We start from the raw sequence: 72,089 nt of genomic DNA, 5'->3' as shown, positions 1-72,089 counted from the left end.
CTACCGCTCTATGATGGAGAAAAGGGCGCAACGAAGACGGGACCTAGGGTAAACGGCCACACAGCGGTTGCGCCGCGTGCAGAATGCGCCAGCAGCAGTGAGAATCCACGCTAAGCGCACCCCTCCCCCCCCCCCCCAGCAAACAATGGCCACCCCAAATGAAACGATTTCTTCGACGAATCTTGGTCACGGAGGCAGCATTCCGATGGAGGCGGAATGCAACAACACTCTTGTGCTTACACTAAGACGCCCATTATTGAACCCAATGAAATCAAAATTAACCTGCTGCCCTCCGCCACGGTGTCTCCCGTAGCCTATTTGTTTAGATTTGTTTTACTTTATTAGTCTGTGTGGCGGAATTCTTTTGGCGAGTTTCTTTGCGCTTGGCACTTGAAATAAAAGGTTTGGCGCCAAATGAAGAAAAGGCAAGACATTTATTGTCGCAGATGAAGGAATTTATTGCACAGAAGTTTGAAAAATAATTCTCTCTGTTAGTCATTGCTAAAATTTTTAGCGCACATGCCACTCTTGATTTGAAGGCCGTGCGAGTTAGTACTCTTTCCATATATAAAATGGATAATTATAGCAATTATCTCCAAAAATAACATAGCCTGTTTCCCCTGTATTGTTGAAATAGTCCAGGCACTCCTTCGCTGGTTTTCCGGTTTCGTTGACATCCTTGAACCTGAGCTCACGCCAGGGGTCACCACCTGAATCACAGTGAATGTATTGAAGCCAAACAAACACAAATTAGTGTTCAACCAAAGGAAAAGCGGTAAAAAATTCTGAGATCGAACATTACTACGGAATAGTAAAGCCTAAAATTTTGTAAGGCCCTAGACTGCATAACTTCCTATTTACCGTGATACTTAGGAATGCAAATGACTTATACAGTCACATTTGTATGTCCATGTCCTTCATTGTCTGTGTATATCCTGGAGTTGTACATTTGCAGCGCTAAAAACTCCCTACTCGTTGTTTGAGAAAATTGCAGGGACCATTTTCTAATTAATCTTATTGCTTACGAACTCAAAACAGCTAGCTACTGGCGCTAGACATTGCCGCCGCTGATGGCACGCCATAGTGAAGAACACAAAAAGCATCGTATTTAGCTTGATACATAATAACAAAGCACTCATACATACCACCAGACGGTGTCACGTAAAAAACACCACACGTGTAGTTGTCGCTCGCAAACTCCAAACGCTCGCTTTGGTCCTTCACGGTACCTGAATGTGTTAAATAATACAGTTTGATTAGTTTCGCATTCAGTCTTTCTCGTTGGCATATATTGCCTGCGTAATTATCTGGCGCGGCACGAAATTTCCTGAAAGGCTAAACTATATTGAAGTGGCAATAAGACATTGCACGGAAGGGCCACAAGAGTCACTAAACTGGAAAAATAATCAGAACAGTATTCGTCATTAAAGCAAGCGTGAATGGAAGCGATCTCGACCAAAGAGCTCTATACGGATGACGCATAGAGCTCGTCGCTTCTATGCGTCATCTGCCAGAACAGCCAAGATAGACCGCGCTGCTCTAACATAACGGAAGAAGCAAGACCGTCAATCTCGCGCAAACAAGGAGCTTTCTATACAGTGTGATTATCTTGAAGTTTTCCGGAATTTATTTTAAATTCCCTGTCGCAGGATAACATGGTTCTAGCCTTCGAGCTGAATTATTCAGGGGCGAGCATTATTTCCCGAGAAAGCGAAACAAATATTAATATAGATAAAGAAATCACAAATTAGCTTCGCAATTATCTACTTCACGGCACATCTTGCAATTTACGAATTGTAGCTATGAGTTTGGAAGATGTATCCACTTGGAATGAATTTCCAGAAAAACACCAGTCCGAAGATATGCGCCATCAAACTCACCGTAAGAAAGGCGCTGTTGTTCCACTTGCTTTCTTAATAAAACGCTCGTTTATGCATTGAAGCACAAAAGTAACTGGAACGTCCATGTATTTTGTCCCACATTTTGGGAAATAATATCTCGAAACTTGTGCCATCCATGAAATTCAGTTCATGTGAATGCGTCTTCGAAACTCACAGGCTACAATTCGTGAATTGCAATATGTGCCATAAGATAATTAATTAGGAAGTTAATTAATAATGTTAGTTGAGTATGCGTTTCGATTTCTCGTGCTAGTAATGTCCACTTCTTCGAATATTACAGCTCGGCGACAAGAATTATGCTATCTGCCAGAGGCGACATTTAGAAATTCCTGATAACTTAAAAATTATCACCCGGTATATCGCTTCGCACCGCGATAATTCCCCTTCAGGGAGTTTTGGCTGTAATTTTTAAGTCCGCGCTCGTATTTTCACAGGTTGCAATGTGTCGATATTGCGAAGAATAAACCCGATTCTTAGTTTTTTAAAGAGTCTCAGCCCTGCCTCAAGAGCACCATGTGACAATGCGAAAAATTTAGACGTACTCAAGGCTGTAGTGAAAAAGGTTAACTGTTATAGACGTTGTTTTTTTTTAAAAGCGCGCATTGAGAGTATTCAAGGTCTACAATCTTTGCGTACCCCACACTACCCACTCGCTCTCGCTGATCCAAAAGAAAATTAGTCTAGTTTATCACAGGATATTGTAACTTCCGAATGTTTACCATAGATACATTTGTGTCATAGATAAACTTGCATGCGGTCTACAATCTTCGCGTACCCTACCCTACCCACTCGCTCTCGCTGATCCAAAAGAAAATTAGTCTAGTTTATCACAGGATATTGTAACTTCCGAATGTTTACCATAGATACATTTGTGTCATAGATAAACTTGCATGCGGTCTACAATCTTCGCGTACCCTACCCTACCCACTCGCTCTCGCTGATCCAAAAGAAAATTAGTCTAGTTTATCACAGGATATTGTAACTTCCGAATGTTTACCATAGATACATTTGTGTCATAGATAAACTTGCATGCGGTCTACAATCTTCGCGTACCCTACCCTACCCACTCGCTCTCGCTGATCCAAAAGAAAATTAGTCTAGTTTATCACAGGATATTGTAACTTCCGAATGTTTACCATAGATACATTTGTGTCATAGATAAACTTGCATGCGGTCTACAATCTTCGCGTACCCTACCCTACCCACTCGCTCTCGCTGATCCAAAAGAAAATTAGTCTAGTTTATCACAGGATATTGTAACTTCCGAATGTTTACCATAGATACATTTGTGTCATAGATAAACTTGCATGCGGTCTACAATCTTCGCGTACCCTACCCTACCCACTTGCTCTCGCTGATCCAAAAGAAAATTAGTCTAGTTTATCACAGGATATTGTAACTTCCGAATGTTTACCATAGATACATTTGTGTCATAGATAAACTTGCATGCGGTCTACAATCTTCGCGTACCCTACCCTACCCACTCGCTCTCGCTGATCCAAAAGAAAATTAGTCTAGTTTATCACAGGATATTGTAACTTCCGAATGTTTACCATAGATACATTTGTGTCATAGATAAACTTGCATGTGGTAAATAATCAAGCATATGCTAATATTCCCAGACATTGGAGTTCATCCTCGAGCGCTTTCATTCGCACATACAGCATACGGCGCGTGGCGACGATTTTATCGCCGTGGGACTTGATGCGGAACCTCACAGTGAATAGTTATGCAAAACTTTTTTTCCTTATTTCTGCTTTTCTTTATGGTTTATTCGTTCCTTTTTCTGAGACACTCTTTATGCACGCTGTCACTGTCCTAATGTTGCATTCTCGCTAATGTTTAATGTTTCGTATGCATTTCACTTGTGGAACTAATTACGCACTGCATTTAAGCATTTTTCCTTGGGAGGCATTCTGACGGTTTTTCCTCGTGACTTCCTCCTATAAAACTTCAGATCATGTATACTCTATTGTATTCATTACTTCATCTAAATCATTCAAATCCTTCTGAACTGTGTCATTGTTTTCAACTGCATTGCACATAAGAAAAGGAGCTTTAATCACTGTAGAAAAAGCAGTGTTTCAATTAAGTCAACACGTGTAGTTGGCCTTTTCGAATACAGAAGATTAACCGAAAGCTTCAAAAATTTGAGCCAATATTGAGGTGCTTGTTTTCAATCATGCCAAAAATGCAAAAAAATGATACAGCTATATATTTTTGGCATATTGCAATAACTTGGGCCTGGATGTAACAAGTTGTTATTTGACGCATATATAAACGCGCTTTCCAAGAGTAATCCATTGTGGTGACAGCGTCTATAGTGCTGAAACGTTAACCACGAAGTCGTGGATTCAATTCCCGCCGGAGTGGTCGCCTTTCGATTAGGGCGAAATGCAAAAATGCGTGTGTACTTCGATTTAGGCGCACACTAAAGAACCCCAACTGGCCAAAATAATTGTGGTATCCCAACTCTGGCGCGCCTCATAATCATGTCGTCGTTTTGGCACTCTAAGAGCCCATAATTATTTCAAATCAAGAAATGCAACAGTGCAAAAGTCTTCCGACTTCATTATTCAATACCAAAACATAAGATTCCTTTTTTGAAATAAGGTTCCAAGACACGGACACCTCTAATCACTGAAATGATTGCTCATCGAAAGGAAGAGTGAGGCTTGTGCAGTGTAAGGGGTTACCCGAGCGGCTTTTTTTGATAGAGCAAAAATCATTCACCAGCTAAGTATTTCATAGCGGTTGAACTAGAATTCCCGACAACGATAGGTTTTCTTGAACACTGATCAAACATGAAATGTTGAGTAGCAGTATCTGTACCACTTCATAACTTACCTATACCACCGACAAGCATCGTGCTGAGGTCACTTGTATCGATTGTTCCTTCCAGGGCATCTGTTGTCCTATAATCGAGAAAGATTAGGTGAGATTAGGCAGGATTACTTCATTATGCATTGAGCACTGCTTACCAATTCGGGTTCGCATAAGATCTGTTGAAGTACACAGATTCTTCAGTTATGTTCAGCACGAAATCCATTTGGCAAACCATACTTGTGTTTCGAGTAGTCTCATACGTCCATAATGGCCAGTTTGGGTCCATAAACTGAAACGTGTGGAAACAGGTTGTGGGCATATTCAAGTGCTGTTTCAATTCACTTCTCTCAACACTTAAGATACGGAACGTTTAATATGTGGTATGATGAGCCATGCGAAATCAGGAAAAAAGAGCAACAGCGGAATATTCCACTTTGCAAAAGAAGAAAAATTGGATTATAGCGTTTCCGCATGAAAGAGAGAGAGAGCAGACGACTTTTATTAAAAAGAAATACGTGACAATGACTGAGGGGCTTACGGTGAGGTGCCTAGATTAGGCCGGTTGTTTCGCTCCTAAACAAGTATACAGAAACAAGTTGTCGTATATACGGCTTTTTGGTGGGTAGGAGTTCTTGTTAGAATGATTCAGTCGTTTAACCTAACGACTGAGCTCTGTAGCCCGGCCCAGCAAGGCATATTTTTCGAAGTGCAGATAGACTGGGAATTGTGCGTATGCCGAACTGTGCAGTGCGAACTGGCTAAGAGAGGCACCGTAAGGAGGGAGAAGAAATGCTCTGGAATCATTTAGACCCCCTGGATACTATATTGTGCCCTTAAGTTCAAGTAAGCCAGCAATTTTTTTGCCTTCCTGTTCACTCGGAACACCGCCACAGCAGCCAGGAATCGAATCCGCGACCATCTACCCAGCAATGCAAACGCCGTTGCAACATAGCTACCTCGCTGGGTCATTCCGGCTATGGCACCGCGCTTCAATAACAATGACTCTCAAGCACAATCGATTAGATATAACGCAGTAACCCGCCAATAATCGCCCCATGGATCAAAACTGTGCCCCAGAACTTCGTATTATGGGATTATCTCTGACGCGGCGCTAGTCAGCTCGGTATGTAAGAAAAAATTATGGGGTCTTACGCGCCAAAAGCACACTCTGATAATGAGGGACGCCGTCGTGGTGGACTCCGGAATAATTTGGACCACCTGGGGTTCTTTTAGCGTGCACCTAAATGTAAGTAGACGGGTATTTTCACCCCATCGAAACACGGCCACCGTGGCCGGGATCCGAACCCACGACCTCGTTCTTAGCAGCCCAACACCACAGCCTCTAAGCAACAACGGCGGTCTCTACGTAAGCACGACGAGGTGCGATGCTATGCGTGCGCTTTCTCACGTATTGGTGACACACAAACAAACGAGAACAGAAACATAACAAGCACCACAGCTCGCGTTTAGTTTATGGACGGAGCACCTGCCAAGAAGCTGAATTCTCGGGAAGCGTGGTCACACAGCCTCGAATGAAACGTTCCAGCATGTAGTAGCCTTCGCCACTTTTTATTTATTTATTTATTTCAGATATGCTCATGGCCCACAGGGCATTATTGAGGGGAGTGGTACACACATTTCAATAAATTTGTACATAAGGAGACCAACGCATATATATAAAACATATATATGTATATATATATATATATATATATATATATATATATATATATATATATATATATATATATATATATATACATATACACCAGGAACAAATACATAATTCCCAACCCGGAACATGAAATGAGTTCAAAATTATACAATTACCAAGAAACGCTAAGTCACGCACAGAAAAGTTGAAAATTGCAAAACGCCACATTAGCACAAACATGAACACAGCAAATCTGGGGGGAAAACACAAAGTGATACACAGTGATTCATTAAATACGACGTGACGTGCTTTAACAGAGCAGGAATTCACATTTGAAGTGCAAACCACATCCCGCAAACTTTTGCTGTTGACTGTACATAGGAATTCAAGGAGCTTGCATTGTTTTCAACATGCCACTGCGGTGCCTGCTTTTTTTTTTTGACGGATGGAAATTACATAAAAAATGTCCACGTGCTCTAAACATAAGTCTGAACTCAAAAGCAAACTAAATGCCACATTTCAGTTGGTAAAATATTGAAGCCTATCATTGCATCGTCTGCACGTGTTTTTTTTAAAGAATAAAAAAATTCATGCTCGTGCCGACCGGGATACTCAACGATAAGATTTGCTCAAATATTTGCAGTGGCAACATGTGGATTCGGGCCATTCAATTCCTTCCTACAGTAAAACATAGCGCTACTGGAAATTGGCATAAATCCAGATGAATGAACGACGAATTTCTAGCATTATAAATAGCGAATTTTTTCAAGGTTTCTAATAATTTTCGCATGCGATCCTTGGTGGTTGGTACTACAACACTACACTATAGTAATGCAATATAACAATACTGCATTTTCTTTTAATTTACGCTATCGTATTCGTAGTTTTTATATGATGCGTTGCACCTTGCTCGCATGGTTAGCTCACACATCACCATTAAAGCAAATACCGCAAGCGTATGCAACCTACATCAATTGACCCTAAGTGTGCCTACAGATTCAGAGCTCTTCAGTAATACAAATTGCGGAACTCTGCATATGGGCTTGATGTTTCGGAGGACACAGTGATTTATATATTTTAAAAAAAACCTGTAGGTCACCTTAATGTCACTTCATCTAGAGACACAAGGGCTGTAGCTATAATATGCTGCTTTCTGTGTTTGTTTTTTTTCCTGTATTTTTTGGTGACACACCAGGAAACCATTTGCAAATGATTGACGTTTCCAAGGAGCACCATGTTAAAGCAGCCTTCTTTCCTATCGGGCACTTTTCCGGGAGATGGGCCACGAGGCACCGAATTGTAAACTATCATTTGGTCACTTAGCGGTGCCGCACCAGCGAATTAACCCGAATCATTGCCCCGGAGTTGGAAGTGAAGCTTAGAAACGGGTATGACATGCCTTGGTGACTCACTTGCTAGGCCGTTCCGATGTCGAGCACGAGGTCGCTGGGTTCGAAGCCCGGCTACGGCGAAGGCATTTTTGCAGGGGCGAAACCCAAAAAAATCCCTCTCATGTGTGTGAAATTAGCTCTCAGTTGAACAAAGTAAGCGGTAGAAATTATTCCGGAGCCCTCCCACCTCCTCCTCACCATATGCTGTATATCACAGCGCCTGTCATAATTACATATCTACTGTGGGGTGGGTGAGAGAAGGGAGGCATTAGGTTTAAACTGTTGTGAAATTAAAGAACTTCGCGCAAACGTGCACCATCAAAGCTAAAACCAAAACAGCTGTTGTTGTCAATATCTTCATCTTACAAACGTTTCGTATCTCGCGTGCATTTCAAAAATTTCTACGATTTAAGACTAGCTACTCGAGGCTTACACTGTAGTCTAGAATAATGGTTAGCTTGTAAGCGAGTACGTAAAATGAACATACCGTTTTCACATTATAGTTCGAGATATTAAACTGCCGAGCACTAGAAATACTGAATACGGCCACCAGAATCAGTGCTGCATAAGCTTGCTTATTCATGGTGTTTTCTAACTGGGAATCCCTAATGCGATGCTTCCCTCGTTCGCTGGGCCCTTTATATGTACAGATAGATGATACGGATTGACCTTCATCCAAACTTTTTTTTCTATTATTTTCTAAGCCCTGATATGGGGTTTCTAGAATTTCTAAGCGGCATGCTTAGCGGAATATAATAAAAACGAAAACAGGTTTCCAGAGGTCCCTACGTGCTGGAAAAATACATTTACGTCATTCATTCTTCTACTACGTCTAACAAGATATGTATTATATCTTATAGATCAACTATTAAAATGCAATGACGTTCAAGCTGCTCATAAACGCACTTATGCACCCACGAGATACGTACATACACGTCACAAGTGTTGGTGTACCAAAAGTTCGAATGGAAATTTTACATTAAAGAGGTACATCGGAAAAATTGTCGGAAGCGCATGATCGACTGAAGTGTTGTGTGTAAGCAGTCGACTAACTTGTGGAACTACGGCTGTCTCTAACTTGGCTGCTTTTTTACGTAAACGAGCTGGAAAGTATAAGGCCGATTTAATGACTACTCTAAAGCACCATGCCAAACATTGCAAAAAAATATTTCTATATGTTTTATTATAAGGAAATGAATCATAAACGGCTGTTTGCTTGCTTTGGTTTAGGAATTTTTTTAGTAAAGTTTTTTCTTTCGTTTTTCAGGTGCACAGCTACAATTCGTTCTGTTCACTTAAGATACACTGCTTTTACTTCTGAACTTACTTCTGCAGCGACTAAGTCAAGCCTTTTCAGGCTTTTTGTGCGCACTGCAAACATCTGGCAGATGTTGAATAAAGCTCAATTGAATTGAATTGAACACAAGAGCTGTGGCTGCGAGCCCTCACCAGTCTACACTGCTGCGCTAGCCAGGCAAGCTACAGCCATGGGTCTTAAGTGCGAAGATAACAAAGAAGCAGAGCACAAAACGAAACAGGCAATTCCAGACGCCAACCACGTCGTGTCCTCCCACTCGACCTCATCCTCTGCCTCGTGAAGGCCGCAAGGTAACGAGGCCCTCCCATTCACCTTAGGTGCACCTGAAGCCCATGCGATTTCTCGTTTCGTTGGATACACGAAATTTACGCGACAGGATGACAGTGCATGACATCGAGTGAATGTAATTGTACGTCCGCAAGCTCTGTCTGTCAAAAACAGAACCTCAATGAGGCGCCCGAATACATCCATGTCCTAGTGAAAGATGGACTCACGTTCAATAAATTAAGTTCTGTACAAATACAAAGGTGCCCGGATACACAGTGAATTGTCTAAGGCTATTTTGTAAAGTGTTATACAGTCAGTAAATACGAATTGTGAATAAGATCAATATGCGAACATCCAAAAATTCAATATTTCGAATATGAAACGAAGATTCTTTGCAGTTCGATTGGTGTTCGATTCGAGAAGTCGCTATTCGAAATAATCAATAATCAATTCTGTTAGAATATAAAGGCTAACACGTATTGGTGCCTCAGGCGGCAAATTTCGAGGCAAATGTACACTGCTCCAAATGATTCTACAATAGTACAGCGATGAATGCCTTAGAAAGGCACCACTTCCTCAGTTTACAAAATCACCTGCCAAGATGCTTATCGATCACAAGTTGCCCACTCTACAATCTTCCCGCCGTGATTCAGCACCCATATCAGCCGAGAAAAGGAAATGCTGGAGCGGCCCGGGTTCAACCCTTTTAGTTGCTGAATGGCGACTAGCGCTCAATGTGGGCGCTGGTGACAACACCCGGATTTCGATCTCGCCATGCGAATGTCTCATTGGCTTTGGTTTTAGCAGCCGGGGTCGTAGGAAAGCTGACACAGCCCTTCTGCCGGCCGTTGGACAGTAATTGTGAGAGCGACTTCCTGAACAGCGTTGGCGGCAGTGATCTGGACCATTCCAATGAATGGTTCCCTTCCGACGAACCACAGCGCGCAATTCATTTCTTTCCGTGGAACGGCCACTGGTACACTGGTACCCGAGTCCCCTCCGGTTCGTAGCACAGCCCGCAAAAGGTCTCCTTGGAAAGGTGATAGTGACGGCGCCAATAAGTTTCCTTTGAATTTGTTACAGGGAAGAAACTACAAGAAAGACGGATAAAATATGTAAAATGAAATTTTTCTTTACGGTATTCAATAACAAGTGCACATGGTGCATGTCGTTTGTCAGTCGAGACTGTTACGTCTCGACTGACAGCAACCTGGGTTTCTCTCACGTGCACCTAAATAAAAGTACGCGAGCGGTTTGCATTATGCAGTCGCCCCGGCAGGGATTCGAGTCCGCAACCTCGTGCTCATGTGCCCTCGTATACTAGTTTCTAAACAACTTCCGTACGTTGCCCATCATTGGAGGCTACGCAGTGCTAGCGGAAAGCAGGCCTCTGTATTTTCTGCTGCATGTTTTTGGTAAGGAAGAATTTTAGGCGGTTCCCGATTCATCACATTTGCGTGAGCTTCTAAAATATCCTGGCAAAATGTACCTCTTTACACGCAAAGGTCACACGAGCACGGCAAAAGTGATTCAGCGGCCATATGTCCGACCTTTGCCAATAGTTCTTTCATTCGTGAACATCCCGACAATGATTGAGCGGAATGTCAGAGAGAAAGGCCGGTTCTTTTACAAGTTGACTCGAGTCGTATATGTGTCATTAAAACGAAGACGCTTGCAAAATATACCCTCCATGTGCTAGTAGGGTATATTTGTCTTTCTAGCTCGTGAAGCACCTTCTCTCAAGTTTCTTCCATGCTATGTGTTAGTCCTATAGATGTCTTATGTCATGCACATTTTCATTGAAATAGGAAGCTATGCCAAATGTTAGCAATGGAACGTGTCTACTCCGAAGCTTCTTAATAATAGTAATAATATTTGGGGCTTTACGCGCCAAAACCACTTTCTGATTATGAGGCACGCCGTAGTGGAGGACTCCGGAAATTTTGACCACCTGGGGTTCTTTAACGTGCACCTAAATCTGAGCACACGGGTGTTTTCGCATTTCGCCCCCATCGAAATGCGGCCGCCGTGGCCGGGATTCAATCCCGCGACATCGTGCTCAGCAGCCCAACACCATAGCCACTGAGCAACCACGGCGGGTCCGAAGCTTCTTGTGTGTCCTATTCGTACGAAAGAACGAAAAGCAATGAAAAGAAAATTTTGAGCAGTACTCATCTACCATGACTATGCAAATATGCGAATAGCCGAACCGCGTCAAGTGCGAGGTGTACGCCGCAGCCGGCTTCTCTTTCCCCAGAACACACTCAGTGACAAATGCGCAAGTTGGCGTCGAAGAAATTCACTGAAGAGCGGCACATATCTAGGGCGACATATCCAAGGAAACGACCGACACTTTTAGATGGCACTATCTTCGGTATCTGCCCACATTTCAGATTAGATTTGATAGCAAGAAACAAACTGGTCTGACGTGTAATGCCAGGAAAGCTATACGTAATAAAAAAATCTCCCTCGGTAGCAACGACTGTCAATCGCCGATTATAAGCAACGTGACGCCACAGTGCCACACCGATATATATATATATATATATATATATATATATATATATATATATATATATATATATATATATATATATATATATAAGTGTCTCGAGGAGCGGTGGATGGTGTTGCCCTGACTACTCAGCTATAACCTTACAACTGTATATATTGACAATACATACATGTTCTCCCCGTAACAATATATATATATACTTTTACAAACTTCATCAAGGCATATAGTGTTTGAACCTCGCAAAAAGAGTTCCTCAACGCACCCTTGAAGAAGTATCCGGTGAACAAAAGAACGTACGTCGGCCAGTCGGACTCCGTATGAGATTTGTTGATCCTTTCTGATATTACAGCTTTCATTCTTAACAGATAATTTTACCTTCTACAGCACTTAGTCAATGGCAGTTCAGAAATATAATTTTCCATTATGTCTTGTAATAATTCACCCACTTCTTGGTGAATACCCCGTATATATTCGTTAAGAGCCACATGTAGGCGACAACTACAACGGATGGATAGGTGCGTAAGTTGGTAATGCAATATAAGAAAAACTTAGAGAGCTAAAAACACACAGGACGTAGAAAAATAAACACACACCACACTCAGGTTTGGTATGTCTTTCTTTTTTTACGTCTTGTGTTTTAGAGCCCTAAATCTTTATTATAAACAACTACACAGACCCTACAATTAAAACCTCCAATACTTAGCGTACGTATTTCCCTAACTCTTATAATTGCACCTTCTTAATCTCATGTCACATTGGGGCTGAGGTGGTAGGGATATATATATATATATATATTCCTATCACCTCAGGAAGAACAGTTGCCCTGAAGACGAGGAAAAGCCCCCTTATCGAAACGTTGGTATGTATGTACGACCGATTCTAGAATTTGGCTGCGTTTTTTTCTCAGGAAGTGCAAAATATAAATTAACATCCCTTGTTCTGTTAGAAAGAGGAGCTCTTCGACTATGTTTAGGTCTCCCTAAATTCGTTGCTAATAATGTGTTATATCAGGAAGCGCGCCTACCTACCCTTCACATGCAATTCTGCATGCTTACGGTTCAAACCTACTTAAGAGCTTATGAATCTTCGCTGCGACGTGGACAATATGCATTTATTAGTGAACCAAATCCATTTTTGAGAACACGTGGTCACGGATGCATACCCCACAAGTTGTATTTGTGCAAGCACAATTAACGCCTTTAAATGTTAGCCTTAGAGAAATAATTCCGCTTCATAGGTCTACAGGATCGCTCAAAATTGAATTTGCAGACATTTTTCATAAAAATGCAAAATTTCTGTCGACAACATATTTGAATGACCAATTACAGGAATATTTGGCCCGTTCAAAATAAATGTAATAGCGACTGATGCTTCTTCGTGTGAAGAGAAAGCAGGCGTGGGTATCTACTCACCATCCCTCGATTGGTCCTTTTCACTTCGCCTACCAGATTACACATCAATCTTTCATGCCGAAATTCTGGCGATAGTTCTGGCCTTGAGGAAATTACCCGTTGATACTGCAAGAGTTATTATTGTCACAGATTCTCTATCTGTATGCAGCGCACTTACTGCGTATACAAAATTGACAACATTGAACACGTTTTATTCATTAGCTCCGCCTCATTTAAGTTTAGCTCATATGGTATGGGTCCCAGGCCACCGAGACATTCATATTAATGAAATAGCAGATTCCTTGGCAGGAGCTTCTTTAACAGGTCCTGTGCTATCTGTGCTGCCGGCAACGGCGCACGTCGCTGCAGCCAGATATAGACAAAAAAGCCCTGTCATTAGCAAAATGTACAGATCTTTTGCACCTAAATTATTATTGGAACCGGAAATCGTGTCCTAACCGGAAAATCGAAGTTTCATTTACTAGCCTGCGTTGCCGGATTCCAACACTTAATTTTTACTTGCAGAGGTGTAGTCTGGCGGTATCCCCTCTGTGCTACCTCTGCGATGAACCGGATTCTAAAGATCATTTTTTATTATCCTGTCGGCGATTTTCTGCTCATCCAAAACTATGTCTAGAAATCCCACTTCAAAATTTAGGATTGCCTTTAAACAGCACTGCTATTCTCTCCCTTGGAGCAACATTATTGGGATACAGCCACAGGAACGTTTGCCTAGCCATTTATAATTTTCTATGTGGCACAAAACGAATTTCTTGTCAATAGTTCTTAGTTTCCACAATTGATTTACTTCTACTTCAGTCTAGGAAATTGAAAAAGTAAAAGCACAAATGGACAGTTTAAATCCTCCTGTACTATTATTTAAAAATTTAGCTTATTCAAGTTTAAGTATATGTTCTTATTATTATTATTGTTCTCTCTATTTTTTTAGTATTCCTATCAACGCAAGGTTTACTATTGTATTGATCACTAGTTTTGTTCATGTATTCACAGCTTATTTTTGATCTTGGATTATATATCTATTTTACTTTTTGTGGTAGTTATTTATTAACCAAATTCTTTTATTTATTCAATCATATTACCACCCGATTCGTGGCCTATCCCCATAGTGGGTTTGTGCCATTGATTGAGGCTTCATCATCATCATCATCACCTCGCTCCGCCCTGAGACATTCTTTATACCCACCACTGTTTATCTTCAGAGTGGGTGCGAGACCACTCAGCAGGCGTGACCACTCAGCAAGCAAGCGTGAGACCACGATACCATGAGTTCCCCTATGAGCCCGTGGTTCCTTGAGTGTGAAGGAGCCTGAGTAAGGAGTCTGAGGGAGCCAGATTGAATCTCATTATGATGGGTTCGTGTAGCTGTTGTTGCCGCTTTTTTTGTGACTCCAACTTCCTATGGAGGATTGTCCAAGAAATGGCTCGATTTTTCCGAGATATCACGGGAAATAATATTTTAGAATTTCCATGGACTAAGTGCTTTAGAAGATAAAATTATCTGTTAAAAAATGAAAGGGGTAATAGCAGAAAGAACCCACAATCACTATACGTCGGATTGCGGTTGGGCCTGCTTTTGTCGACATACATTCTCTTGTTCACCGGTTACCTTATCAAGGGCACGTCGATTGACTTTTTTTAGCGAGGCCCAGACACTATGCGCCTTGATTTAGCCCGCATATTTTTCGTCGTGCGGCATTGTGGCGCCATCTTACTTACAATCGGCGGTTAAAGGTCGTTCCAACGGAAGTTATTTATTTCGTACATCCTTCATGTCATTTTACGTGTGACAAGTTTCTTTCCGGCTATCAATCCTAGTCTAAAATAAGGGCAGATTCCGAAGATAGTGTCATCTAAAAATGTCGGCCGTTTCCGTGGATATGTGCCCCAAGTTATGTGCCGCTCTTCAGTGAACTTCTTCGACGCCAACTTGAGTATTACCACTGAGTATGCGCTACAATGTATGTGCGAATGGGTGTGTGCCTGCGTGGACAGAGAAGCCGGCTGCGGCGCATAGCTCTCACTTGACGCGGTTTGGCTATTTGCATATTTGAATAGTCATTGCAAATGAGTTCTGGACAGAATTTTCTTCTCATTGCTTTTGTTTCTTTCTTACGAATATGACACCCAAGAAGCTTCGGAGTAGACACGTTCCAGTGCTAACAGTAGGCATAAATTGCTATTTCAATGAAAATGTGCAGTATATAATACGTCTAGGACCAACACATAGCACGGAAGAAACTTGAGCCAAGGTGCTTCACGAGCTACAAGGCCATATACACCCTGCTACAGCATTGAGAGTATACTGTGCGACGTCTTCGTATTAATGACGTAGGATACTACTCGAGGCAACGTGTAAAAAACCTTTCTCTTTGCCATTTCGCGGAATGATAGCTGGAATCTTGACGCATTGAGAGTATACTGTGCGACGTCTTCGTATTAATGACGTAGGATACTACTCGAGGCAACGTGTAAAGAAACCTTTCTCTTTGCCATTTCGCGGAATGATAGCTGGAATCTTGACGCATTGAGAGTATACTGTGCGACGTCTTCGTATTAATGACGTAGGATACTACTCGAGTCAACGTGTAAAGAAGCCTTTCTCTTTGCCATTTCGCTGAATGATAGCTGGAATCTTGACGCATGAAAGAACTAACGACAAAGGTCGGACATATGGCCACTGAATTACTTTCGGCGTGTTTCTGTGACCTTTGCTTGCAAAAGCGTACATTCTGCCAGCAAAATTTAGGAGCCCACAGAAATGTGATCAATCATGAAACACTTAAGTTTCTTTGTTGCCAAAAACTTGCAGCAGAAAATACAGAGGCCTACTTCCAGCTAACACTGCGTAGCGTCCAGAGAAGGGCAACGTACGAAAGTTGTTTAGAAACCAGCGCACAGGGGTGCATGACCACGAAGTCGCGGGCTCGAATCTCTGCCGTGGCGATGGTATAAGGCAAACTGCTCGTGTACATTTATTTAGGTGCCCATTAGAGAACCCCACGTTGCTCAAGCTAACCTGGAACCCCCTCCCCCCCCCCCGCGGCACCTCCCAGAGTTCGTTTGATGCTTTGGGACAATAAAGCATGTGACCATGTTTTGACACAAAGAGCTGGGTGATAACAAAAAGGATAACCAGATTGCCCGATAGGCATTACGCCGGGCGCCGTTCTGTCCCCACTTTGGCTGCCGACTCCTGATTGCAAGATCCCATATACTGAAATCGATCAGTTGAACAGAGGACTATTCACATCCATCACCACGCGTCTAATCAGGCGGCAGCGCACATAATGTGGTGCAAGCGCAAAGGAATACCTTCAGGAATCATTCAGCAATCAATCAGGAATCTTTCCACATAGAAGTATTGCTAACGGTTTGTCGACAAGAGTGCAAATACTGCAAAGGCCGGCCCTAATATAGCCCATATTTCATGAAAATGAGAATCCCGACGGTCATCACTTCTCGCAAAACCAAGCTCACTCTCTACCGCCCAACAGCCAAGTGGCTGGCTCTAGCAATATAAACTGACGATCATCGATACATGACTACTTCCAAAACAGCAACAATGCGTGTCATCGGTCCTCTGGCGTTAGAGCACTGAAAAACTCACACCATTCATTCATTCATTCATTCATTCATTCATTCATTCATTCATTCATTCATTCATTCATTCAATGATCAGGAGTCATGTCGCATGGTGCCGGGACAGGGCATTAACATTCAGTAGTTATTTCGCATTGACAAACTGAAACGAAAATCATGGCACTGTACAATCCAAAATCCAGCACATCTAACATATATATATATATATATATATATATATATATATATATATATATATATATATATATATATATATATATATATATATATATATATATATATATTGCAGGAAAGGAAATATTTATTTAAGGTATTTAATATCAAGTTGTCTACGATGCGTGTTGTTTGTCAGTCGAGACTATATATATGTATATATATGTATATATAATTATATAACCAAACACAAAACATCACAAGAAAGGGCAGGTGCCTGTAACAGTCTCGACTGACAAACACGCATGTTAGACAACTTGTTAACAAATACCTTAAAGAAATAATTTCTTTTCTGCTTTTTTATCCTTTTTTCCGTGCTTTGTTCTCTGTAACACATTCAAAGAAAACTTATTCGCGGCGTCAGTGTCACCTTTCCAAGCAAACCTTGTGCGGGCTGTGCTACGAACAGAAGGAGACACGGGTACCAGCGCTCCAGTGGCCGTTCCATGGAAAGAAAAGAACTGCGCGCTACGGTTCGGCGCCACCGGCCTACAGCTTCCAGAAGTCCGTCGGAAGCGAAGCATTAATTTGAATAGTCCAGATTTCTATCGGCAACACTGTGTTCACGATGCTGCTATCACAATTACCGTCCAATGGGCGGCAGAAGGGCTGGGTCTACTTTCCTGTAACCCCGGCTACCAGAGCCAAAGCCAAGGAGACATTTGCCAGTAGAGATCGAGTTGTGGGAGTTATGGCCAACGTCCATAGCACGCACATCGCCATTCGGCAGCCAGAAGGGTTCAAGCCAGGCAGCTTCAGCGCTTCCTTTGCTCCGCTGATACGGGTGCACAGTCATGGCGGGAAGAGTGTAGAGTTCTCTGACTTGGCCGCCATTTTTGCTCTATATTTCGTGAGTGCCGCACTTTAGCAGTATCGATACAAGAAAAGGTCCGTTTACAAATATTTACAAGCTATAAGCCGAGTGAGATGTAGAGCGTGAACCAAGATGGCGTTGTAGCTCGCGCGTCGCCTCTCACCTCCTTCCTCGTCTGAGAAAGACACAAAAACGGCTTTCTCCTCTTCGGCTCCGTGACAATATCAAATAACACGTTCACTTCACTCAGGAAAAATAAACGCTCCAAGTCATTGTAGTTATTTTCGTCCGACTCCAAATTAAAACTGGGGGCAGTAAACGTCCGATACCAACGAAAGCCAAAGTTTTAGTTATATTCTATTATGTCACTCGGTTGATGCCTGCAAATCATTGCGGAACAAAATGCGTAGACAGCCGTAGTGGGAGCGTGACGTCATTCGGAATCTTTATATTCACAAGGAATTCGGCAAAACGAAGAAATATCGCAGGATCGCCTTCAGTTTTCTGATAAGAAGGCGTCTGCAAGCAAACCAAGAGTGAGGATAGTCATTAAAATCCGCCAATTCACGAGCAAGGCGAATTAGGTCCTTATTTTGTTTCCACTCTCGTCAATGAAACAAAGGCCTTCCCAGTCATGATTGCCTTTCACTTTTTTAACCGCTTGTCATGCATGCACTGTCGCGCGAATCATAGAATAGTTGAAGGTTTTCTAGTGTGACCTCGAAGGACTCCTGCGAACAATGTCGACATCAAGCGCTCGGAACTCCGGCAGCTGGACGAACTTTGAGACATATTCATATCATGGTTTCATTCATATATTTCACGATTCCACGAATTTCAATGTTTTGCCACCTGCTCCGTATTTTGATCTCGTTGACTGATGCTTGCAATCCGGAACGTCACAAATGTTGCGTGTTTTACTCCCTTAGTGACAAGCGCAACGTGATCCAGGGAGCTGAGAAGATGGCAAGAGCCAGCGGAGCCCTGGACTACGGACCCAGACCATTACCGATTATTCTTATCAGTCTTTCAACAAAGTTTGTCCTATCCTCATGATCATGATCGAAGTCGCTTCTTTAACCTCCCGATGCCTCTATAGTGCTACGCACCTTTGTTCAGAGTATCATCACATTTCTGAGGTATCATTCCAGTGGAATCCTTGATATATTCACACTGAATGGGAAGGCCAGCGTGAACGCGTAGCCGTTTGGTTATATTTGCCAAAAATGGTATTAGGCCAGAATCCGTGCCCGCTTTTATTGCTTCGGTTTTAAGCGACGCATTCTTTTCCTACCCTCCCGTGTATGGCGCGACTGTCCACTGCTGGGTCGGTCGGTATTTCGGTAGATAAACTTGGAGATGTGTGTACGAAGGTGCCGTCTTGCTGGACTGGATGGTACCGTACATAGCAAACCACCACCGTATTTCGCGAAAACAGAGACGCAGCTGCTTTGCCTCAGCGCGGACGGGAGCTCCAACACAAACACGCCGTGACGGTCATCTTTCCTTGTCATTTTCATTCCGTCGTCGTCATTTCACTGCGTTCATTCCATTGGGGTCATTCCTTCGTTATCATGGCGTCGTCATCGGGCCGCCGCGTCCGCTCTATTGTCGTCACTGTGTGTCATATCTCGTCGTCATCACGCTGCTCACGCAGTTATCATCGTTTCGCCGTCGTCACGCCGTCGCACTCAATCCGTCGTCATTCCGTCGTCGTTATACAGTCGCTGTCGTGCAATCGTAGTCATCCGTCCTCCAGATGTCGTCGTGGCCACTTTGTCGTCGTCATTCCAGCTTCGGCATCATATTGTCGACATGTGGTCGTCATCGTGCCCTCATCGTGACACAGTCGCTGTCATTTCGTGGTTGTCATTCCGTCGTCGTCACGATATCCTCGTCACGGCGTCGTAGTCAGTCGATGGCGTCATTGTGTTGTAGTCTTTCCGGTGTCGCTATACTAATTGTCGCCATATCGCCGTCACGTGTTCTCATTCCATCGTCGTCATGCCATCGTCGGGATTCCATTGCCCTCCTTACTTCATCGTCATTCCTTCGTCGTCATGCGTGGGATACGCATGTTCAAGCGTCCCAAACGAGGGGTCATTCTTGGTGAAACGTACGCTGCTTGGTCATTTGCTCTACACTTGCGAATGGTCGCTAAAGAAGTACCGTCTTGTTCGCAAACAACAACGAATGCTTCGCTTGAAAGCCATTTTTGAAAGCGCGTGATATCTTCAAATTATTTTCAAGATTCTCTTTCTTTCTTCTTTCTTTACAGATTCATTTAACTTAAATTGACGCATTTCACAAGGAGAAATGTTTTATTACGATAGAAAAGTTGAGAGGCCAGCCTCAATTGAAGTTGTGACCAACTACTGACCAGATATCAGATAAGAGTAATCGGAATAAACGATAAAAGCACAAGAATTCATAACTACGAAAGGGTCAATTTTATTGAACGTGTGCACCTTTGTAATATTTTTTTAAATAGTATTGCCCGAGCGTCGACCGCACGGCGTGTCAGCTGCCTTGCAAAGGCGAGGAGCACTCGTGAAGTTAACAGCGCTGCAAAATACATTACAAATGAAAGTCTCCTTGCGCAACTGCTCGATGGTGTACAGCAGAATCTAAAAAAATATTAAAATGAAGTCCTCCTCGGTGCTGGATTTTTCGCGTAGCTTTTAAAAAGATCACGCCGATGGCAACGTTCCAGCCTAAGTCCCCATAGGACCTTTCGAGAAAAGGTTAACTGTTGAACTTTTAAAAATTGTCCAACAGTCAGTATCCTTCTATCAGCATACTTCAAGCAGATGTACGAGGGATGTTAGTAATTCTTTATTAATGAGGTCTTTTCACCTCCCTTAGTTTAAAACTTTAAACGAAAGACACTTGGTTCGCTTAGTCTGTATGCCTCATGACGTACAATGCTCGCTTTTTTTTTGCGCCTTCCTTTTTCATATTATCAATGCTCCCATGGGAATCATTATTTTTACGCTTCCTGCTGCCATCGAATTATTCGCCTGACACCCTTTGTGAGTACGTCCCATAATTGAGGATCATCAGCACCATCACGAGTCTTTAGTTACCGGTACTTAAAGAAAAATTGGGAATGTCCAGCTAGATGCAGATGCATTGCTTCATTAAAATAGCAAGAAAAATTAAGTTAAATTATAGGGTTTTACGTGCCAAAACCATTTTCTGATTATGAGGCACGCCGTAGTGGAGGACTCCGGAAAATTCGACCACCTGGGGTTCTTTAACGTGCACCTAAATCTAAGTACACGGGTGCTTTCGCATTTCGCCTCATCGAAATGCGGCCGCCGTGGCCGGGATTCGATCCCGCGACCTCGTGCTCAGCAGCCTAACAACATAGCCACTGAGCAACCACGGCGGGTAAAAAAGCAAGGTGCGGGTCCTTATGACTACACCTTATGACAGCACCAGTCCCGAGAAATTCATTCTCAATGTGTCCGTCGAAATGCATTGATGTTCCAGTTACTTTTGCGCTTCAATGCATGAACAGTGGTTTCTTAAAAAGTAACTCGAACACCACTGCATTTGGACGGACACGTTGAAAATAAATGAACCGGTTCCGTGCAGAGAATTCGTTCCAAGTGAATACGCCATGCGAACTCAGCGGCTATAAATCGTATATTGAAATATGTGGCGTAAAGTAATTACTGAAGAAGCCAATTAAGGTAATTACATTAATTATTCAATTGAACATTTAGATTTTTCTTAGAACTAATGGCCGCCACATCAAGTGATATAGATGAAGGTTTATAATTGTGCTGTCTGCCATAGGCAGTCTTTAAAATATATTGGTGCTGCTAAAAAAGCACTCTGTACCTTCGCTCGACGTTAAAATTCGGCTCCGTATTGTTCGCAGAAGGACCTGCTTCAAAAATTCGTCGTTTGTTCTTTTAGAACGTGAGCCATTACGTTTATGTCTTTGCCTCCCTAAATTTGTCGCCAGCACATCATATCAAAAACGTGCCTACCCTCTCTTCTCTATGTGGCTTTATTCTTTCAGCGCAAGCTTTGCCAGGGACCTGTGGATGCCCACAGAGAATGTCACAATATGTTTAAATAGTGAGCAGGCCGCATTTGTTAGTCATCAGGGGTTTCGTCTACGCTGCCTTCAAGTCGTTTTATGTCCAAGCACACGTTGCAGGTTAACCTGCGGGGGCACATTTAATAAGCATCTCTGTCATCCTCTCAGATTGAATTTCATGACCCCATTCCAAATGAAGGTAAAAATTTGCCCTATCGTTAGCTAATGGTCTTGTGGAAAACCACGTCGTTGGCAGTCCGTCTATGGCTTGGAGTAGCATTTTCGAATGCGTACTCTTTCCTTATCGGAATGGCCAACAGTCCACTTTATGACTTCTGCGGGTGCAATAAAACACTCGCACACCTTCTTTGTCAGTACTCTCGTTTCAACCTGCAAAGAGCAGTCCTCTCAGCCACCCTAGACAAAGTGGACAAGCACCCAACGACAGAAAACAAGATTCTTGGAAACTGGCCTACGCGAACATCAGCGCGATCGGCTTTGAAGGCGCCGCTACAGTGCTTAAAAGACACTGGACTTTCTGACAAATTGTGACTACACTGTGTGACGTAGTATTGTACGCTGACACTGCGTAACACTGAGAACGCCTTTGCGGGCTGCATGACAGTGCCCACAGAAACAGTTTGTGTGTGCGTGCGTGTGTGTGTGTGTTGTTTCTTAATACTTTTTTATGCTTCTCTCTCTCGCCTATCCCATCACCTTGCCCCTTCCCCAGTACAGGGTAGTCAACCATAGATAATGTCTGGTTACCCTCCCTGTCTTTCCTTTGCCTTTCTCTCTCTCTCTCTCACGCACAATCGTTGGCCTTGAAATAAAAATGGTGCTAGTGACTTAGTTATGCTTCCATCCGTGAAAAGAAGGCAGGTGCAGGAGTTGTAACTTAGAGTAGGTATATTTCCCTTCCCTGGCTTCATGCCTGTGTTTAAAGCTCAATCATTGGCAGTCGTTCTAGTTCTGTATAAATTACCTCCTGCTTAGTTGTCAGACGTAATTTGAATAGATTACTTGTCTCTTTGGTCCTCGCCCATCCTGAGGAAAATAAATAATTCGCGATCACGCGCAACGCAAAGCCTAGGATTCCTCGATGTCCTCCTCGCGCGACCGAAGGAGACGCACCTTGAGGCGCAGTAGGAAAGACCCCCTCTCCTACCACGAGAGAAAGCAATGTCCTTGTGGCGACCGGCGAGGGAATGGTGACGGCTTCTCGTGTCACCAAGGCTCGGATGACCCCACCACAGGCAAGACTTTGCGCCACCAAACCAAGGCATGGACCGTGCTTGCATCCGCAAAAGCAATATAGTTTGTTCCCCACCTGGGGATATAGGGACATTCCGTGGACCTCCAGGCAATACAGGCGTCCCCCACCGTAAACATTCTCTATTATTCTCCCTTCGCTCTCGCCTTTCAGTCGTCATTAATTAACATGTAAATATATTTGTAGTTTTTTTTCCGTCGTCCCCTTACTGCTGTGGAGAAGTTCACTTCACCTCGTCAAGTTCCCAATCATTGTTAAGATTTTTAACGTCTATTTCGTCATCCACTGCCCCGGCGACTTGTTGAAAGGGGACTTGATGATTTTTTCGATACCCAGTGACCTTGATAAAATTTTGAATATATAGGTTTCCGTTTGCATTCTGATTAGCTGTACCAAATGATTTGACTGCAAGTCATTTACTCTTCGTGAAAATTAATTTTAAAGATTTATTGCGTGTTCCCCGACTTATGCCCACGAACGTACGACTCTTCAATGGCCACCCTGTGTTTGTGAAGCAAGAATGTACACCGCCAATTCGCCCAGAACGAACGAAGCTGGCTCCTTCATCTACGAGACGATAACCGACAATCATCGTTTTGACAGACGTGATGACCTGTGCTTCTCTTCGTCTTGCCGCAGAACTATGCGTTGCGGTTGGGGCTCGTCAGCTGCCTCGCGCGGAAGCGGTGAGTCAAACGCAAACGGCGATCCTTCAGCGCTCATATGGTCGCTGAAATCGTCGCGCAAATCGCCGCTATCTAGTTCGGAAGAGGTGGAAAAGCTCCCCGTGTCATAAGAATACACCGTCAGCTTCGCTCCTTAGGCGTTAGCACTATGCCCGTGTGCTGCGTGTTTACATTACGGTATTGTAGGGCCTGACGTCATCGACTCATCGCAGACGTCACGCAAAGCAGCTACCCGTTTCGGGGTCCGTACCCATGACAATATCCTCGAGCTATAGGCTAGCGCAAACGTAGGTGCCCAGTGTAGAACACTAAAATTCCAGCGAAAGAAGCAGTCCAGTCGTTTGAAGTTCACCCTTATTTGAATTTACGTGCTCCGTCGAGCACAGAAGTCGAAGACCTTGTACCGACGTCACAAGGCGGCCCTAGCGAGGAAAGGAGGTGGCCAGAAATGTCACCAGAAGAATGACGCTCCTAAGCAGAAGAACAAGAGTCCTGCAGCTGTTTTTGCATTTCACTTACTATATGTCACGGCACTCGTCGGTATATGCAGGCATTAAGAGTTCGTTGTTGTTCTCAATGAACATGCACAGTGACCTCAATGGTAGCGTTGTGGAACAACGGCTTTGCGGACGTCATCACTACCAGAAGTTTATGGAGATCATTGTTTTGTGCGCTCACCGACTTACAAATCATTTGCGCAGCGGATTCTTTTAAGAATCGAAACTTTCAATAGGCGAATCCTCCCGGACTTTGCTGACCACGGCGTCGGAGTGCTGCTGTCTCGCCTAATAGCTCAAACACCAGACAACAGTGGCATAACGAATAGGATTATATGTAGCCCCACTTCATCCCTAGAGATGAGACGGTGGCCGCAGTTCTATTCTCCATGGAATTACACGGTAAAAGAGCAAATGCTACCGAAATATTTTGACTGCAAGAAATATTCACCTTCAAGACACTAACTCCTTTATCAAAATGAACCTTTCTGTGCTTCTTTAATGCCTTAGCATTAGTAGTGTTAAAGTGAGAAAGCGTATGTGCATGAAGTGCGGGAAGCCGGTCATCTGGAAGATGTAGAGGATTCCGAATTTTCATGAGCCGCTTTTGGAAACGCGTTCTTAATTTCCTTTGATTCCGCAATTACTTGGAGCCCGCTGGAATGCCTCATGTTTTCTCAATCTTGTAGTTTCAGTAAGTTCCCCGCCGCAGTGGCTTAGCGGTTCTGGTGGTGCGCTGCTCAGCACGAGGTCGCGCAAGGATCGAATCCCGGCCGCAATGGCCGCATTTACGGATTAAATGCAAAAAAACGCTCGTGTCCCGTGCATTGGGGGCACCTTAAAGATCCCCTGGTGCTCAAAATTAATCCGAAATCCCCCACTACGGCGTGCCTAATAATCAAATCATGGTTTTGACTCGTAAAACTCCAGAATTCAATTCAGTTTCAAGAGTTACCTTAAGAGAATATAGGCCACGCGGGCGTCTATTTGCCAGGAAGGAGTATTTTCAGTACACGTACCTTATACGAAGGAATCGGTGATGACGACCCATTTCCGTGGCTTCTTTGACAATTTGTTCATTTGATGAACCCAGTGGCTAGTAAAGTTACCACGAGCACCAACCTCGTTCAGAACGACGAATGAATTAATTGATGCGCATATTCTTCGTGCAAGTTTCAAATGACAAGTGCTTTGAACTTTTCGTGGCAACGGAGCCAGCAGCGTACACATGAACGAAGTACTGGTACCTTACAAACAAATGATATGAAGCCAGCGCCATCGCTGCCAAAGGCTAATACTTGACTTTTTCTTTCTTACGAGGACCCTCAATTGATGTTTCAGTTGTTGGTAGCTGCAGAAGCCAGGGAGGGTAGCTTAAATACTGATGCCAGAATGTAGACACACGAAGCTGCGCAGGGCACTGTTGAAACACACTATGTATCTGCGTTCCAGTTCGACTTCCAGTATGCGAAGCAAGCGTCTGTGAAGATTGCATGCGACTAGTCCGAAATGCCTGTGACACGTCTACACGTTCCGGTCCACATTAAAGAAGCGTGGCCTCTTGCTAATGTCAGTGAACTTGATGCTGCAGGGGTCACACCAAGACATATGCGCATGTTCCTTGCTCGCATCCCATGAAATCTGGGACATGGTTTGAAGAGCTGGCGAATAAAGGGCCATATTTTGTCGGCTGAGGGAGCAGTGGACGAGTAGTAGTGACGCCGATATTACACCCCAATTCGTAACCGCAGTTTGGTGGCTAACATTTACGGTAGCGCTGATTTGGCCTTCAAGAGCAGATACGTGTTGGGTCCCTGTAAGCTGACCAAAGTTTTTTTACATCTGTGCTCTGACTTTCCGTCAAGTTTCAATAACAAATTAGCTTGGTACTGCCTTTTTACAAGATGACGAAAGTGCGCGCACTGGCCGCGGTGGCGCTGTGGCTTTGACGGTGCGCTGCTAAAACCTAGGGCTATAAAAAACTCCCGAAAGTTGCAGTGCTTATCGGTACATTGAGCAACCTGGTATAGCGGAATTTCCTGTAAAATTGGCCTCTTTTGTTCGCAGATCGACCTATTCTACAAGTGAACCACTACTTACGGTCTTTTTGCGGTCGTGAAGGTGACTTAAGGACGAAAAGGTGTTGCAGATATTTACAAATAGGGTTATGAACAAGTGTTACGCTCTATTCGCATGAGCTTCATGTAGAACTTCAGTTTACATTTAAAATTAAATTATGTAGTTTTACGCACCGAAACCAAGATCTGACTGTGAGGCACGCTTCAATGTACACAGGAGTTGCCTTTCGCGAAAATGAAACGACGTGTTGTTGCGGATAGCATCCTTGCCATTGTGAGACCAGTTCCTTTACGACTATCTAACCTAAGAAAAAGTATGAGTCGATCCCGAAGATAATGCAGTCTATAAATGTGAGCCGGTCCCAAAGGTAGTGCAGTCTGAAAATGTGGCCCGTTCCCTTTGCACGATGGGCTACTGGGCGTGTGACTTCAGTGAACATCTTTGACGCCAACTTGAGTCACTAAGTATGTTGACTGAGAATGAGCAGACTTCGCGGCAGTGCCGCTAGATGGCGCAGCATGTCCGGAGGAAAGTGCGAGAGAGGAGCTCAGCTGCTGACGCGCTTAATACGGGACGCGTTTGCCTATTCGTGTGCTGGGATAGTCATCGCAAATGGGTTCTGCCTCAATTTGATTATTATTCTTGTGAGACGTAGGGGAGCCCTTTATATGCTTATCAAGAAGTGTGGTTTTGCTTCAGAGATAAACATATTGGTGAGTGGCCAACAAGAGCGCGATTAGTCACATCACATCTTAATATGCACCTATTAATATTTTTATATAGAAAACTAAGAAATGTTTCTGTGTATCCCATGACTCTCATTGATGTAGCGATGACGTTATGGCAGCCATAAATATTCATTACAGATTCGTGTTGAGCTTTTGCAGTGATATTTGCTAGAAGGTTAACGTTAAAGTCACCACCCATGTTAAGAGTAAACCTGCGTTCATTAAGAAATTCGAAGAAAGAATCGAAGAAACAGGCAAACTGCCAAACGTAACCTTCTGGCCACTGATCGTCAAAAGGTAGAACGGCGGAGTTGCTCTTTCAGGGCTGCATTTCTTAACGAACAGTTTTGAAAATACTCGCTCATCAAGAGAACCAGAGCAAGGAGTGGACGTGGTTAGAAATATCGCCAAAAGAACGATGCTCTTGACGAAAATAACAAGCAGCCTATAGCTGTTCCTGCATTTCACTGACTGTGTATCACCGTACTCGTCGATACATGCAGGTTTTAAGAGATCCCTGTTCTTCTGAATGAACATGTACAGTGACCTCAATTGAAGCGTTGTGGAACGGCGTCTCTGCGGAGGTCTTCACTACCAGAAGTTTATAGAGACTGCTGTTTTGAAGCGCTCACAGATTTACAAATAATTTGTGCTGAGTATTCTTTTCAGAATTGAACCTTTCAATTGGCGAATCCTCCCGGACTTTGCTTACCTTGGCTGCTGAGTAGTGCTCCTTCTGTCTCGCCGAATAGCTGAAACACCGGACAGCACTCACACAACGAATATGATTACATGTAGCCCCATCTGAGCTATCCTTAGAAATGAGGGGATGGCCGCGGTCCTATTATTTATAGAATTACAGTGTAAAAAACATACCCTTCTGAAATACTTTCACTCCAAGAAATATTCACCTTCAAGAGCACAATTATTTCATGGAAGAGAAGTTTTCTGTGCCTCTTTAATGTATGAGAACTAGGAGTGTCAAAGTGGGGAAATGTGTATGTGTGTGAAGTGTGGAAAGCCGGTCACAGGGTATAGGTAGAGCCCTAAGTCTTGCGGTGTGTGTATATACCGGGTGTTTCTAGGAACACTTAAGGTAATATTTAATAATAGCCGTTTTGAAAGGAAAACATGTTTTCTTCGGAGACCTGCTGTCAGTGGTGGCGACCATGCGGTGACGAGTGATACGGAGTAATTCGTCGACAATACACAAAAAATCATTAACTTTAAACTGTCAGTTTCAGCGGGCTCATCATAACTGGGACAAGGACGCTCTCCCAAAATATTTTCACTTCAATAAATATACGCCTTCAAGAGCATAATTCCTTTATCAAAGCGGAGCTTTCTGTTCCTTCTTAATGCGTTTGCATTAAGAGTGTCAAAGTGGGGAAGAGTACGTGTGTGTGCAGTGTGGGAAGCTTGTCACGTGTTATAGTTAGGTATCGTGATATATATGTATATATACATACATATAATAACGCGGTTTAGTTAACAAGCCAGAACGTTACACGATGCACAGGCAGGTGTGTTGATTGAGCGCGCGAACTCTTTCTCAAGCGAGGCGTTGACGATGCGCCTGAAGCACACTCCTGGCGTCTTTGCTTCAACTTCCCCTCGGAAGAGGGAGCGATATCCTGACGACACAAGGGGAGGAGAGGACGACCGGATAGAAGTAATGTTTGAGTCCCTTCACATGGAATGCCTCACGTCCACGACGCCTTAAGTCAGCGGACCGCGTGAGTCGCTTGACGTGGTAATTGACAGGAGACGTCTGTTGCACGACGCGGTACGGACCGTGGTACTTGGCGAGGAGTTTAGAGGAAATACCGGGAGTGGTCGTATCCAGAGCCAGACTAAATGATCCAGCTTATACGCGCTGGTGGGTCGGTCGTCATCGCGACGGAAATTTCGCTGCCTTTGGTCTTGAGCCGCAAAAGTGCGGGTGAGCTGGCGGCATTCCTCGGCGTATCTGGAAGCTTCAGACAGTGGCGTGCACTCGGATGGGCCAGGTAGGTAGGGGAGAATCCTGTTGAATGTGCGAGAAGGTTCACGGCCGTATATGAGGAGGAGTAGCCAAAAAGCCTGCCGTGGCCTGTGAGGTGGTGTTGCATGCATAGCTCACATATGGCAAAACAAGGTCCCAGTTGGTGTGGTCGGACGCAATGTACATGAATAACATATCGCCCAAAGTGCGAGTGAATCGCGCAGTCATGCCATTAGTCTGCGGGTGATAGGCAGTAGTGGTGCGATAGCCAGTACGGCATGCAATAAGGAGCCTGTTAACTACCTCGGAAAGGAAGACATGTCCTCCATCACTGGGAAGTTCCCAGGGAGCACCATGGCGAAGTACGAATTGTCGCAAGAGGAAAGACGCAACATTGCGGGCTGTGGCGGTTGGTACGGGAGCGTTTCTGGATAACGCGTCAGGTGATCTACGGCAGAAACAATCCAGCGATTCCCAGCAAGTGCGCAGGGTAGAGGGCCGTAGAGGTCCATGCTGACGCGATCGACTGGTCGAGAGGGGCAAGGAATTGGCTGCAAGGGACAACAAAGACAACGATCAGGAGACTTGCGGCGTTGGCATGCTGAACATCAGCGGGCGTACTTCTGAAGAAAACTGTGCACCGTACGCCGATAGAATCACCAGCGGAGCCTGGTGTACGTTTTCAGGAGACCACCGTGGGCGCACTGTGAGCCTGCAGGGAAATAGGAGCACACACATACGCGAAGGCGGCGAGGGATGACGAACAACCACTTGCGACCGTTGGAAGCTTAGTTGTGGTGATGGAGCAGTCCACCCTGTTCCGCAATGTGAGAAGCTTGATGTCAGAGAGCACGGAAAGGGCGAGTCACCCAGGAGTCAGACAAGCAGTGAAAAAGAGCAGCAGTCCGCGCATCTTTGCGCTTCTCCGCAGCTGTATCGATGAGTGGTGATGTCAAAAACACCGAGTCGATAACAGAAAGGTCAGTCGTGTCACTTGACGTGGTGGAGTGAGAGAGAGTGATAGACAACGTGCATGTCGAAGTCTAGTAACCAAAGGGCCCAGTGGGCAAGCGGCTTGACGGGTCTTTCAATGTTGAGAGGCAACATAGGGGCGATGGTCTGTAACGACATTGAAGAGACGGCCGTGCACGTATGGTTGAAATTTTCCAAGGGTCCCAATGATAGCTAAGCTGTCCTTTTCAGTTATGGAGTAATTACATTCGGCCTTGGTTAGTGTCCTGCTGACGTAGGCTACTACGTATTCGCCGTATCCAATTTTGTGCTGAGCGAGCACAGCACCAAGACCTACGCCGCTCCCGTCATTGTGGTCTTCTGTGGGAGTCATGCGGTCGAAATGGCGCAGTACGGGCGGCGATGTGAGCACACGGCGCAATGTTGCAAACGCGCCGTCACAAGCTGGGGACTATAGGTAGAAAGGCCGGTGTTGTCTCGCAGAAGTTGAGTTAACGGAGCAGTGATAGAAGCAAAATTACTGATAAATCGACGAAAGTATGAGCAGAGCCTGATGAAGCTTCGAAATTGCATGAGGGTTGCGGGTTTAGAAAAATCGGTAACAGCGCGAAGATTAGAAGCATCGCGTAAAATGCCGTCTTTGGAAACCACGTGTCCAGGTATCGTTAGTCGCTTGGCACCAAAACGACACTTCTTCGTATTGAGTTAGAGACCTTCGTTAGTGAAGCACTGCAAGATCTGCTCAAGACGCCACAGATGAGGCGAAGTCAGGCGAAAAGACTACCATGACATCAAGGTAACATAAGCACGTCTTACATTTTAGGCCAAGGAAGGGGTTGTTCATGATCCATGGAAAAGTAGCAGGAGCATTGCAAAGCCGAAACAGCATAACGTTAAATTCATACAGGCCATCTTGTGCAACAAAAGCTCTCTTTAGGCGATTGGCCGGAGCCGTGGGTACCTTCCCATAGCCGGAACGTAAGTGGAGTGAGGAAAAGTGTTCATTCATGCTTATGTCGCTCAGAGCGACATAAGCATGAATGAACACTTTGATCTCACGGAGAAGGGTGCGTGGTCGGGAACCGCGATTAAACTCGAAACAGAGGCATCCTGCGCGGAAGAACGGCGGGTCACGAGACGTCTCCGGAGTTCACCATAACTTTGACAAAGATCAGCGACTTCGACGACGGTCTGCGGGTTTTCCGACAGGAGCATTTGAAAGACGTCGTATTCGATGTCCTTCAAAATATGATAGGTCTTACCGGATTTGGTCATTGATGCATTGACCCGCTTAAAAGTAGACAACGTCTTCCATGTAATTGATGAAGCTTTCACCAGTCTGCTGGGATGGTTGCGCTAGCGTTCTTTGGCGACAAGCTTTCGCATGGCGGGGAGACCGAAAAATTGCGCGAAGCTCGTCTTGAAGTGCGACCAGGTGCGAAAGTCAGATTTGTGGTTGGGGAAACCACGCGTTCGCGATGGCCGTGAGGTAGAAGACTGCATTGTTCAACTTATGGGCATCGTCCCACTTGTTGTGAGCATTCACGCGTTCTTGTCTTGTTTCCAAACGCTAGTGCATACCCACTATGAGATATTGTCCAATACTCACGCGTTTGTAGGATGAGAGCCAGTCTTCAACGTCATTTTCTTCGGAACAGCTGATGATTGCTGGATCCCGTTGACGCAGCGAGCCGGAACATGTAATGGTGTGCGAAGTCGGTGGTGGCGTTTGTCCTGCATCGTCAGGCATGAAGGGCGGCAACTTAGGACTGCGAATTTCCAGGTTTTGGGAAAACCTACCAATCTGCACCAACTACAAAAAGCGGTTTAATTAACTAACCAGAACGTTGCATGACATACAGGAAGGTCGGTTGATTGGGCGTCGGGCACTGAGAGTGCGAGCTCTGTTCTCGAGCGAGGCGTGGACGATACGCCTGAAGCAGCCACCTGTCTTCGTTGTAATATATATTGTGGGCCTTTATTACGCACGTCTTCTTCATCTGTATATCATCATCACCATCCTACGTTGATCGATCCTCATATTCACTGCCGTGGGATCATCATCATCGGGTGTGTGCCTTTCCTGGTTCGATTCCAAGTACTCGGCTAAATAAACGTCATTCCAACAGAGTCGTCATATGGGGTGGAGATGACTTTTGAATCATCAGTCCTCTTCTCGCTCAGCTTATCCCCTGGAACGTCGTTGTGGGCGCTAGCGCCCACTGTCCGCTAGCATATCTCAGGTCGACCCCCCTCCACTCCTACCGCTACCGTTCCGACACTGCAAGCCACCCCATATATTCTAAACAGCCACAAGCGTGACCTCCATATCTTCGCCGGACTTCGTGGGAAGATGTTGACTGACTGGACGACTACGAGAGAGTAAGTTCCTCTAAACGTTGGGACGACCCCTTCAAGCTCCGCCATATCTCCTTCTACTTGATAGGTGCGGCGAAGTCTGGTTCTTCACCGCGAGATAGACCTTAGTGACTGGGCTACCTTTAAGCAGCAGCTCCACTAAGTATTTAGTAGACCAGCGGTTCGTTCTACCATCGCAAAGAAAACCCTCGATACCGGCAACCGCCAGGCGAGTCTTGCACATCGTATACCGAGGATGTTCTTGCGCTCTGCCCCCTGTAATAGTTTATCTGTGTCAGAGTCAGGAAGAGTACACCATATTATGAAAGGCATTAGAACAGCCGCCTTAATGCCCTTGCCATCAAGAACCCTGCTACAATCGCTGACATCGTAACAACGTGTCAGCATTTGGACGAACATGACTCTGTTCGCCTTCAGCCGGACGTTGGTGAATATGCTTTGACAGCAGACCCACAAATGCATATCATGATAAGAACAATGATAGGCGAAGAGTTACAAGCAATGAGCTTGTCATCACCGTCTGACGCTGCCTTGCGTGACGTCATCGGGGGTGAACTGGCGTCCTTGACCTGCTCACATTCCAGTCTATCGCTGAAACAGTCACTGATCACTAAATCCAAAAAGGCTCTCCACTAAGGAGGCCGAAAAGTCGCAATATATATAGCGACAAAATGGCTGAAATATCAACAAAAGTAGGAAAAGAAACAAGGGGTCAAAGGCAGAGAGGTTAACCAGGTTACATGTCTGGTTGGCTACTCTGCACAGGGGGATGGGGTAAGTGCAGAGAAGACAAAAAATCAAGGAAAGATTAAAAAAGAAAGCTAAGCATAGAATCGCACATTCTTCTTTTCTCAATGAGTTCCGATTGTTTTAAAAACCTTCACTAAAGTTGTTTGAACGGTATTGAAATGTCATTGTCAACGTCAACAAACGTCATTGAAAGCACAACGGGGAATTGTTCAAACGTTATTGAGGAAGCTGCTGACAAGCGTTGATAATTGGCCCGCGACATTCCCTCAAAACATCATTGGGGCATTCCAGTTTGAAAGATCAGTGGTGAATTGTTGAAACTGTGATGTATTTCAATGTTTGAAAGAACACTGAAGCATTGTTGAAGATGCGTTGAGTTTAAAAATTGAGACATCGAAGTATTATTGAAATATGTTCTTTTCTAATATTGAATGCCCATTGAAGCGTCGTTGCAGATGTGTTCAGTCTCAACATTGTAAGTCCATTGGAGAATCGTTTCAGATGTGTTTAGTTTCAATATTGAAAGTCCACTGAAATGTTGTTGGAGCTGTGTTTAATGTCAACACTCAAGTTACGTTGAAATCCCTTTATGGACGCAGTGTGTATTTAGCGGGGTTTAAAACTGTACTTTTAAAATAATACTGAGCTACGTTTTGTTGCATATAATTATCGTTGATGTCACATTGACATGATTGCTGTGTGTGAGAGTGTAGGAGCAAATTTAAATACAGGCGCTTCTGTGTTGGAGGCCTCGGTCACCCTGGGCTCAAAAGCACACTCCTAGATTGGCGGTAATAAACCATATTGTAAAAGTGCTAGCAATACTGTTATGCCAGTTTTTCAATTGTCAAAGTGAATGGTCCTTCACGAAATCAAGTGTTGAACTGATGCAGATAACCATTTTTCTAGGTGAAGTGTGTATTTGTGGCGAAACATCTGTGGAAATGTACAACCATTTGTAGTTTGAGATCATAAACTTCTTAAAAATTGTTGCAAAGTCCAAACTTCTTGAATCTTGACACCATAACAAAATTAAATACTGATATATGTAGTCTGTATGGATCTCAAGTAAGCAAATTTTTAAGAGATATAAATCTTTATAAATACCTAAATATATAAATTTACAAGCAGGCTGACATGACAGTAAAGAAGAACACTAAAAAAGGCACTTGCTTTCTTTATTAGGTAGCCAGTGGTACTATAACCATGGCACAATTCGCTTGAGCCCACATCAGTCACTGAGGCACTGATATGCATGGTGGTTATCTTTAAGTTTTATGAAATTCATTAAAGACAAGCTGTTGGAGCTAACATAATTCTTGATACAGAGTGCCGCACATTACTTGCATGAGAAGTCAAGACATATTCAGCTAATTAACAAAAACTCACTTCCTAATATTTTTTTAATTGTTGCCAGTAATTTTACAAGGTGTACGCAATTAGAATAAATTTCCAGATTCACACCAGTGACTAGACACATGCCACCAAACTGACCGTAAAAATGCACTGATGTTCCACTTAATTTTTTTAACAAAACGCATTGTTATGCATCAAAGCACAAAAGTAACAGGAATGCCCATGTACTTCATCTCATATTTATGGAAAAATCTCAAATCTGGTGTCATCCTGGAAATTAATTTTAAGTGAATACGTCTTTCAAATTCACTGAATACAATTTGTAAACTACAGTATGTGCTGTAATGTTGTAAGTGAATTAGTAAATTTGTGAGAATCAGTTGAATGTGTTTCCATTTGTTGAGCTAGTAATGTCCACCTCTGAATAATTCAGCTCAAGAACAAGAGTTATGCTACCTGGCAGAGGCAACTTAATAAAATCTGTAAGACTAAAAAGGATCACTCTGTGCCATCCGTATTTGTTGGTTTAATGGTGCATGCCAATTGCAGTAAACATTATCTACTTTTGAAACATCGCAATTGCAATAGGTGATGCCATGGAAGCAGTTTATTATGCTGCATTGCTCATTGCATGATCCTGTTGTTTTCTGCCATAGTAACATTCCTGCGCAGGTCGTTCCATATCAAGCAACCTATTCATATTGACTACTTCAGATATTTATATGAAAAAGAAACAGCTATAAGTGACGTGCTCCAAGATTTCAAAAAATTGTTCCTCGTGCGAGTTTCATTTCGATGTTGTTCAGAGCCACAAAAAATTACAAGGAATTCACAAAAAATCTGGTTTGACGCAAGCACGAAAGGCACATCATTGCCATTACTCGACAGCTTTTGTTGCTCTTTAAATTTAAGCCAACTTATACTTATTCATTCGTACTCATGTATTTTGGACAGCAAAATAAACCTTTTTCTGAAAGTTATGTAAAATGCAGCTTTTACTGAACACATTTACACTGACAATGCCACAGATGCACTTGCAGGTTATGTCATTCCATGCCGAACCGACCAGCGTTTTTTTGATAGCACAGATATGACTGAAAACATTGCCACATGTTTACTGGAGTTCAAAACTCCTTCCCCACTACCATTTATTTTTGCCCAAAATTTTGGTGACAGCATTTTGGGCAAATTTTTTGACAGCATTTTGGTGACAGTTTATTTTTCCTGCTTGGCTGAGCTAGAGGACGTCCATCAACATTTGTTTTCAAACGCACATTGCATGGGTTGAGGCCTTCAAATGGTGTGCATGGAAATATGGTGATGTGATGCGAATGCCAAAATAGCCAATTTTTCAAATATTTTAATACTGTGAGTGCTCTTGGTACCGGCAAAAGTGTGTAAAATCGCATTGCATAATTTTTTTCCTGACGAAAAATTCAGACAGAAGTTAAATGCAGAATGGTAGCCCAGATAGCATAGTATATCAGAAAAATATTTGATGCTCTGAAGGTTCAGCCGATCACCTGTAAATAAACTGAAATTCCAATGTTTTGCAAGAAGCTGCATGTTCAAGGTAAAAACAGCTTTGGTGGTTGGGCAAAAAATATGTATGATACAGTATTAGACAACTCCACATGTCTGCTATGCATGTCTGAAGTTAAAAAAGAAGGCATTATTTTCAAATGTGACAAATTCTTTATAAAATTTTGTCAGCAATGGGTTTTCTCCCATGTGCGCACATGCTTGATCGCCAGGAATGCAGACAACAAAGCTGCCTTCATCTGCAACACAGATGACAGAGAAGCGATGTTGGGGCCTGGATTTTATTGCCAAGAGACGCACGCAGTAATGTAACAAGGCTTGTGCTTGGTGTGGGCGGGGTAAACCATACGGCCACTGCACATAAAATATCAATACGTGTTATATTCGTGAAGGAGTCCTGCACTGTTGAAAGGTACGTTTCATCCAGTTTACAAAAAGAAATATTTGCTATTACGTAGGCAGTAAACCCAGAGAGAGCGCTGATATTCTTCATGCAAAGCATATCAAAGGAGATGTGGCACTGCAATGCGATATATCAACAAGCTATGCGATATACAGGGAGCTGCTCCCTGGAACCAAATGACGATGCAAGTAGAAAGCACTTTCATAATTAAAACTGAAAACCTACACGAGTATGACCAACTCCTTGAGGTGTTGTTGCCTGTTACCACTGTTTGAGAGCCAGAACATGCTCATTTATAAAAGTCATATGTGCCGTGTACAGTCTGATGTGGTCAGATGTCGTTGCCGACCCATTTTCTAGTTTATGTAAAAAAATATGAGTCGATACGGCGGTGCTTGACGTCAGCTGCCTTGGTACTGATAAAAACAAGGCAGTCACAGTTTGTTGACTAGTTTTTGTGCCTAATTATATTAACAATATCTCCTTGCTAGATGGGAAGGCTTTGTATATTTATGTTGCATACGTTATCCACAGATGAACATTACCAAAAATAATCTATCGCACCTACAGTATAACACATTTTCGCAACTTGCCACGTGTATAGTCGACAAGTAGGGCTACGTAATGATGGGTCAAATATACTTTTGCGCCGAACACCAAAGCTAACGTTTTACCTTCAACACGAAGCTTTCTGTAAAACATTTGAACTTTAAAGTTTTTTTTAGGTGATCAACTGAACTTCCAAGGGTTCAAATATTTTGCAGCTCTCCGAAGTCCACCAGGCTGTGATTCTATATTTATTTTGCGACTTCTGTATTTCCCTACATTCGAAGAAAAATCAAACTTTACAATTTTGGCAGGCACACCACTTCATTCTCTTGACATGAACACCAGCTGAATATATGGATCATACACTTTCCCTTTGAAAAGAATCATGGATCCATGCCTTCTAGCTTAGCTGGGTAAGAACAATCAATTTTTGCCAAATTTCTAGAAAATGTTTGCGAAGAAAAATGAATGGGGAGAGATTTCAAAGCTTCAACAAATCTATAGAAATATTTCCAACTATATCTGTGGTGGTAAAAAAACGCTGGTTGGTTGACGTGGAATGACTCAGGTGTATATGCATGAAAGCAAATTCTCGTTAAAATTTCTCATTGTACCTACGTTTGATTATCAAGCAAGCTTGAAATGGTCTGCCATAATGGCACAATTCTTGACAAACCTGGGTGTTTGGCATGAAATGACTGAAGATACATAAACTATTTTATTATAGGGGAACACTATCCTTGCTGGAACTATATCAAAAACTAACATAAAGATGTAGTGAAATATAACAAAGCACAACACTTGTATGCTGGATTGAGCCATCCAACATGGTCTTTTCAGGAGACTAGCATAAATAACATAAATAAATTTAACATAAAAATGTCAAGGCATACAAAGGCACAATATTTGTAGACTCGTTTGAGAAATCCGCGTTGGGCTCTTCAGGAGGCTAACATAAACATAAACGAACATAAGAATGTCGAGAGTTACAGAAGCACAACACTTGTGTTTTGGTTTGAGCTGTCCAACTTGGGCGCTTCAAAGGCTTTGGTCCCATGCGAGAAGCGAGGCCAGTGTTCTTTGCATAGGGTATGTTGATACCAGGAAAATTGCAACATATGAAGCCTGCAAAAACAAGAAGCCAGAACAAGTTTTAAAAAGAAACTTCCACATGCAAGAGTGCAACATGCCTTCATTCAAATGAAATTGATTATGTATTTGTTTTGCTTTATTCCAACTTTCCATGGGTACAGCTTCATAGGATGGGGATTTAAATTTATTCAAAGTGGCACAGGACTCCACTAAGTGTCCAATGAAGAAAAGGGCAAAAAGGAACAACACCCTGTAGCCGAATAGCTTAGTGAATATCCACAATATCGAAGATGCGAACTTTGCCTGCTAGAAACAAAATGGTGAAAAAAATCGTGCAATTCATGAAGAAACATAGACTACAAACAACTAAAAGTATTTCCCGTAACTTTCATTATGAAGATATCCAGCACTTCACTGTGCTTTTCTAAGCTCTAAATAGAATACTGTCATGTCACTAGAATTGCGTGTGGCTTCATTTAAAGTTAGGTTTGACAAGTTCACATGCAATTGGAGTGCACTTCTCGCCTTACAATGGCTTAGGACACTCTATACCTAAAAGAATACCGCTTACAGCGAAGTGTGTCGTCTGGCTCAACGACTGAACAACTGTTATAATGAGGATTCCCTCTAGTGCACCAAGCTGGTTACCATAACACATGCAGAATGTGACAGATAAGAAGAAATGCTGAGTCTCCTATGAGCCATACGCCAGTGGACTGACTTCTTTAACCCTTTGAGGTTCACTGCGGTACATCTGTGGCTGCGACAGAATATTTTGAAAAAAATTGCCTTTTCAGAACAAAGTGTTGGCTACCATCATGCTGGAGGTGCTGGAACCTCCTGGGACTTCTAGAAAATATTGTTATTCTGATGTCGCCCCTTGGGTTTCTTCAAAACTGATTTTTCACTTAGCTCCTTGGTAGCTGTCATTGCAGTAGTTTGGTCGTCCTGCTACTTCACCTAGTTTACTATGAAACAAGTTTCTGTAAGTTTCGTTACACAAAAAAAATACGTTGCTTTATCTGCAAAGAAAAATAAAATGTGTAAAACTGCAAATAATTAAAAGGTTTTGTCACTTCATTCTTACTTAAAAATTATTTTCCCGTTTTTTACTCTCGAAAAGTCACTCTGATTAACATGAATCTGCAATAAGAATATTAGGGATGTGCGAATAGTGATTTTTCAGACCGAACCGAATAATGCCAGAAACGAATCCCCCCCCCCAATATTGGATAGCTTCTGAATAATGAACAGCTGATATCACAATGTAAAATGATGTTCACATCCTAGTAGTCTTAATGTTAGCAAGTTTCTGTCATTTAATACTATGCTATGAAGAGTTGTTTATTAAGGGGAGACGCTCCTTGAAACAACTTGTTTTGTTAGCAGTATTAGAGGTTTCAAAATTCAATCAAGTGTAGAGTTTGCTATGCACATTTCAAATATGGCACTATTTTTGTGTAGCTGTTTTTGAGTTATGTGATGTACAATAGCAAAATATAGTCATCTTTATGGGCGCTTCTTATGTAATAAAGTTTCACGAAAAGCATTGTGCTGCAGCTTGTTCAGCTCTTTGTAGATCGCAAAGTGCCGGTATCTAGCCGAAGAGTGTGTAAAATTACTGAAACTATGCAAAAAATTAGAACATTTGAACTAAATTTTTCTCAATTCTTTGCAATATAACCATGTACTTTCGCAACTTACTGCCCAGGCATATTGCAATTTCATGTAAATATTAGCACTGTACATATCATCAAGGGTGTGTGTGCCACATTTCGTTAGTATAAGACAATTGTAAGTGTACAAGGTTATTTTCATGCGATTGTGAAAAAAAATGTTGTGTTCAAAATGTGTTTTATAGTTCCAGTAATTGTACACGCTACTTAATAGATATCGGCACCTTGTGTTCTACGAAGAACTAAATAAACTAGTGCACAAAGCGCTTTGCGAAAATTTGTTACACAATAGTGCCCGCAAAATCGCTCTATTTTGCCATTGTGTAGGACTTAACTCAAGGACAATAGCAGCTACACAGAAACTGACACATTTAAAATCTGATTTAAGTTCTCTGAAGCGCGTGGATTTTAGAATATCTAGCACAAATATTAAATAAATGTCTTTTTCGAGAATGCCTCCCCTTAAAGGCACAAATTGAGCAGCAAAAATTTTCTTCACAGGCACAAGACTCTTCAGTAAGAACGAATGGTTTGCTATACAGTCTCTAGAGTACAGCTACTTAAGTAACGTAGCCTGGTCAGCAATTTGTACAAGTTCTCATGTTTTATGTCTATACTATGTTCTTGGAGGTGAAAATTTACCGTACTATGGCTTTAAATTTTATGTATCATTGGCGTTTTGAAGTATTTGAATATTATTCGCATTTAGAAATAGTGTAAACTCAAAGACCGAATTAAATATGACAATATTTAATTCGTTATTGGAACGTTTCGAGGATTTGCACACCACTAAAAAATATATCTCTTAAATTAAGAGGCATATCTTCCCCAAAATGTGATTCTCAATGGGCTAAACGAGGGCGATGGGAAAGCCTATTCATCTTTTTGATAAATTTAAGCCCATAGACTACTTAGCAATGGTTCATAACCCTATAAACAGGCAAGTGAAGTAAGGAAGCAAGCGACGATTTCAACGATTTCAGAATGGGAGTAATGGACATGTCCAAATGTCTGAAAGAAGTTTTATACAGTAGTCGCCAAGGGCCTATTCAGTGCTGCTCAATTTATTTATACATATGGGGGAAAGCCACATAAATATATATTTTTTCATATCTTAGAATACAAAGTGATAAAATGCATGTTAATAATTGGTTAGGTGCTGCTGACAGCGACGCACTGCTGACGATGCACAAAGCACTGCTGACAGCGATGCTGGCAACTCTTTCTCTTGTTTCTTTGATTGAAACAACCAAAGAAAAATGCCACAAAACTCATGTTCCCTCTGCTGAAAGGCTGTTGTCTGGCATCACATGGACCTCCTTCAAGATAGGAGCAACTTTAATTCAATTTGGCCAGTTAAAATTGGCGAAACCACTGTTTCCCATTACAGAACCTGGAGAGCCGTTTTGATTGCTGAAATTTGGTGAGTGTGCCGCTCCTCGAGCAGCCATAACCATACTTGAGCACAGCTTCGCCGCAATTCGTGTATGAGAATAACACTCTCAGGCTACTTAACCATGTCCTCTATGCCTCTAGATTTGTAGCATGCTTCACAGACAACTATCCATTGCAATGACTGCCAAGTAGCTCTGCTAATGCGCAAATGCAGTTCATCTCATCTTGTGAAGCCGCCAAAAACTTCTGGCAGTGAAGGCAGATTTTCAATTATAGAAGTATTTGAGTATGGTGGGATTAGGCACTTAAGACCATATGGACAGTCACTCTAAATGGTAGGCTATTGTAGCCCACAACTGCACAGACTGGGTACTTAAAAGCCATTTCTTATGCCAATAGCAACTTGCTAAATTAAGATACAAAATGTGAATGTAAGAATGCAAGAGGAAAGGATGTATGGCACTTGCCTATAACAGCGTTGACCCTGGTGGGGTCAAGAGCATATTTTGCCCCTTGTTGTTATTTCCGAAGAGAAAATGGCCCATGAGCGCCTCCCCTGTGAACATACGGTGAAGCAACTCCCTTGCTAACTTTCCTGGTCCACCACGGCTCGCCATGGTAAGCTGTGCCAGGATAACCTTCTCAATGCGAACTCCTCCAACCTATGTGAACACGCACGCTTAAGTAAGCGTTAGCAAAGCAGTTTTACTCCTTTCAAGCACATTTACAGAATAGCTCTACTGCAAATAAATCATAACAATAGTGTTTATTGCAGATCTAGAATGCTAAACTTACTTGACTTCTTACTAGCTTATGCTGTCTGGATGCCGCGTCTTTCAGAAAAAGGATTTATCCAGCATAAACAAGAACAATGATAGGTAAACCAAAGTATACAAACCTTCTCGTAATATTTATAGCGATTGCCATTCTTAGGATACTTCATATTTTCGGGCGTTTGTCTCTATTTTCCCACCGACTTGTGTCAATGGGTAGTCCATGGCATAACGGGAGAGATCTGGTTGCTATGTTGAGGGAAGCGGGTTCATAATCAACCGTCGGACCAACTTGTGTTCCTGGGTATGTGAGCTTGCGCATGAGTCCATCTTCAATGAATCTCTTTCATGCCATCTTGGGCAACTGCTGCTGCTTGTGATGGCTAGCAGCATTAGGAGCTCGAAGAGGGATATGACTGTCAATCGTTACTAAGATTACAACTACACATCAGGTTCGCTTGCTGTGCTGCAGAAGTAATATGCGAGATTCTACTCTGCCGTATGAAATGTACATAAGCCACAAAGACAATGTGTACCAACTACCACATCATCAATTAAACTAATCAACTCGCGAAGCACAGGCTGCACAAGATCACGGAGTGAACTCAGAAGTTTGTGGACAGTCAGTTGATGTCCACGTCAGGCACCTCGAGGGAGACTCGGTCATTTCCTAGACCTGCATCATCGTGCCCTCGCACACTGTATCGCAAGTATGTCTGTCTTGTTAATGCCACCGTCCTAAGAATAGTCATAACATATAACCACTAATTAATATATAAGTAGACAAGTATATCTACTGTTTAGTAAATATTTAGGAAGAATACTTCGAGCAGGAGTTTTTACAGAGATAATAAATCCTACAGCTTAAAGGAGCATTAAAGAAATCTGACATTGAGGCACACCATAGTGGCGAACTCCGGATTAAGTCAGATCACCTCGGGTTGCACGGTACACGGGTAGTTTTGCATTTCACCTCCATCAAAACGCGGTTGTTTGATCCTATGACCCCGTGCTTAGCGGCCCTGTGTGAACGCCACTAAGCAACCACGGCATGAAAGCACTAAATAGAAATATAACTTCAGACGTATCTCTAAATGAACCTCCTACATTTCAAGAGATTCACTCATACCGGGACAAGAGGCTGAGTAAACTGTGAGAGGTGCAACAGGAAAGATTGGTGGCACGTATACTGCTGCCTTGAAGTTTCCACACCAACATGCTGTGACGTTATGGATTTGGATGGTGTCTGCTCTGGCGTTGCTATCTTTTACAAAGTAACGTGTTCTTCATTGTATTACAAAAAAGCCAAAAACCTAAATTAAAAAGCGTCAGGAACTTTTACTGAACTAATACTGCCGCAATTTCTAAAAATGCTTGAAATCCCCGATGTCACAATGAGGTGCCAGCACGAAGATTTTGGGGCGATACTAAGTAAATTGAACTTTCAGATTCAGATTCTTTATTTTCCTTGAAGTTTTTCTTCAAGAAAGGTACAGGAGCTAAAGGTATGGCAATACCTGACAGAAGCCTCTGTACCGGTTATACATAAACAAAGTACATACATAGTAAAAAAGCTTGTAGCATGTATCAATTCTATTTTATACAACAACAAAAAAAGTATATTCACAATTCACTCTTCGAAATGTGTACGCTGCCTAACAATATAACTGCGACAGCTTCGTATGCACAGCGTTATAATCAACAATATGTGTTGCAGAGAATATAAAGAAAAGTACCTAAAATACAAGGAATTTTTTTTATTGGAAAAAGTAAAACTGGATGCATTGCTCAATAATACTTTCTTTATATGTTTATTGAAGATGTTTCCACTACGAAGTTCAAATCCCTTTTCAGTTTATTAAGAAGCGATGTAATTTGATTTATCATGGATTGTTTTCCATCGGTAGTTCGTGTTATTCGCATGCGTTGCTTTTGTTTTCTAAAGTAGTAAGGTAATATTCAATGTTTTTATTTATTTATAATTTCATGACCCCAAATTGTAGTAGCTTGTAATAAAATATTTGGTCAGCTCTTAACATATGTTTTAAAATAAAGGTGGTGTTCTGAGATGGCGTGGGTTCCCTTTATTACGTTCGTAGAGGCGTAGTACTCCTTTTTGTAATACCAGTAATTTATCGTAATTATCACGTGTTGTTGTTCCCCATACTAAATTTCCATAACATAGCTTGGAGTAAAACAGTGCGTAATAGATAGATTTCATTAGCCACACAGGAACGAAAGCGGCCGCTTTGTATGGACACCCCACACACTTTGCAAGCTCTGCTGCTTGACTATTGATATGAGCATTCAAGCTTTATTTTCTGTAATAATCAATCAACTACCAAGAAATTACCAGAAGTAGATAATTAAAACGATGCTTTTACATTAAATTTGCTCAGGGTATCATTAGTGTCCACTTAACATAAAACAAGAAATGCACTTGGCTGCGTAATAGGATAACATACATCAATGCTTCTTATTAAGGCAGGGTTGTCAGTATAGCAAAGGGCATGCACTGGCTGCTCCGTAGAGGAGCCTCGCCACGTCCCCTCAACCTCCCAATTTCCGATTGTTTTATGAGCAGTGATGCGATATCTACATACACAATGCGAAGGAGATTCATGCCGCGCTGGCTACAGTATGTGGTGAACGGCACTGCAGACCTTCCAGCTCGGCATCACTCTTTTTGGAATATGGCCCTTGAAATGCAGAAAGCCCGAATCATTGCTCGTTCTTCAACTTACTTTCTCAATGGTCGCTGCTGTTTTGGTTTGATACCCTTAGCAGTGCACTGCTGTATGCCGTAGGTCATAATAAATTTATTCTGATAAAACTAGAAAGATGTGCACTTATGTAGACCACTAATGTGCACAACAAGTTTCTTAACGCCCCTCTTATGTCAGGCATGTACACTGAAAAATGCACATTCTACATTTATTACGCTAACAAGTGACACACAAATTCACTCCCAGTCCGGGTGCAGTTGCAGTCTTTCAGCTGAGTGCTTAAAGGCACCACGTCTAGTGCTGAAGGCACTCTGCACCAATTGATCACTGGAGGAAATGCTTGCTGTTGCATAAGCAATGTTTTTTTTTCTGCTCCCTGCAATACATTTTCCCGGCATCACTGCATTGATAATGGTAACGCTACCGAATGAATGGCCAAAGAATTCACATTTCATGTTCGGGCTGGGGTGTCTCTCAGCTCATTTTGAATCTGAAAAAAGATATCGGCATTAAAACGTGAAGCCACGATGCACCAAAAGCAACAATCAAAAGAGCTACATGGAACATTAGGCTGACATAAATGGACGGATATAAATAACTGACGGAAAATACTAACATGTGGCTACTCTTACTCATGGCAGTGTGAGCTGGTCAAATAATATATTTCTAATTCCTCGCCTTATTTTAAATGTTATTTCTCCTCATCTATTTTACTGTTTTGGCCACATTTTAAAGGCAGCTCCTTCATATAAAACCAACGTGTTGTACTTTTTTTACTCCCAGTCTACCTGATGCTACTGAAGTTTTGCTTACTCTCAAAGAAAGTATTTCACAGAACTGATCTACCGACAAAGCATTGTTCCAAGCTTGTGGCAAAGCGTCATTTAGCTCACAAGGATGCGGTCCTGTTTGAATCTGTTCTCTCTATAATGCTCGAATTTAAAACAAAAATAGCTTTTTGACGTAACTAACTACATCTATGGTCACAAGAACATTTGTTAATTATTGACGTTTATATTGCTGATAACATATACATGCCACCTGGAAACACAATGGGATGACAGGGCAGATATTCCCAGGCATTTCGTTCCTTTACTGACTTTAAAGCTTTGCTAAATCAATCAGTCACTGAAGTGCTAAAAGCTGAAATTTCGCGATATCACGTTATTTGGATTGCTCTGTCCCAGTAAAGTAGGACCTAGAGTGCCATGGAATCTGCCTTTCCCGTGAATGCAAAGAGCGCCTACGTGAAGCCATTTGCACGAAGAACTCGATGGCGTCGAACGGAGAACACGAAGAAAGAAAGTTGAATGCGCACGAACTGGTGGAAAACAAAACACACGCGGTTGGCAAGACGCATAACTCGATGATTTCGCAGCACTCGGTGGCATAAACCCTATTTTATCTCACCTATTACATGAAATCGCATGTACACCCTTGAAATTCTTTATTATTATCGCGCCATAGCCTCCTATATGCTTTCTGATCGCGCGAATGTCGGCCGCACGGTGTGGCAGCGGCCTCACGCGAACAGCGCACAGAATAAATTTTCGCCGAACCCACCGCGCCTCGTTGCTACAAGCCCGCTCACACGCCACGTACTAGACGGCGTGGCGCAAACGAAATATCTTCGATTACAGGATAGTTCGGATGGTTTCACGTCGCATTGCTTTGCGCTCATTAATAAGCCTAACTCAATCGGTGCTCGAACACCATTACAGAAATCGTGGCGTACAACATGCCCTGTTTTAGCTTGCACCACATAGCTGTCTTACGTCACCACAAGCGGGCTCTGAAGTTAAACCAGGACAAAAGTACATGTTCAATACCACATATCTAATATTGTACAACCAATTCGCACAACGGAAGGATAGTACTAGGAATGAAAACTAGAAAAGAGGCACGCGGAAGACACGCACAGGCGCTGTACGCATTTCGCGCTTTCGTTCACCGCGTCGCGATGGACGAAAAAGGGGAATTCGAAACACTCACTCACCTTTGATGTCGCTGAGTCGGAGGCGATCATGGCGATCTTCGAGGCAACAAGCCCATAAAAAGCGAGCAACACGCAGGAATATTCCAAAGAAGTCACAGCGAAGAACACAATGAACGCAGAAAACGCAGGAAGCCCTCAAGCAAACCACGCGCACAAACTCTCGGAATGCGCTGAAGCGTCAACAGCTCAAACGCGCAATCATACAAGTACATGCATACACATACACACTTAAATCTTAATGAATTGTAATATTTAATTACAAATTTTTAATTTAATGTTATTGCATAACAATTTCTGCGATTCTCAATTGTATGAAAATCTTCTGCCCGGGTTCTTTCAGTCAACATTCGCAGAACAAGGAACCCTGATGATCCTGCAGGCTTTAGGAAATACCGGAACTATGTTACAAAATTTGCACGGAATGCTAAAAAGCTGCATTACGAGAACTTATAACAAGAGGTGAGTAATCGGAGCAGTCTATTATGGTGCGAAATTAAACAAGCTTTCGTATTTTGATGCCCACAATAGTGTTGACCTTAAAGTTGTATTTGAAGATAGAGCGCTAAGATGCAAATAATTAGCAAATGTCTTTAATGATTATTTCAGCAGTCTGGAAAAAAGTACTCATGACATAGCAGTAATCAACTATTTGAGCACACGCAACGCACGTACAGCTTTTCTTAAACCTACAGGTTCCGCATGAAGTTCACACGATATTCATGACATTAAAAAATAGTAAATCCCGTAATGTGAAGGGGCTTCAAATAAGACCTATTAAGTGTGTGTTTGATCTCTTGCTACCTGTACTTACTCATATTTTTAACCTATCACTGTCAACTCTAATTTTTGCTGAAAAAATGAAATACCCGAAAGTTACAGTCTTATTCAAGTCCGGTGACAAAAATCCTATCCAACGGACAAGAAGAAGTTATTTGTAAAAGATTCAAGTCATTTTGTGATAAACATCCATCATATCAAATAAATATTTTGGGTTCCGTGCGGGAATGTCAACTGCATTGGCTCTGCTAACCAAAAAAAAAGAGTTCATTTTAGCTGGTTTTGAAAATACGGAACTAACGCTAGGAATTTTTGTGAAGTACTCCAAAGCATTTATTTATTATTTATTTATTTCTTCATACTGTCAACCCTCTGCTCAGGGTTCTTACAGGGAGGGTTTAAATACAGGCAGACCATATATACAGGTGCATCAAGCGGCAGCGAGATAACAAAAATACATGTTTAACGATTTTTCAAATTCAGAAACATCACTGGCATTTGCCACAAAGCTTGATATCGCGTTCCAGAGTTCAATCACGGCAAGGGAAAAAAGAAAAGCGGAACACATCACTGTGAGCAAAGTATGGGCGTAAAACATATTGATGATTAACACGACTGCTTCGTTTTCCTGGAAGCTGTACATACTCATCTTTGTTGATTTTTAAATGTCCGTGTAGTATTCTAAAAACTCTTTCAGACGATTTTTTTGCCTTCGTACTTCTAGTGTTTCCAGTTCACAAGACTGCAACATCAGTGTGACGGAATCTAAACGGCGGTACATTGAGCATATGAAGCGCGCGGCACGACGTTGAACTTTTTAACTTTATAGTCATTTCTTTGTGATGAGGGCTCCAGATGACTGAGGCATATTCAAGTAAAGGTCTAACAAAAGTTTTATAAGCTATCAGCTTCACATCTCGCGAAGCTTGACCTAGTTTTTGCCTTAAGAAACCTAGTCTCTGATTCACTTTCGAGCACACATTTTCAATGTGCGCATGCCATGTCAGATTATGCGTAACTGTAACACATAAATATTTACACAGGTTAGCACGAACTAAAATATTACCATCAATGTAATAGTTAAAAGGCAGAACGTTTACTTACCTAGTCATATATGTGTATGTTGATTTAATGTAGTTTATATTCATGCGCCATAATTTACACCATCGGCTGAAATTTTCTAAACAGCGACTAGTTCTGAGTTGATCCTGAACATTGGTTACGGTAGAATAAATTAGGCAATCATCTGCAAAAAGCTTCATTTCTACTGGTTCTTCAACAACAGAGGAGATATGTCGGGTTCCGCTCGGCGAAGTGCTACCGATGCCAGCAGCGCGGTCATGTTCGCAAGATGTGTCCCGGACAAGCAGACAGCAGAACGAGGGAACCGTTCACGTGGCCACACCAGCAAATTAATGCCGTGCATCCGTCAGCAGGAAACTGCAACGATCCGGGATCAGAAGCTCGGTTCCTCGTTGAAACGGCAGATAATTTCGTTGGAAACATTCACACCGTAAAGGCAATGCACTCTACTTTGGAATGGAATAGCGATCAAGATGCAGCTGGACACAGGGTCCCCGGTTTCTATCATCACTTGGCCCACATACGTACAGCACCAAGATGCCTGGTCGAAACTGCAAGAATCTCCACTTAAGTTGTCATGTTTACTTGGACCGCTGCCGGTGCGTGACCAGTTACAGCTCGACGTTTCCTTGGGTTCGAAGACTACGAAAGTCACATTAGCGATGCTGAGTTGTTCCGGGCCGAACCTGTGTGGCCGGGACGTCATGACAGTGCTGGACCTCCTTGGGGAGCCGGTGCTCAGCGCAACGCAGGAAGGTGAGAGTGCAGCCATTCGTACAGTTGGCAATGTCGTTCAAGTCTTGTTAGAAGAATTTTCCGACGTATTTCGACCCGAGTTGGGGCTCATAAAGAGACCGCCCGCCCGTTTGCCATTGCGGGATGATGCTGTTTCTCGGTTCTGTAAGGCGTGGCCGGTGCCGTACGCGTTGCGCTCAAAAGTGGAGGCCGAAATTGATCGGCTAGTTGAAAATGGAATTCTTGCCCCGGTCGCACACTCGGATTGGGCGGCACCCGCGGTGGCGGTGGTAAAGCGTAACGGGAACATTCGCTTATGCGGCGATTTCAAAACTACTGTCAACCAAGCCTGCCATACGATCCAGTATCCTCTCCCGCGCATAGAGGACATCATGGTGACGTTAAACGGAGGTGAAGTTTTTACGACTATCGATCTCCGGGACGCCTACAATCAAATTGCGTTAGACGAAGAATCGCTACTGCTCACCACGGTGAATACACAGAAGGGCCTTTTTTGCTTCACACGCCTTCCGTTCGGAGTAGCCTCTGCGCCAGCGCTATTTCAGCAACGCATGGAAACAATTTTGCAAGGACTGCCCGGAGTACAGGTCTATTTGGACGACGTAATCATTGCAGAAAAGCTGAATGACGCCGCCACCTTACGCCGAGTTCTGGGAAGGTTCCGCGAGTTCGGGGTGCGGCTGAATCGGGAGAAGTCAAGATTTCGTGAGAATGAGGTTGATTTCTTGGGTTACAAAATCAACGATAAAGGCGTGCATGCCAAAAGGGAAAATCTTGAGTCCAGTCTATCCGGTTTCGCTTTTCCAATACGTTAATTCACTCTACTGTCCTGACGGGGACCCCCAAAGTATTGTCAAAAATACCGTCTAGTACCTGTTCTCTGAGTTTGGTTTCTGTTTTTTCAGTACTTTCGTTGATTCCAAATACTAGGAGGTTGTTGCGCCTACTTCTGTTATCGTACTCAATTAACTTCAATGCTTGCTGTTGGACAACCGATTCTAATTTATCAATTCTGTTACTCATTTCCACAAACATTGTCAAAATTCCTTGTAACTTATCAGTTTTAGCATTACCAGCAGCAATTTCCTCTCTTATGCGGTCCATCTTGCGGTCGCTTTCTTCCAATCTATCGATAATGACCTGCAACATTTCATTAACCTTGGGCTCAGGGTTCTGTTTTATGTCACCAGACACAAGCAATAACATGAGCATCGACCAGCAATGAGACAAACTAGGAAAACATTTTTGAGGGCATGGCAGGACCAGCAGAAACCTATCATCGCTACGATAAGCGGTCAAATTGCCCAGCTGTTGGAGAGTTGGAATCAGCTAGAGCAAGACAGGGGTAATTGGAGATCACTGGGAGGCCTTCGTCCCGCAGTGGATACGAAAAAGAAAGATAGGCCGAGGATGATACCGAATGGTCTAAGTGGTTTATTTGGCAACTACCCCTTCACCCAGGTTGTTCCAAGTTGTCTGTTAGGCAACACACCCAGTCACACGTACACCCAGTGGCTCAAGGGACAGAAGAGAACATTTCTAATTCGAGAAAAGCAGAAAGGCCTCCCGGAAATACTTTGCTACCCTGAGTCGGTAACAGAAAGGGGAGCATGGACCAAGTTGACGTGAAAGAGGCTAAATACGGATCGACGAAATGCCCGTAAATGTCGGAGAAGTTATCTGATGACAAACAGACGGATGGGCATCCTCAGCGAGAACCTAACGACGTCTGAAATAGCCACTGCCATAGGAAAAAAAGGATTTACGAAAGTTGAAGTCCCTCTAAGTCCACTCCTGCAAATTATCATTGTAATGCTTCTTTTATTTAGCGTTTTTCACTGAAGATTTAGAAGCAGTAGAAGTAGACTACAGTAATATAAATTGTCGCGTATTTACCAAATTCTTCTGTCGAATATCTACATGTATCTATTATCTGCACAGATCTGGTCTGGCGCCCTCCTCCTTATTGACGTGAAGATGAGTCGATAGAAAACTTCTTGTCATGCCGCGATTTCTCTCGATTAAGAAAGCATACTTCAGTGGGACAATTTCACGCTGCTGGATCAAATCTAGTCTTTCCCGAAATTCGATATTTGAAAGCCTCCTCTCTAGGACAGTATCGTACGGATGTTCTTGCAGCTATTGCGAGGTTGATAAATAAATCTGGAAGACTTCCTTGCTAAATTCTTGAACTTTTAAAATCAAAATTTATTCTCCTCTTTCGATATATTCAAAGTTTCCCATTAGTGTTTCTCTTTAGATTCGACTAATTGTATTCAAGAGTCTTCCCATATTCTTGGTCAGTCATCCATAGTGAGTATGAGGCATTCGCAGAAAAAAAGAACTAGCCAACTCTCGCCTTTGTATTACGTTTAGTCGTGTGGCCTTAGTAGTTCGCGACAACGGCCTCGATTACAAATAAAGGAAGACGCATAAAAGGCGCGCAACCGCTCTTTTCTCCTCAAGGACAAACGCTGCGACTCAACAGACAACTTCCCACTGCGCTCCACGTGCCAGGCCTCAATTATCCCGTTACTCGGCCACGTTGTTGTGCATTCCAGAAAAGCCGGTAGACGCCTCGTCACCGTGCCGTCGATAGCTCAGTTGGTAGAGCGGTGGACTGTAGAGGTTTAATCCGAAGCTGACATCCATAGGTCGCTGGTTCGAATCCGGCTCGACGGACTCAATGTATTTTTTTTCTTTCGTGATAACCTTGCGGACTTTTGTTTAACGTTGGGTGCCACTCAATATCAAACATATATTTTCCCCAATAAACGCAGGCGCTTTGAGCAGAAATGCTGTTGCCTGTTAAGCCGGGTGTTTCAGAGAACGTTTTCAAACTATTGTAATTTCCTGTTGCAGAATGCACAATTCTAGCTCATGAGTTGGTCACCTCGAAGATGCGGGAATTACGTGCAAGAAATGCATGTTAGAGTAATTAAAAAAGAAGTAATTATGTTTTTAACTAATTACCTTACTGCCCATGTTGCAATTTACAAATCTAGCCGTGTTGTTCAAAAAAGCGGATCCACTTGGAACGAATTCTTAGGATGACAACCTTTCTGAGAGGCTGTCATTCAGATACTTTCGTACTTGAATGCATAAAACTACGTTTTGATAAGGAAGTAACTGGAACGCCAATGCATTTCTTCGCAAAGTTTGAGAATGAATATCTCGAAACTAGAGTCATCCTGAGAATTCGTTCCAAGTGGATCCGCCTTGCAAACTACACGGCTATAATCTGTAAATTGCAATATGGACAATGACGTAATTAGTTAAAACTTAATTAGTTAACTTCTGTTAATTTGTCGATTATGCATTTCAATTTCTTATGCAAGTAGTGTCCGCCAGTTCGAGTAGACTACCTAACGGAATAGAATTGTATTTTCTGCCACAGGAAACCTTTAAGAATTTCTGAAAGTGTTCGCTGGAACACCCTGTGTATGCAACGGAATTGCTGCCAAGGAAAAGAAAACGCAACCATGGACGGCAGCGGACGACAGTGCAATGAAGTTCATCCCATGCATGACACAGGGTATAAAAACATAAACACAGTATGTATATATATATATATATATATATATATATATATATATATATATATATATATATATATATATATATATACTGTATTTATGTATACGTTATGTATACATAACGTTACCTATCATGAACATTACTGTACGACGTATAACGTCAACACATTTAGCAATAATGCGAGCGTCCAGGTCACAAAAAAAGAAAGAGGAAGTTAGTGTCCACTGATTCCCAGGTTGCGCCGGATCCGCATAACGTTTTTCCCACATTTATGCGACGGGAGTATAATTATTACTGTCGCCCAACATGGCAGACTGCACACGAGAAGCCTCAAAACGGCCCAGAACACATTTCAAATACCGAATTAACACTAATGGGTTTCGTTGAGTGCCCTTTGCCTCCTTGACCTTGAGTGACCTGCGCAAAACAACATAACCTATTGCGACGCCTTGAGGCTAGGCCCAGTGTACTGTTCGCATGCGGTATTGTGCGTAAATCACGTGGTAACTTAGTTTAGATAACAGGCTTGCGCTCCCTGCGAGGACCTCCGTTAAGGCTACTGCGCCTTTTCCTGTTTAAAGTATTCAGAGAGAATTTCTGACGTGGTGCCAGAAGGAAGGCAGAGCAGCAATGGCGCCTTACTCTAACCAGCCTTGATATTAGTGTCTACACATTAAGCAATAACATTTTTTTCGGTGTAAATATTCAATGGTGTAGCAATCAACAGCATGTAGTGTAAATCTGCATCTGCTTAAGAGAGGCTGCGTGCTTCCAAGAAAATTTTCATTGACTGTATATACTGGCATGTTCACTGAATGCCACGGTAAATTTTTGTATGCAACTTTACACGTGTAGTCTGCGTGCAGATACATGCAATGTCTGCAAACAGTTGCTCCGTCCGAGTATGGCGTTTTTTGAAACCATAAAAGTACAGAACTTTCACTGTTTGTGCTTGTTAATTCGACATCATGGTGAACCGCAGACGGTCTGTCGTCCCATTCTCTAAAGGGACACTAAAGTGAAAAATAATTTCTTCTGCATCAGTAAATTACCGTTCTACAACACCAAAAACACCACTCTTACAACGATAAGAAGTTTGGTAAGCCAGAAAAAGCGCAAGAAGGAAATACGGGTGGCGACGCCTACTTGAGTTCCCGCCCCTGGGGGCTGTTACGTCTTGGATTCTGATGGCATCTTCTAGGGCCTACAAATTAAATATAACGGTACAGATTAGCTACATTGTGTTCTAAAGGAACCAAATATTAAACATGGCAAGTTTCGGGAACCTTTATCCAGCCAACGCGGCCCAAATGCGAAAACATACTTTGGAATCCCTGACGTCACGCTGACGTACCGGCGCTGGGGTTTCGGCGCGAAATTTAAATACTAACACTTGTACCTTCATTTTCTCATCTAATAATCCAACTATCTTTTTAAATGACTGCCAACAGGGTTCTCAAACAATGCTCCATTAGTCTAAACTGATTGACTGTTTCGCTTTAGTGTCCCTTTAAACATTTGTGCTTGTGCTTCACGATTGTCGATATGATTCGTCACCGGAAAAGTATAGCAGCGAAGATTGTGCTTGGTAGCCAAACAGTTTCCCAGACAATTGGCCAGCGCCCCATCTATGTCACAGAAAAGACTTTGGCCTCCATTTAAAATATGAGCACCACGTCGTAGGTATCGGCCACATTTTTCGTTTCGTTATATTGTGCGCTAAGGAGTAACGTCTAAGCGAAATGCATTCTTTAAAAACGATGTTCACTACTTTCTCCGCCGCACCCGCCATGCTTGCGTAGTGACTGAAATGTTGCGCTACTAAGCCGAGCGCGTGGTATGTAATGCCGGCCGCGGCGGCTGCATTTCGATGGAGGTGAAATGCAAAAACTCCCGTGGTACCGTGCGTTCGGTACAGATTAAAGAACCCCAGGTGGTGAAAGTAAATCCGGAGTTCCTCCCCACAGCGTGACTCATAATCAAAACGCGGTTTCGGCATGTGAAACGACAGAGTCAAAAATTGTTAACTGTAAACTTTCTCCGCCATCGTGCCCCTATAAACATGGACGCAATGCTGTTTGCTAACACACAGCCAGGGCACTGGCCACTTACGATGGACGCTGATGAGAATGCAGGATGTGTCCAATCATCGGTTGTTGCTCACGGCTTTCTGAAACTGCATATATATATATATATATATATATATATATATATATATATATATGCAGGATGTTTCACGTAACTTGATCCGCAGACGTATCTACTGAGTGGACAGGGCGCACCCAACCAGCAAAGCGAAGGGGGCACATCCCCTCCCCCACTCTCAGAAGTAAGGGAAGGGCGAAGTCATGTAACTTGAACTATACGCATATCTACATGGTGGAAATAATGGCACAGCCCCCCTTCACACTTGGTCGATACGTCTATAGTTCAAGTAACGTGAAACACCCTGTATATATGCAATGGTCATGAAGTGATTAATAAAACAATATATATATATATATATATATATATATATATATATATATATATGTGTGTGTGTGTGTGTGTGTGTGTGTGTGTGTGTGTGTGTGTGTGCAAAGGACGCACACATACACATGTGCGTGTTTTTCATATATATTTCGATACTCAATATTGCGCAATAAGACTGAATCTTATTCAACAATAAGCTAACCACAATTAGTCAACGCCTTTAATGTTGTGAACATTCAATAATACTCAATATCATTCAACAGGTAAATACAATTTAATAAACTATATTGTTGCAACTACTCAACAATGGCTCAATAATACTCAATAATATTCAACTACACCCTCCGTGGTTGCTCAGTGGCTATGGTGTTGGGCTGCTGAGCACGAGGTCGCCGGATCGAACCCCGGACACGGCGGCCACATTTTGATGGAGGCAAAATGCGAAAACACCCGTGTACTTAGATTTAGGCGCACGTTAAAGAACCCCAGGTGGTCGAAATTTCCGGAGTCCTCCACTACGGCGTGCCTCATAATCAGAAAGGGGTTTTGGCACGTAAAACCCCATAAAAAATATTCAACTACATGGCAACATCATTTAGTGTAGGACTTTTTCGTTGTGATCTACCAAACAACTTTATTGTTGAATTATTGGTGTTTGCTTTCAATAATTGTTGAGGTATGTTGAAAAGCTGTTGAGCCAACAATTCATCAACACTATTCCAACAACACTTCAATAGTCTTTCTTATAAGGGATAAGCGCACTCGCCCTTTTAATGCAGTTCGTACCGACCTCGGCTGGGACCAGGGTCCAAGAATTTTGGCTTCTAATGGTTGTCAATCTTGTCGAGCGTGATACCGAGGACTTTGTGCATTGCAGCGACGACAATCACACAGAAGGTGCCGCTATCACTTTGCAACCGCAAACTTCACGATTTGGACTTGTGGTCATTCAGACGAGGTATAGGTGTACGCACTGGTAAAAATGACTGCAAGCCATTAAGGGGGAATACACTCCGACGTAACCAGCGCGCGCGCACGCGTCATGGCGCCGTTACGCTGGCGAAAACGCGACCCTCTACAGTCCGTCGGCATCTGGCGCCAACGCGACCGGCGGCATCTAGCGCGCTCGGACGTCGTCCGGCGCCAAATACAACAGATTGCATTTCGCGCCGACCGCGCCGAGTAAGTTAGCGCATAGCGCCCTCTCTCGTCGAGGTAGAGACTCGCTACTCGGCGAGCTCTACAAGGCTCAGCCAAGCAGCTTGTCGAACGACGCCTTTGTCATCCTGTGTGCGACAAATGCATGGAAGTAAGGCATAACATATTTAATCGAGTTGGAGCTAAACAATTCCGATAGGAGCTACGTTGTCATTTACCTGAAATACTTGAAATGATATTCAGGATCACTGTTGCGAAGCTGCTGTGGTGGTGGTACTCCCCACACTCTGGACGCTTGTCAAATATATCCTATGTGTAGAGAGACCTGCTTCTCTTGCTACGCAGACGAGGCACCAACAAAGCGAGAACAATGTTTCGTCTTGGGGAACGTGGGATCGCCGAGCAACAGTCCGGTCCGCGGTGGCGATCGCTACCGACAGAGATAGCGGGCTAAAAGATTTGTTTCGATGTTGCACGACAGGCGGCACGGAGCGGCGCAGTTTTCTGCGCATGCGCTGCTCCAGCTGCGGCAGCTGCGCGGCATTGAACTGTAGGGGGACGGACATACTCCTGGCACGCAGTAGCCAACCTAGTGTAACGTACCGCAACCACCGCGCGTGCGCGCGCCGGTTCACGTCGAAGTGTATTGGCGCCTTAAGCGTCAACAAGAGTAAAGATGGTTACGCAGATAGGGATGTTTCACAGATATGCACACGTGCAGAGCGAACATACGAGAAACAGGTAAGTGTACATATGCGCATTGCATCATTTAATGAGAAACACTCAATTAAATGGGGCGTGAACACGCACTTTCCATGTGTGGCATTGCTATTATGGACAAAGAACCGACGCATCCGCCTACTAAAGCCAGGCCGGCTTAGAAGCAAGCTTCAGCGCCGAAGTGATTCACCTTCACCGAGGAAGAAGAACTCCAATCTAACAGATACACTGTTAAACAAATGTACACCCTTCGGGGCTTATGTTGTCATACAACAATAATCGTCTCCTGTCTTGTCCGCATTACCTTTCTTTAAGGCTGCGAGCCGGATACTTCCAAGTCACGAACGCCATGCGCGTTATCAGCACCACACAACATTCTAATCAAGAAAGTAGCGAGCGCAGCGTTTTCAACAAAGGAAGCGCAAGCGAGGCAGATTACGATTATCGTTGCGTGGCAAGATAAGTCCAAAAGGGTGTGAATTTGTTTAAGAGTGTAGAAGCTGGGGATGCTGCCGCTCTATGAAGGGAAAAAGGGCTCAACGAAGACGGGACCTAGGGAAAACTGCCCCACAGCGGTTGCGCCGTGTGCAGAATGCGCCGGCAGCAGTGAGAATCCACACTAAGCGCCCCCCCCCCCCGTCTCGCCTGCGCACAATGGCCAGTGCGAATGAAACGATTTATTCGACGAATCTTCTCACGGAGGCCGCATTCCTACGAACGCGGAATGCAAACACACTCTTGTGCTTACATTTAGGGGCCCATTAAATAATCTAATGAAATCGAAATTAATCTGCTGCCCTCCGCTACGGTGTCTCCCATAGCCTGTTTGCTTAGATTTGTTTTGCTTTTTTGAGTCTGTATGGCGGAATTCTATTGACGAATTTCTTCCGCTTGGAACTTACGGGAAATAAAACGCGTGGCGGCAAATGACGAAAAGGCAAGACATTTATTGTCACAGATGAAAGAATTTATTTCACAGAAGCTTGAAAAATAATTCTATCTGTTAGTCATTGCTGAAATTTTCAGTGCACATGCCACTCTTGATTTGAAGGCCGTGCGAGTTAGTACTCTGGCCATACAGATAATGACAAATCTGTGCAATTATCTCGGTAAATAACATAGCCTGCTTTCCCTGTTTTGTTGAAATAGTCCAGGCACTCCTTCTCTGGTTTTCCGGTTTCGTTGACATCCTTGAACCTGAGTTCACGCCAGCCGGGACCAGCTGCATCACAGTGAAATGTTGAAGGCAAATAAACACAAATCTGTCTTCATTCAACCAAAAGAAAAGCGGTAAAAAATTATGAGATCGAACATTCTTACGGAATAGTACAGCCTAAAACTTTGTGAGGCCCTAGACTGCATAACTTCATATTTACCGTGATACTAAGGAATGAAAATGACTTATACAGTCACATTTCTCTGTCCATGTACTTCTTTGTCTGTGTACATCTTCGACTCGTACATTTGCAACGCTAAAAACTCCCTGAAGCAATGCACTCGTTGTCTGATAAAGTTGCAGGGACATTTTAAAATTAATTTTGTTGCTTACGAACTTAAAGAATCTGGCTACTGGTGCCAGACATTGCCGCCGCTGATGGCACGACATAGAGAAGAATATAAAAAGCATCGTATTTAGCTTCATAAATAATTACAAAGCCCTCATACATACCAGTAAGCGGTTTCACGTAAAAAACACCACACGTGTAGTTGTCGCTCGCAAACTCCAAACGCTCGCTTTGGAACTTCTCCATACCTGAATGTGTTAAATAATACAGTTTGATTAGTTTCGCATTCAATCTTTCTCGTTGGCATATATTGCCTGCGTAATTATCTGGCGCGGTACGAAATTTCCCGAAGGCTAAACTATATTGAAGTGGCAATAAGACATTGCACCGAAGGGCCACAGGAGTCACTACACTGGAAAAATAATCAAAACAGTATTCATCATTAAAGCAAGCGTGAATGGAAGCGATGTCAACAAAGAGTTATATGCAGATGACGCATAGAGCTCGTCCATGCTAAGCGTCATCTGCCAGAACAGCCAAGATAGACCGCGCTGCCCTAACATAACGGAAGAAGCAAGACCGTCAATCTCGCACACGGGCAAACAAGGAGCTTTCTATACAGTGTGATGACATTGAAGTTTTCCGGAATTTATTTTAAATTGCCTGTCGCAGGATAACATGGTTCTAGTCTTTGAGCTGAATTATTCAGGGGCGTGCAATATTTGCGCGAGAAAGCGAAACAAATATTATATAGTTAAAGAAATCACAAATTAGCTTCGCAATTATTTACTCCTCGGCACATCTTGCAATTTACGAATTGCGCTGTGGTTCTACTTACTTTTTTAACGCGAGGCTCGTTTATGCATTGAAGCACGAAAGTAACTGGAACGGCCGTGTACCTTGTCCCACAGTTTGGGAAAAGCTAGAAACTTGTGTAATCCATGAAATTCATTTCAAGTAGATGCGTCTTGTGAACTGACAGGCTGCAATTCATGAATTGCCGTAATGTATTAATTAGGAAGGTATAAATGATCATTTTTAATTATCTGAGTATGCGTTTCGATTTCTTGTGCTAATAATGTCCACCTCTTGGAATATTCCCGCACAGCGACAAGAAGCATGCTATATGCCAGAGGCGACCTTTAAAAATTCCTGAAAAGTTCAAAATGTTTATCCCGTATATTGCTTCGCGCCACGATAATTCCCTTCAAGGAGTTTCGGTTGTAATGTTTAATGTAATGTAATGTTTCGGCTGTAATTTTGGCAGGTCGCCATGTGTCAACTTTGTGTAGAATAAACCCGATTCTTAGTTTTCTCAAGCGTCTCAGCCCTGCCTCAAGACCACCATGTGAGAATCCGAAAAATTGAGACATGATCAAGGCTGTAGTAAGAAAAGGTTAGCTGTAATAGACTCTGTTTTTAGGAAAACGAGCATTGGCAGTATTCAGGGTCTACAATATTTGCATACCCCACCCTGCCCCCGCTCTCGCTGATACAAAAGAAAATTTGCCTAGTTTATCACAGTATATTGTAACTTCCGAATGTATACCATATATACATTTGTTTCATAGATAATCTTGGATGCGGTAAATAATCAAGGATATGCTAATATTTCCCAGTGATTGTGGTAAAATAGATAATGAAGGATGCTCCATGGTCAATGAAGAGGAAGAAAGCACAGCCGACCAGCATGACATCATGGACTATTACTGATGACATAAAACTGGCACATTGTCACAAAATAAGTCACAAAGAAACACAAGAACTAGCGGAAATATAGGTATATATTCAAAACATGCTACAAAAACATCTTGCGACACTGCTTATAGGACGTGTTTTGTGATGACTTTGGTTATTATGCGCCAAGTATACTCGAAAAAAAGTCGTAGTTTCGTCCGAAAGGCGAAGCACCGATTGCGATAGCAAATTAATTGACGGCTATACGAAGCAAGCATAGCAGTATCATCGGCCGAATAAACGGTAAGCATAGGTGTCTTAGCTAAATTAACAAGCGTGGTGTCACGCGCGCACAAGCAAACATGAACGCATCTCACTCGATCAGCGCGGAAACTCTGTCAAAACGCTGGAGTGAGGAAGCGAGGCAGCAGCAGCGAGCGAATTGACTTTCGTGCTGCGTCTTGTATCTGCGCGAACTAAGCCGCGAAAACACAGCGCTCGGTGGACTCTGTGCCCATCGCGGATGGCTTTCAAGAGATAACGCTGCCCAGGTGGGCGCGCGCGGCGGCCCGGGCCGCCCAAAGTAGAACGCCCCCCCCCCCCCTACCCTCGCCATCGAGCTTCGAGCTCGACGGAAGACGGCGCGCTTACTCCCCACTTTCCTCCCTTGCGTGCGCGAGGTTGGGCCCCGTTCGCCGGCTCATCCTCGCATGCTTTCACTCGCACATACAGTATACGGCGCGCGGCGACGATTTTATCGCCCTTGGACTACACACGGAACCTCAAGGCAACGCCGACGGCAAAAATGCCCCTGGAGTGTTCACATAATTGCTATCGCAATAAGAAATGACAACAGACTTGTGCGACCTTTCAGAATCATGACCAGATTTTCAATGAAGCTGTTTCTTACGAACAGATGCACTAAGGGCTCAAGTTCCCTGCCAATAAAGCGCATATGGTTGAAATCGCTGCCGCATATATGACTCGCCAATTTGAGACCACGCCCACATGCAACGCTTTTGAGCAGCAAGGATTGCGTTACGAAGGCTGTAATTAAACTACAAACGTTTAACTTCGCATGCTGATTTAGTCTAATGCTCTCACTATTGTCACTATGTCTGATCTAGCTTGGCTTATCAACGTGCGTCTTGTTTTATCCATATATAAGCAATGTTTACTTTACCGAGGATACCGGGAAAAACGTATAATGTGAGCCTTCTTTAACGCATGAAGATAGAGAACAAATAAAGTTTCAGTTATTTTTTTCCGAGCTGCTATTTTAGCCAGAAATGTTAAAGTTTCGCCATACATGAAACTTAACATGCTCCCCAGTTTCGTCGAGTGCAAGTTCAGCGTGACGTAATGTTCTCTCGTAAGCGTGGCAAACATAACAGAAACCAAACGCATAATGTGTTTGAGCACTTCCTAACGCACATTTCTACAAAGGCTGTAATTGACCCACACTTATCACAAGTTTGCGTTAGGATTGACCATATAGTTATCCTTTTGTCCTATTTGTTATTTCGGTGGTATTTCTTTTTTTTTCAGGGCATCGGTTTATGTTCCGCGTTGGTTGTGAAACAACTATAATGCTCTGGAGGGCTGACATATGCAAGTTACTTCAAAGACCGTAACTATTCCACACATTTATCCTGCCCCTTAGTTTAACTAAATATAAACAACGTGCCTCGGGCCAACATAACAAAATTTGCGCATAAATAGAACATATTACTACCCAGATTTTTCACTAATAATGGAACGCAGGCAATCATCTTCTCAGCTGAAATTTTGGAACTCATCAACGGCATCTATAAAATTATACCGTACACTTTATTCTTTTCGTTGTCCGCTAACGTTTTTGATGGCTATACGAAAATAATTGTTTTCACTTTTGTTATTGTTCTGTTAAAAATAGTCATCACACTTGAGTAGTTATTCAAAACTTTTTTTTATTTCTGCTTTTTCTTTATTGTTTGTTCGTTTCTTCTTCTGTCACACTCTTTATGTACGCTGTCACAGCCATAATGTTGCATTCTCACTATTGTTTAATGTTTCGTATGTATTTCACTTGCGGAACTAATTACGCACTACATTTAAGCAATTTCTTTTGGAAGGCCTTCTGACGGTTTTCCTCATAGCCTCCTCCTCTAATGCGTCAGATCATGTATACTGCATTGTATTCATTACTTCAAATAAATTATTCAGATCCCTCTGAACTGTGTTATTGTTTCCAATTGCACTGCACATAAGAAAGCAGATTTAATCAGTGTAGAAAGAGTAGTGTTCCAATTAAGCTAATGCGGGAAGTTCACATTTTCGAATGCATAACATTTACCGAAAGCTTCAAAAATTTGCGCTAATATTGTGTACCTATTTTCAATGATGCTAAAAATGCAACAAAATAAATGATACAGCCACATATTTTTGGCATATAGAAATAACTTGGGCCAGGGTGTGACAACTTGTCATTTGTCACATATTTGAAAGCTTTCGAAGAGTAATCCAGTGTGGTGAGAGTGGCTATAGTGTTGGGACGTTGACCACGAAGTCGTGGATTTATATCCCGCCGGGGTGGTCGCCTTTCTATGGGGGCGAAATGCAAAAATGCGTGTGCACTTCGATTTAGGCGCGCAGTAAAGAACCCCAACTGGCCAAAATAATTCTGGGATCCCAACTCTGGCGCGCCTCATAATCTTGTCGTCGTTTTGGCACTCTAAAAGCCCAGAATTCTTTTTACAGAATTCTTTTTAATCAAGAAATGCAACAGTGCAAAAGTCTTCCGAGTTCATTATTCAATACCAAATCATACGATTCCTTTTTCTAAATAATGTTCCAAGGCAAGGGAACCTCTAATCACTGAAATGGTTGCTCGTCGAAAGGAAGAGTGAGGCTTGTGCAGTGTGTGGGGTTACCCAAGCGACCATTTTTCATAGAGCAAAAAATCATTTACCAGCTAAGTCTTTTTAGAATTAGAATTAGAATTCCCGACAGCGATAGGCTTTCGTGAACACCAGTCAAGCATGAAATGTTGAGTAGTAGTATCTGTATCACTTCATAACTTACCTATACCACCGACAAGCATCGTGCTGAGGTCACTTGTATCGAACGTTCCTTCCAGGGTATCTGTTGTCCTATAATCGGGAAAGATTAGGCGAGATTAGGCGGGATTACTTCATTATGCATTGAGCACTGCTTACCAATTCGAGCTCCAATATGATCTGTTGAAGCACACGGATTTTTCCGTTATATTCAGCACGTTATCTACTTGGCAAAAGAAATTTGTGTTTCGAGTAGTCTCATACGTCCATATTGGCCAGGATGTGTTCATAAACTGAAACGTGTGGAAACAGGTTGTGGGCATATTCAAGTGCTGTTTCAATTCACTTCTATCAACACTTAAGATACGGAACGTTTAAGATGTGGTATGATGAGCCATGCGAAATCAGGAAAAAAGAGCAACAGCGGAATATTCCACTTTGCAAAAGAAGAAAAATTGGGTTATAGCGTTTCCGCCTCAAAGAGAGAGAGCAGATGACTTTTATTAAAAACAAATACGCGACAATCAGAAGTGCTTCCGGTGAGATGCCTAGGTTAGGTTAGTTGTTTGGCTCCTAAACAGGTATATAGCAACAAGTTGTCGTACATACGGCTTTTTGGTGGGTAGGAGTTCCTGTAAGAATGATTGAGTCGTTTAACCTAACGACTGAGCTCTGTAGCCCGGCCCAGCAAGGCATATTTTGGAATTGAACGTATGCCCTAAAGAAACGAACTGGCTAGGAGAGACACCGCACGGAGGGAGAAGGAATGTTCGGGAATCATTTAGTCCCCTTGGATACTTTATTGTGCGCTTAAGTTCAAGTACACGAGCCATTTTCTTTTTTGCCTTCCTGTCCAATCAGAACACCGCCACAGCAGCCAGGAATTGAATCCGGGACCATCTACCCAGCAATGCAAATGCCGTTGCAACATAGCTACCTTGCTGGGTCATTCCGGCTATGGCTCCGCGCTTCAATAACAATGACTCTCAAGCACAATTGATTAGATATAACGCAGTAACCCGCCAATAATCGCCCCATGGATCAAAACTGTGCCCCAGAACTTCGTATTATGGGATTATCTCTGACGCGGCGCTAGTCAGCTCGGTATGTAAGAAAAAATTATGGGGTTTTACGTGCCAAACGCACACTCTGATACTGAAGCACGCCGTCGTGGTGGACTCCGGAATAAGTTGGACCACCTGGGGTTCCTTTAGCGTGCACCTAAATGTAAGCACACGGGTATTTTCACCCCATCGAAATACGGCCACCGTGGCCGGGATTCGAACCCACGACCTCGTTCTTAGCAGCCCAACACCATAGCCTCTAAGCAACCACGGTGTTTTATATCTACGCACGATGAGGTGCGATGCTAGGCGTGCGCTTTCTCACGTATTGGTGACACCCAAGCAAACGAGAGGAAAAACATAACAAGCACCACAGCTCGCGTTTAGTTTATGGACGCAGGATCTGCCAAGAAGCTGAATTCTCGGGAAGTGTGGTCACACAGCCTCGAATTAAACGTTCCAGCATGTAGTAGCCTTCGCCACTTACGCAGTGATTCATTAAATACGACGTGACATGCTTTAACAGTGCAGGAATTCACATTTCAAGTGGAAACCGTAACCCGTAAACTTTTGCTGTTGACTGTACATAGGATTTCAAGAAGCTTGCCTTGTTGTCATCATGCCGCTGCAGTGCCTCCTTTTCTTTTTTTTTTGACGGTCGCAAATTACAGAAAAAGATATTCACGCGCTCTAAACGTAAGTCTCAACCCAAAAGCAAACTAAATACCACATTTCAGTTTGTAAAATATTAAGGCCTATCACTGCATCGTCCGCACGTGTTTTTAAGGGATAAAAAAAATTTCATGCTCGTGCCGAGCGGGATACTCAACGATCAGATTTGCTCAAATATTTTCAGCGGCAACATGCAAATTTGGGCCATCTAATACCTTCGTACAGTAACACAGAGCGCTACTGGAAATTGGCATAAATGCAGATGGATGAACTACTAATTGCTATCATTATAAATAGCGAATTTTTCAAGGTTTATAATATTTTCGCACGCGATCCTTGGTGGTTGGTACCAAAACACTATACTATAATAATGCAATTTAACAATCCTATAATCTACTTTTAATTTATGCCGTCGTGTTCGCAGTTTTTGTACAATGCGTTGCACCTTCCTCTAACGGTTTGCTCGCACGTCACCGTTAATGAAATAACCGCAAGCACATCCAACCTACATCACTTCACCCTTCACCCTAGAGATCCAGAGCTCTTCAGTAATGCAAATTACGAAACTCTCCATATTGACTTAATGTCGCGTCATCTGAAAACACAAGGAATATAGCTATAAACTGCTGCTTTATTGTTTTTTATTTCTTTATTTTTTGTGTGTTACTGACGTTTCCAAAGAGCACCATGTTAAAGCAGCGTTTTTGCCTATCGTGGACTTTTCCGGGCGATGGGCCACGATGCATCGAATTTTAAACTTTCGTTTGATCACTTAGTTGTGCCGCACCAGCGAATTAACCCGAATCATTGACCCGGAGTTGGAAGTGAAGCTTAGAAATGGGTATGACATGCCTTGATGGCTCACTTGCATGCCGTTCTGATGTCGAGCACGAGGTCGCTGGGTGCGAACCCCAGCCACGACGAAGGCATTTTTGCAGGGGCGAAACCCAAAAAAATCCCTCTCATGTGTGTGAAATTAGCTCTCAGTTGAACAAAGTAAGCGGTAGAAATTATTCCGGAGCCCTCCCACCTCCTCCTCACCATATGCTGTATATCACAGCGCCTGTCATAATTACATATCTACTGTGGGTTGGGTGAGAGAAGGGAGGCAGTAGGTTTAAACTGTTGTGAGAATAACTTCGCGCAAACGTGCACCATCACAGCTACAACCAAAACTGTCCTTGTCGTCAATATCTTCATCTTACAAACGTTTCGTATCTCATGCGTATATCAAAAACTTCTACCATGTAGGGCCAGCTACTCGAGGCTTACACTGTAGTCTAGAATAATCGTTCGCTTATAAGCAAATACTCAAAATCAACATACCATTTTTACATAATAGTTGGAGATATGAAACCGCCGTGCACTAGAGATACTGCATACGGCCGCCAAAATCAGTGCTGCATAAGCTTGCTTCTTCATGATGCTTTCTGACTGGGAATTCCTAATGCAATGCTTCCCTGGTTAGCTGGGCCCTTTATATGTAGAGATAGATGATACGGATTGACCTTTTTCCAAACTTTTCTTTATTATTTTCTAAGCCCTGAGATGGGGTTCCTAGAATGTTTGAAACACATGCTTAGCAGACTATAATAAAAAGAAAACAAGTTCGCAAAGGTCCCTACGTGCTGCAAAAATAGATTTACGTCACGCATGCTTCTACAACGTCTAACAAGATATGCATTACATCTTATAGGTCGACAATTAAAATACAATCACGTTCAAGCGGTTCATAAGTGTATTTACGCACCCACGAGATACATATACACTCATCACAAGTGTTGGTGTACCGAAAGTTCGAATGGAAAGTTTACATTAAAGAGGTGCATCGGAAAATTTTAGGAACCACATAATCGACTGAAGTGTTGTGTGTAAGCAGTCGACTAACTTGTGGAACTGCGGCTGTCTCTAACTTGGCTGCATTTTTTTTTACGTAAACAAGCTGAAAAGTAACAGGCTGCTTTAATGAGTACTCTGCAGTACCATGCCAAATAATACAAAGACATATTGCTTTATGCTTTATTATAAGGACATAAAAAATAAAGCAGTTATGGCTTGTTTTGGTTTAGAAACATTTGTTTTAATTAAGCTTTTTTTCTTTTGTTTTTTAGGTGCACAGGTGAAGTTCGTTCTGTCAATTTAAGATACACTGCACTTACTTCTGAACCAACACAATAATTGTGACTGCGAGCCCTCACCAGTCTACACTGCCGCGCTAGCCAGGCCTGCTACAGCCATGGGCCTCACGTGGGAAGACAAGTAAACAGAGCAGAACCCGAACAACGCAACTGCAGATAGCGACGACGTCGTGTCCTCTCCCTCGGTCTCAACCTCTGACTCGTGAAGGCAGGCCGCAAGGCGACGAGGCCCTCTCACTCACCTTAGGCACACCCGAATCACATGCGATTTATCGTGTCATTGAATCGGCGAAATTTACGTGAGAGGATGACAGCGCATTTACAAGCTCTGTCCGTTAAGAGCAAGCTTTAGCTCGGGCCCAACTCCGACACCACCTATTCAAATACATATAAAACGCAAGAACGTTTTTCTGACATAACCCCTGGAGCGATTTTAATGAAACTTGTTGAATTTGAGAGAGAAAGTTAAATTCCAGTGACTGTTGGATTTAGGTGTTGAATTTTTTTACAAGGATATTCAAAAATTCGAAGGTTTGAAAAATATAGAAGCACGAAGTTTACAAATTCATAGCTCTGCATCAAGAATAGATATCGCGGTTCTGTAAACGGCATCCGTTAGACTATTGAAATCGGAGAAATTCTGCACGTCATTTTATATCTTACGTGAATCTGTCACGTTGTTTACAAGGGTTCTGCAAAAGCGGCATTTCCATATTACTCATTTTTGTCAGATTCATGAGTAACATATCAGTTTTGTCCGCTTTAAATGCACTATAAGATGCAATTTACAGAATTGTATTATCGTTTTTCTTTGCTGAGTTACAGAGCTGTAAACTCGATAGTTTCGTCTTTCTTGAATATTTTCGATTTTTGCAATTCTTTAATAAAAAAATGAGGACAAAAATAGAAAATCCAAATCCAACAGTCACTAGATTTTAAGTTTGTATTTTAAATGCAACAAACCTCGTCAAATTTGGTGAAGTGGTTGCCGAGAAAAACGAATTCTCCTTTTACATGCATCTAGATAGGAGCACCCGAGCTAAAGCTTCCTCTTAAATTGGCAAACCTGTATGAGGCGCCCGAGCACATCCAGGTCTCGGTGAAGGATGGACTCAGGTTCAATGAATAAAGTTCTATACAAATACAACGGTGCCCGAACACACAGTAAATTGTGTAAGCCTATTTTGTAAAGTGTTATAAAGTCAGTAAATACGAACCATCAATAAGGATGAAAATACGAACATTCGGATGTTCGATATTTCGAATATGAATCGAAGATTCTTCGCTGTTCGATGAATATTTCATTCCAGATTTCGCTATTCGAAATAACCAAGCATTCGCTTCTGCTCGAACATAAAAGCTAACACCTATTGGTGACTTGGGCGGCAAAATTAGAGGCAAATGTAGACTACTCCGAATGATTCGACAGCAGTACAGCGATGAATGCCTTAGAAAGGCACCAGTTCCTCAGTTTACGAAATCAGCTGCCAAGGTGCTTATCGATCATCAAGGTGCCTGGACGCAAGCCCGTCAATCCGAAGATGCCGACAGACGCCGACGCACCGAGCACTCCCACGAGCTCAACCTCGACGCCGCAAACGCTAACAAGTTCCCCTCTCGTCGTCGCTTCGGCGCTAAGCCTCGTTCGCCGCAGCCGCAAGCAGAACGCTCATGCGAGCCGTCCAGATGTGAATTCTGCGGCCGCGCGCCTCATCGACGTTCAGACTGCCCAGCCCGTCACTCCACCTGCAACTTCTGCAAAAAGAAAGGCCACTTCGCCGAAGTATGCCGCTCGCGGAAGTTCAAGCTAAGCTCCGTTCACCTGAACGCCGTTGCGACGCCCGCCTCGGCAAAGTTCGTCGATGTCATCGTTGACGACTACACAGCTCAGTTCAAGGTTGACTCCGGAGCCGAAGTATCTGCTGTTCCCAGCGACTTTCCTACCTTGCCTGCCAAACTTGACCAAGTCGACACTCTGCTCACGGGCCCGGGAGGAATGCCACTGCGCGTGCTGGGCTCGTATGTGGCAAGACTTCAGTGGCAAGGGAAAGCAAGCTGTCAGCGACTCTACGTGATCCAGTCTCTCACTGTGCCTCTTCTGGGACTGCTGGCGCTCCAAGCCCTCCAAGTAGTTCGGTTTCTCGATCAACTCAAGACTTCAAAAGCGACGCTTCACGCCGAGCTCTTTAATGGATTGGGCACTCTCAAGGACGAGTACACCATCCGGTTGATACCCGATGCCGTACCTTTCTCGCTAAGCGTACCTCACAGGATCCCCATCCCGCTGCTCGAGATAGCCCGCCGCGAGCTCGACAAATTGGAAAGCGCAGGTGTCATCCATAGGGTCGACAAGCCAACAGTATGGTGCTCGGGTCTCGTCGTCGTCCGGAAAGGCGATGGTTCCTACCGCCTCTGCGTCGACTTAACACAACTCAACAAGGTCGTCCTTCGTGAAAGACATATTCTGCCAACTGTCGAGCAAGTCCTTGGCCTCCTCGGCGATGCAACAGTTTTTACGAAGTTGGACGCGACCGCAAGCTTCCACCAGGTGAAGCTCTCCGGAGACTCCCAAGAGCTTACGACATTCATCACCCCATATGGCCGATACTGCTTCTGCCGGCTCCCCTTTGGCATCACCTCCGCACCAGAGTACTTCCAAAAGCAGATGGCAAGAATCCTGGAGGGCCAAGACGGAGTCGCCAATATGATAGACGACATTTTGGTTTTTGCACGCACCCGCCAGGAACATGACGCCAGACTGAGCCAGGTGCTATCTCGCCTTGCAAAAGCAGGTATCACCTTGAACCAGGACAAGTTTCGTTTTGGGGTACCCGAGGTCTCCTTCCTCGGAGTTGTCGTCTCAGCACAGGGCATCAGGCCAGATCCGGGCAAGGTCGAAGCACTCAAAGCCATGGAAGCTCCAACGGACATCGCTGGCGTTAGAAGACTACTAGGAAGGGTGAACCATCTTGCCAGGTTCTTGCCACACATCTCGGACGTCACATGCCCCCAACAGAGCCTTACTAAACAAGTCTGCGAGTTGGGTGTGGCAGCACGAGCAAAAGGCAGCATTCGAGAAAATCAAGGAACCTCGGCCTGCCAACATAGTGGAATCGACGGTCCCCCTCGGACAGTCTGTGCAACAGTCCCCTGCAGCCAGGGACCGCAGTGACGGTGTGACACGAACACGTTACGGCCGGCCTATTGTTCCGCCGCGCCGTTTGAACTTGTGAAACTTTTAATGTGTTTGGCTTCCTGAATCTCTCCCGTCTAACCTCCGATGCTTCAAGGGGGGAGATGTAGAGGTCGCCACCGTTCAGCCCCATTTGTTAGGCTGCCACCAGAGTATGGCGCTCCCTGTGTGTGTGTGTGTGTGTGTGTGTGTGTCTCTATATATGTTCGGGCCCAATAAAGGGGGGAGCATTCCCTTTGTGTCCAAGCAAGCGGCTGTACGTTTCGGTGTGTCCCTGCGTGCTCGTGCCCCGCGCGGCACCAACCAAGCCACAATAGTAACACTCTCATTGGGTTTTTAAACGCCGATTTCAAGGAGACGCTGCGTGTTGTCCCTCCTGTCGATGCTTGAAAAGGTATCCAGCAGCTGTGCGCGGAAGTCGTCCCACGTGGCAAAGATCCTCTACCGGTTTGCGTACCACGTACGAGCATTGTCCTTCAAATAGAAATAGACACTCGAGAGTTTGTCCACCGAGCTGGTCTTATGGTTGTACTGGGCGACGCGCTCGAACTGGTCTAGCCAATCTTGGACGTCTTCAAAGGCATCACCATGAAAGCTCTCCGGGACCATAGGATTCTGTAGTGTTACTTGCGATGGAGCTGCAGTGGCCATGTTATTTGTAGGAGGCAAACGATTTCTCGGAGTTTCCTGCAGGGGACTGGACTCGGGCGATAAGCCTAGCAGGCGACCACTGAACCGGTTGACCGGTGTTTCGATGCCCGATGGTGATTCCGGGCTCGATCGCCGGCGCCGCGAAGGGGTGCCAAGCATGAAGAATACCCAGCACCTCCACCAGTGTAACGACGTGGGAACGACGAGTATGCGAAGCAGTACCGCCAAGCAATGCACTATAGCAGTCCTCCAAGGGAAAACAACAACGTCTTCTTCGTTTCCCCGCTACACCCAAAAAGCCGCGCTACTTCAGCGTCGTCCCCACTGGCGCATACCCGTTGCTTTATGGTTGGGCGAAATATAGTTAGGTCAATATATATATATCGTGGCGCGGCGTTGTGGCGTCATGTTGCTTACAATCGGGGATTGACGGTCGTTGCTACCAAGGGAGTTACATTTTCTTGCGCATAGCATTCCTGGGTTTACACGTCAGACCAGTTTCATTCTGGCTAACAAATCCAGTCTAAAACGTGGGCAGATTCCGAAGATAGTGCCATCTAAATATGTGGGTCGTTTCTGTGGATATGTGCCCCTAGGTGTGTGCGCTCTTCAGTGAATTTCTTCGACGCCAACTTGAGCATTTGCCACTCAGTATTTGCTCAGGTGGAGCGGTGGCGTAGAGGTAGAACACCCGCCTCGCGTGCAAGAGGTCCGTGGTTCGAATCCCGGGGCCGCGCAATTTTCCACCGGATTAAAAAAAGAAAAATCCGCGTGTTGATAATATTGCATAAACAGGCCTGGAGTGTGGCCTGATCCCGGTGACCAGA

The 72,089-nt window shown here is 43.4% G+C and overlaps 1 protein-coding gene and 1 non-coding gene across 2 annotated transcripts; one reads left to right on the top strand and one right to left on the bottom strand.

Moving 5' to 3' along the window:
• Nucleotides 1-52,026: 52,026 nt before the first annotated feature.
• On the top strand, nucleotides 52,027-52,119 carry TRNAY-GUA (transfer RNA tyrosine (anticodon GUA)). Its single transcript has 2 exons — nucleotides 52,027-52,063; nucleotides 52,084-52,119. It is a non-coding gene; the product is annotated as a tRNA-Tyr (tRNA).
• A 6,164-nt stretch (nucleotides 52,120-58,283) lies between these two features.
• On the bottom strand, nucleotides 58,284-63,839 carry LOC142564838 (uncharacterized). The gene is made up of 3 exons (XM_075676017.1): nucleotides 63,704-63,839; nucleotides 63,570-63,637; nucleotides 58,284-58,546 (listed from the first exon to the last, which is right to left on the bottom strand). Exons 1-3 carry the CDS (start codon nucleotides 63,832-63,834, stop codon nucleotides 58,386-58,388), a joined length of 360 nt encoding a protein of 119 aa, XP_075532132.1. The 5' UTR covers nucleotides 63,835-63,839; the 3' UTR covers nucleotides 58,284-58,385.
• Between the last annotated feature and the right edge of the window lie 8,250 nt (nucleotides 63,840-72,089).

Source organism: Dermacentor variabilis, chromosome 11 (assembly GCF_050947875.1).
Source record: "Dermacentor variabilis isolate Ectoservices chromosome 11, ASM5094787v1, whole genome shotgun sequence".
Taxonomy (NCBI): domain Eukaryota; kingdom Metazoa; phylum Arthropoda; class Arachnida; order Ixodida; family Ixodidae; genus Dermacentor; species Dermacentor variabilis.
This window is presented reverse-complemented; position numbering and strand designations above follow the sequence as displayed.

Excerpts from the sequence above, each read along its gene's own strand:
- LOC142564838 (XM_075676017.1), bottom strand. The coding sequence starts at position 63,834 with ATGAACACATCCTGGCCAATATGGACGTATGAGACTACTCGAAACACA. Across the intron at positions 63,638-63,703 it reads TCATATTGGAGCTCGAATTG|GACAACAGATACCCTGGAAG; the intron begins GTAAGCAGTGCT and ends TCCCGATTATAG. Across the intron at positions 58,547-63,569 it reads GATGCTTGTCGGTGGTATAG|CTGGTCCCGGCTGGCGTGAA; the intron begins GTAAGTTATGAA and ends ACTGTGATGCAG.